This window comes from Molothrus aeneus, chromosome 2 (genome assembly GCF_037042795.1).
Source record: "Molothrus aeneus isolate 106 chromosome 2, BPBGC_Maene_1.0, whole genome shotgun sequence".
NCBI classification, from domain to species: domain Eukaryota; kingdom Metazoa; phylum Chordata; class Aves; order Passeriformes; family Icteridae; genus Molothrus; species Molothrus aeneus.
Genome location: NC_089647.1, coordinates 32859639 through 32931462, shown reverse-complemented (window position 1 = coordinate 32931462; position 71824 = coordinate 32859639). Strand labels below are relative to the sequence as shown.

The 71824-nt window shown below is 40.6% G+C and overlaps 2 protein-coding genes across 6 annotated transcripts; one reads left to right on the top strand and one right to left on the bottom strand.

Annotated features, from left to right (window-relative positions):
- The first annotated feature begins 20302 nt into the window (after nt 1-20302).
- EED (embryonic ectoderm development) lies at nt 20303-37529 on the top strand. The gene is made up of 12 exons (XM_066570254.1): nt 20303-20426; nt 23240-23392; nt 28654-28746; nt 29666-29731; nt 30425-30550; nt 30669-30750; nt 32304-32395; nt 33272-33405; nt 34494-34599; nt 35364-35522; nt 36070-36143; nt 37200-37529. The coding sequence occupies exons 1-12, from the start codon at nt 20307-20309 to the stop codon at nt 37324-37326; spliced, it is 1332 nt and encodes a 443-aa protein (XP_066426351.1). The 5' UTR covers nt 20303-20306; the 3' UTR covers nt 37327-37529.
- A 6417-nt stretch (nt 37530-43946) lies between these two features.
- On the bottom strand, nt 43947-53558 carry HIKESHI (heat shock protein nuclear import factor hikeshi). 5 transcript variants are annotated; one of them, XM_066572316.1, is made up of 6 exons: nt 53454-53558; nt 52979-53087; nt 52486-52723; nt 48694-48845; nt 46077-46195; nt 43947-44309 (listed from the first exon to the last, which is right to left on the bottom strand). In XM_066572316.1, exons 3-6 carry the CDS (start codon nt 52634-52636, stop codon nt 44255-44257), a joined length of 477 nt encoding a protein of 158 aa, XP_066428413.1. In that variant the 5' UTR covers nt 52637-52723; nt 52979-53087; nt 53454-53558; the 3' UTR covers nt 43947-44254. The 5 variants fall into 5 exon arrangements, with proteins under 5 accessions (XP_066428413.1, XP_066428415.1, XP_066428414.1 ...); XM_066572318.1 differs by having other exon boundaries at nt 53458-53476; XM_066572317.1 differs by lacking the exon at nt 53454-53558 and adding an exon at nt 53178-53400.
- Nucleotides 53559-71824: the final 18266 nt, after the last annotated feature.

Here is a 71824-nt window from a genome sequence, read left to right as displayed (position 1 = left end):
CCATGTGCCACTCATTGTTCTGGTCCTTCACTGGTCTACTTGATACTTGCTTTATCTATGGCCTGGGGATGAGAGAGGATAAAAGTTCTCCACTAGGATCAAATAATCTGCTTCAATTGGCTTATTCCAGTCTCAGATTCTGGTCTGAATCAGTCAGGACCTGACCCATTAACTGAACAGTGTTTCTGTTAGTATGAGACAATGGGTCTATGTCAACAGTGTGCTGGTTTGGCTTTACATCACATTGAAATCAAAGCAGTCATCATGTCATCAGCCTGTAGAAACACAGTGGTGAGTTCATCCACAATAGTTATTTAAAATCTGTCTTTTTTTTTTTGAGCTGACTTTGATGGAAAACTTCAGGCTGACTGCCTTTGAGTTTGCTTTTTTATGTTGTTTGTTGTTCTGCTTCCTGGTTGTTATTGATATCCCATCGTTACCCAAATACTTTCTAACCACAGGAATAAGGGCAGCTACAAACTCTTTTTTTTTGTTTGTTTGTTTCTTGTTTCTCCCCTTTGCTTGTAACTTATGAATATTTATTTGTAGAGGCCAAATGTCATGTCACAAAGTGTTTTCTATCCTTTCCCTGCATATAGGCACAATACAGTGATTTACCATGAGACCACAGAGTTTATATTCATTGGCTTGCAGCATTTATTATTTTATTTATCCACAGATTTATTATTTATCCATTCAAAGGATCATCCTGGCACAATTCAGTTTGTTGCAGTGGTGAGATTCTAATTCAAATGTTAAGCTTTGGCTTTCTTTATCAAAGAATTATTTTCCAAACATGCTTATTACCAAATACCCTTCATTTGCAGCTGCAAGATATCTGGGTGGGAAATAAGAGACAACTAGAAGTGCATGCCAGACCTGCTTTATTTGCAGATGTTCCATGTACACAGAATTCCCACCTGGTCTTTGCCAGCGGTAAAAAAAGATGTATAGTGATGTCTGCAATTGGCTTTGCAATGCTGAAAGCTTTTCATTTCATGGAAAAAAAAGTCTGGACATTTCATGCACTTATATGGTATTTTGTAGCCTACTACTTTAGAGTCAGAGGAAATGTACATGTCCAAGAGAGTTTGCTGGATACACTGGAGACAGTATTCTTGGAACTAGACTTACTGTAATCATTAGGGAGAGAGATCACTTTGTTGCTTTCCTTATGCTAGCATAACCAATGTGCTATGCAGTTTGAACCTCTAGCCTCCTCCTCCTCCTCCAGAGCAGGAAGCTTTCCATTCTGAAAGCAACAATTCCATACATGATAGATCGATGAGCAGAACTTGTACACAAAAACACACAGAGTTTTGTTCTTTTTGCCCTTTATCCCTGGAAGCTTCACACTCACGTGTATAATAATCTGCCATCTCTGTTCTTCCGGCTTACAGTCACTACTCCACATCTGCCTCCATGGCTGAGTCATCTCACCTAACATTAGGCATCTCTAGCATAGATGTCTAAAGCTAAACCAGGCATCTGCATTGCTTTTTGTAGTCACTGGACAGAAAAACACACTTGCAGGGACCAACATTAGGGATCTCTTTATTCAAAACTGGCCTGTGTTAGATATTTAACCTAGATGAAATGGATTTTGTCTTAAAATCCATTTAGTAGATCTTTACCATTCATGAAGGAAGCTTGGGTGACTGGCCTGGATTTATATATATATGTTATAGTGGCATCCAAGCCTTGTCCTTTCTGTTCAAAGTAAAACCTCATACTGATTTGACATCTTCAGTGGGTGTGTAATGGGTTTATATTCCATCTGACCAAGGAAGGTGTTCCAGCCTTCACTACCAAAACCTGATTTGCACTCTTTTCATCACTGTGTACTGTACACGATCTTGTCAGTCAGACCCATATGCTGGATATCAATTTTGACTTCTTTGACCTCTTTTGAATTAATTTAAATACAGATTCAATGGTTTAGGTTCCTCTAAAATACATCTCATCAGCAAAAATTGTGTGCAAGTTTTAGGTCTTTTGCACAAGCAAGATGCAGAAATTGTCTAAAATTCAACTACTAAAGAGTATGAAACTTTACTCAGAACATGGATAACTCTTAGCTGTGCAGTACTTATGTACAATCCATACTCTACTTGCATTGCCACATCTGTATGGTTTTACTTTTCCCCTTCTGTGTTCATCAAAACTCAGTTGTATCTCTTCTCTCGGGTTAACAGCTTTTCTGTCCTCTCTTCCTATCATGCATACTGAGTGAGTGACTCCTGCTTTTGCCACATATTTGCCATGTTAAAAAAAAAAAAAGTATTCCTATTAATGATCTCTCAAACCCATTCATTGTTCTAATTCAGATTCCTTCTTTCAGCTTTCCTTGGCTATGATGGCTAGAAAATTCTTGGCAATCCACGCTGTCTGGCTGGCTAATGCAGTTGCATCGCTTCCTCACTCTCCATCTAGGTCTTTTGTATTTTGTCTTGGATTTAGATTGTAAAAGCTATTTGCCCATGTGTATACAGTACTGAGCTCAACTTCTGCTAAGCCACTACAGAATAGAAATATTAAGGTATTAGTGAAGAAAATAATAACACTGAAAAAAAATTTGAAAACTGAAGGGTAAATAACATTTCACAAAAGCTTTCCAGTGGAGATTTGCACTGTCCTGTTTCATAAACACTGACACTGTGCTTCCTTTGTTAGAAAATCTTTATTCTTCTGGTTTTGATTCTTTCATACTTTTAAGCTGAAAAGCTTCAGCTAGGTTCTGAAGCCAACACTGTTGCAAGCATGCAGCCCTTTGGCAAAGTTCTTGTATTTTGTTTTTGTCTGTAAAATACCATGCTTTAGAATAAAAGATCACCATCATTTTGCTCAAGTAAGACAGAAAACTTCCAGGCTGTAGCAGGTTTCTACCATCTGCTACTCAGACAGAAAGGATTGTACTCCAAGTGGGTATTGGTGAGACAAGATTTATTGATAGTCTTTTGTTGGATCAGCTGGTATAGTTTGAAAAGTTAGACAATTTTCAGAAATATTAGCCCTTTGTATGTCCCAAAACTTAATGTATATAAAATGTCTAATATACCTCATGCCATAGAAACAAGAAACAGGTAAAACACAGTAGGAGAGGTGTAATATACAGCCAAGACCTGAGATACCACCTCACTTGGTCTAGAAAGAGCACAATCAATGCTATATCAATAATGTTGTATTTTTTTTTTTAACAAAGGATACCATTCTACTTAACTAGATGGAGTGTTTGAAAATAGGTGTTTAAACACCTCATAAGGAATTACTTCACAACAGAGAGAAAACCTCCACTGGTTCTGTGGAGTAGCTGACAAGAGCTATCCTAGCCTGGAACCCACAGAGAGCAGTAACAGCTTTGATTACAGTCTCAGGACATAAATATCCTTCTTTGAAAATGTTCTAGACCTCCTTTCCATCCCTCAAACAGCCCTCTCCTTTGAAACTAAGGTGTCATTTACAGAGATACAGTTTCTTCAGGTCTTCTGCTTTGTGTGGTGTCTCATTTCTGTGTTATATCTAGTGAAGTCTCAGTCAGTGATAACAGGGGAAGAATTAAACTACTACATGTCAGTAATTAATAATAATGCAAATATCTCTGAGACACAAGAATTATGAATTCATTGAGCTTGTTTTTCCAAAATGTATGAAAGCTAGTCACTGTCAGGATGAAAGAGAAGTCATTTGGGGAACTATCTCATGTGCCTGTCACCATTAAGCACTTATATATGCCTTATTAAAGCATTTGGCCACACAGACTGGCTCAAGGGAGCTGCCTAGAATAGAATATAGATGGCTATAGGTGTTTCATCAGGAATAAAAGTCTGTGCAAAGCTCTGTCTCAGTGGAATCAGTCAGCAGTCCTTCTGAAATCTGCCAGCTTTCTGAGGCACCTCAACAACTTGACCTTATCTTGTGTGTTCTGTTCCTCTGGATAACTGTTTTCTGCTCTGTGCTAAACATGCCTTGTGTGCTGGGAAATGCTGTTGATCTGGCATGGTGCCTGAAAGGTTTTGCATATGGGCAGGAATGTTTTGTTCTGATAAAGAAAGGGCTGCAGATGTAAGAATATCAATTCTCAAGAAAAAGGGAGGAGAGTGCAGTGGAAATAACCCTGCTTTTCTCATGGACAAGGGAAGTGTTTAATAGTGCTCAGCACCAGCTCTACCCATTATTTTGTCTGTGAGGAGCACCTGATCTTCACCTTGGTGATTTATCATCCACATGAGCAACTTTTACAAGAAGCAGTGAACTAATCTGAAGTTAAGATATTCAGTTGCAGAGATTGTTGCTGCTTCAAGTCTGTCGATCCTGACATTTTGGCAACATCTGTACATGAATTTATCTATTACACCGCAGGACTGTCTTCTCTTCACCAAGGTCTTGATTTGATACAGTGTCTGTGCAACACTATGAAATTTGTCAACTTTATGTAACACAGCAGTGTTACAAAAGGCAAATCTTTTTCAATTTATACTTGAAACTTTCAAGCTTTATTTAATAGGATGCACTCAACAGTGGTTTGTTCACATCAAGTATGAAAGTGGCCTGAGAGACACTAAAGACTGTAATATTGAGCCCTCAGTTACTTTTATTTTTTTTTCCTTTTACAATTTTAAGATTAGTCTTGGATTGCATTGCATCCTTTTACAACACTCATAGCCAGGCACTAAAGACCAAAATCAGGACATCCTAAATTAAATGTCTAAACCAGAGTGGATAGATGGTGCTGCCTCCTCCACTGACTGCACATGGACCCCAAGGGGATTAGCTGAGACCGTCACCTCTGCTGTGGACATGGGGCACTGGGGGCAATCTAACTTGCCTGAAACTACCTGGAAGCACTCAAGTAACTGTGTTCCAGCACAGAGTATGCATGATGACAGTTGCTGTAGGACAATTGCCTCTTTGTACTGCCAATGAATATAGTTTGTCCCTATAGCTCAAGCAGCCTGAGCAGTCAAGCAGATAGGTGAAGTTTCACAATGGTTCTACATGTGCAATATACAGGGAGAATAAATTAGGACAACCTTCCATCAAACATCTGCATAGCTTTTCAGCCCATATACATAATGTTTTGCATAGGACATATGGGAAATGTAATGGTAAATTGCCTGTGAATCCTGTTCATGGTGCAGTTAGGGAATGGGTGGAATGGTAAAGGATGAGAAGATAGTGCAGAGAAATAAGGTCATTCTTTAGCATCAGCTTCCTTCTGAAAATATGCTGGGAAATGCAGAGAATAGGAGAAAAAATGAGGTTGTCAGCACAGATTAGAGAAGGAAGTTACAGGAATGTAGGATAAATGGTAACATGACTGAAAAACTGTATAGTCACTGTAGAGATTTGAAAGAGTTTAAGATTCAATGAGACACCAATAAAACTATATAGCACACTTGAATGCTCATCCAGTGTTTTAGTATTGAGAGGACAGTGGAATTAAAGTTTATTTTATGTCTGGAAACTTCAATACTGGTCTCTGAAAAGGAACATCAGCAGTATGTTCTTCATTTAACTTTCAATGCTCTCTTAGGTGTAAAACAGCCCAGTGGTTGCTCTGGTGGAAGATGCTGGCTGGATTTAGATGAAACTCTTCTAGCTCCCTCTCTCCCTCCTGAATGTCTGTATCATGCAGATGAGCACAGTGTAGAACATCCTTTAGGAAGTGCTGATTCATACTGGCAAATCCACATAGCAGAGATGTTCCCAGTCTTATCCACTGTAATCCTTCTGGAGCAGATGCCCTGCATGCAGAAAGCAGAAGGAGAAAAATATTCTCTGCCAGAGCCAGCTGGTGGTGGAAGAAGTGGCCACTGCTGCCTGTGTCATCACATCTCTCCACCAAAGTGGCTATTCTTTCTTCTCTTTTAAAATACCAACTCCACGGGTTTCTCCCGATGAAGCAGTAGGAATACATTTCTGACTCACTTAAGTGAAAAAAGGACAACTTGTCTTAAAAAGTTTAAATAATTAATTTTCACAATCTAGGTCACTTTGCCAGAGAGATGGGTTTGGAAGTGCCTACATAAACAAGTCATCTGACAAATATGAAGGGCCAGGAATACATGGAAGAGTGGCAACAAAGAAAATTTGGGAGTGATAACTTCTTCCAGTGTCACAGTTGAATCTAGAGGAAGGTGTCAGCTCACAGACTGAAACTGTGCCACCCAGAAAGGGCTGATGTACACAGCTAATAGTGAAACCTTGCTTCGGTGTCTGGGATACTAGTTAAGCTATAATTCAAAATGGAATGACACCCTAGAAAGATGATACCAATATGACAAACCCTTAGACATCTTTTGAAAAGGAAATTTATGTCTCAGCCTTATATTATAGTACTCTAAATCCATTAATAAAACAAATCAGGAAGAATCAGGAGACAGAAAGTTGGACTTGAATGAGCCTTTGAATAGTTAAGCCATCCAAGAGAAGTAAAATACCACCAGAGGCCATGAGAAAAATCAGTAATTACTCCACCCATGTTCATCACAGCCAAGAGTTAACAGAGTAGCCAAAAGTTTGGAGTAGAAACTGCAACACTCAGCATGGCAATACCAAATAGCAGGCAACACTCCAGTCCTGGCAGCTTGGTGTCCTACAGCATTTCCCCTGAAATCATGTGTTATATAGACTTGGCAGTGATGGTGGGGACAGTGTTGCCTCTTCTGTCACAAATGCCAGAAGCAATGCTATCCCCAGATCTGTTCTGGGGAGAAGGATTAAAGGAGAGAGCAAATGCTCTTATTACTTACCACGACTCTTCCAAAGGAAGAGCATCATAAAACACACTTCAATGCAAAAAAAAAATAAAAAATCTACCCAAACTAAGCTCTTGCTATGTGATAAGAAAAACAACTTGTATTATTTTCTGTAAAATTGCCATCTAGGGGCTACTCATATTATTTTCCTTGTTTGAAGTGGTGACCATGGATATATTTATGAATGTTCGTTTCTGATCTGGAAAGAGGTGAGAAGCAGGAAGGCAAAACCTGCAGACTAGTCAGTATTATTTCAGAAAAGAAAGACCTGGAGACAGAGCAGAAAGTTTTTGAAGGAGTATTCTGAAATAATGTGCTCAGCTGGGCCACTGAGTCTAATAAAAAATATAGTTAAAAGAAAAGGGTTGACAGATGGGTAGTAAGACTCATATAAGAATGGAAAACCACGGGTATTAAAGGAAAAATACTAAAACTTAATTTTAGTAGCAGGACAATGAGGAGATACTATGATGAATTGCATGAAATGAACACTTAAAAGAAGCACATTGGGATTCTTTCATTCATGTTCTTTTCACAGAACACCATTCACAGAAAGAGAATAGCAGTGAACATGAAAGGAAGGAGGGAGATATTATTTCAAACACTGTACAACCCCCACTAACTTACAAGGTACTAGAGTGAGAGACTAGCTGTTCTTAAAAGAGAATTTTTTATTTTTTAATTAGTATTTTCTGACTATTTTCATGAAAAATGGAAACGTTCTCATTTAAAGGAATAGCAATGAAACTGTGGTATGGAAGAGATTTAAACTCTAAAATTCCATGGCATGAATGCAGCCAAACTATAAGTGAAACTGAAACAAGGTAAGTAACTCTTTTGATTGTTTGTGGCAGCTGCCTGTATTCCAACATCTATTTAAAAAAATAAAGCTATGCCAATATGAGCTATAATAATTCCTGAGATTAGATTAAAAAATAGAAATATGCACTTTTTTTTTTTTAAATTCAACACCTTTCGAGACTTCTCCTTCTGGAAATGTGACACCAGCTTTTGGTAAGGAATTTATTACTTTACAAATTGCAATGAATCAGAACTACAGTGAATATGAAATGAACATGCACAAAGGGAAGACAGATGATCATAACCAGCAGTCTGATGGCCAATGCCTGTTTAGCTGCTCTGGGAATCTATGTATGAGCATGAGCATCATTAAGATATTACATTTTCTTTAAATGTGTCCCTGGGCAAAACAAAAAAAAAAAAAGGCTAAACTAAGCGATCACCATTGTAACAACTCTTAAACAAAAACAAGACAGTCTTTCATTTCTTTTCCAGCATTTAAACATCTCATTGTTGAGCCAAGAGTAAAATAATGCTGTTCTGAAGAAGCCTATACATTATCCTGATGTGCAGCAGCTGAAGATTTAATCAAGGTTGCTGACTGAGACCTTCTCCCTAAACCTCTAGCCTCCTGTAAGGTATTTAACACAGTGACTGCATTCTAGTGAGTATCTTCAGGGAGCTTGAAAATAAGCTGATCTCTAGCTTTCTTTGTGGTCTGTAGTCCAAGATGTAGGCAGGGCTCATTGCAATGACAATTTGAAAATGCATGCCTAATATTACCTCTCCCATGTGTCTGTATTGTTTTGAACTTGACTTTATACATAAGATTGTCAGCTTTAAGGTGGTTCTAGGTCTACAGATGAATTGTGAGGATGGTGTTAACTGTGTCATTTTGCTATTGAGGTCAGAGAAGCTTTGGGCTGTGACTCATGGGCACAGGCAGATGAAAAATGTCTGTAGGGGCTGACACCTATAACATGAACACAGAATTCAATGTCTTCCATTGCACTGACACTGGAATTTGTCCAGTCTCTTGATGAGCTGGTTCTGGGCACCAAGGTGCCAGGAAACTACTTCAGTGAAATAAGTGAAAGTTTTCTGTGGATTTATTGCCTTGGAGTGGGGTCCTCAAGAGTCATATAGATAGGAGAGCTGGTACTAGGAACAAGATGGGATGATATGGGCAGGGACTAATCAGGCAGGTTTAAATTGTCATTTAGTTGTGACTAAAGGTGGGCAACTACACCTGTGGATGGAGATCCTTGCTGTGCTCAGCGGTGTTTGCTGCTGCTTCCAGACTCCTCCTCCCAACACAAGGTGCTGCTGCCTGGCATCTGCTTGCAAAGCTGCCCTGTTGGGTCACAGTGAGCCAGGACACTTCCCATTAAAATAATTAAGAAACCAAACTATTTGTGCTTGAAACAGGCTGGGAGACAGGTCTGACAGCAGAAAGAGACAGGCAGCTCCAGAGGAGAAACATGGCAAGAGGTGTGGTGGGCTGGGCACACAGGAGACTGGCAGCAATTATGCTTGTGGTCATGGCTGTTTACCATAGGTATGCTGGTTTCTACACTTAAAAAACTATGTTTTAGCTTTGAAAAATCAAAAAAATAGACACACACCCCACCCAAAACCAAACCAAAACAAACCAATCCCCATTAAAAACAAAGATAAATTAGGAAGTGGCTTGATAAAAAAACTTATTCTTACAGGGAAGAAATACCAGGTGCCACTTAATGTCACTAACAGCTGGGGCCAGGAACATTTCACAGGAGAAATAAGGTACAATTGTTCAACTGTGAGAGTGATTAATCAGTGGAACAGACTACCATGGGAAGCAACAGATTTTCCATTTCTTCAAGTCTTCAGCTCAGGACTGGATGCCTTTGTGGAAAATACTTTAAATAAACATGAGATTTTGGGCCCAACACTAACTAATTCAGTAAAACTCAGTTGTGCTTATTAAACAGGAGGTCAAGCTGGATCATATAATACCCTTTCTACTCTTAAAAGTCAATGAAGTGTAAATGAAACAGCTATTGAACTCCACTATGGAACTGGTTAGGGAACACATTCCTATGCTTTCCTTGTCAGTAACAATGTTTTGGCTGGAATATTGCAGCCTCTGGTGTCCAGGACAGCATCTTGCTCCTGCTTAACCCTCCTCTGAGGACAGCCTGTCTCTGTCTGAAGCCCTTCAGCTATGACTATCTCCAATTCAATGTTCTTTGTGTCTAGTTCAAGTTGTGTTACATAAAAACAGAAGTACAATAATATTGGAAAAAGAAGTATGCTTAGTACCACATGAAAGGTAAATAGAAAAAAGCTAATTTAGTTAGATACAACAGATGCTACATGTGAATGAAATCTGAGTGACACTTTTTTCATGCAGTCTTAAATCTGCAATTTTCTCAGCAATTCACCTCTAAAGTCACTAAAAATGCTGGGTTTTTTTTTCCTCCTAAAAGTAATAAAACAATACTTAAAAGTGAACTTTTCCTCATTAGGGCCCAAAAGTTTATTAGTGAGGAAATCATTAGTATTTGCTTCAGATTTATAGTTGGAAATGAAAAGAAGGTCATAGGTAGTCAGAAAACTAGTGAGGGTGATCCTGCTGTCTGTATGTCAGAAAAGTGTCCAACAAGATTAGGAGTATACACATATCTGTATTTTATTGCAAGAAACCAAAAGTATTTTCCTAAAGGTTTTTTCTGTGGCTGTCTTGATAATAATTCTGAAGGAAGTGGGCTAAGGGATCTGATGACTTCCGTCAAATACAGTCATACAATAGATAATGTATAGCTAAAGCTGCAGGCATTTCTGGTACCCTCTGGAGTGACATTTCCAACCATTTATCATGTTCTTCAGATGTAGTTAAGATGTTCAGAGTCAATCCATAGCCAGTAGCGTGGGTAATGTGCATCCCAATGGCAAATGAGAGATACAACAGGTGGGAGAGGAGTAGCTGCAAAGTGCCTGGTGCTCAGCCTGAAATTCAGCACACAACTGCACAGCTGCTCTGCATGCACAGAGCTGGTGCCTGAGTGCCACCCACATATTTACATGGAATCATGATTGGGAACAGTTAGCTTGTACAGTCTTGGACTGTCTGTGCACTTAAAAGCAAACCCTCAGTCTGAGGATGAACTAAAATCAATGTTTTATATTACAACATTGTTGTCACCCATTAAAAAGTCACACCATATAGACAAGCACAGGCCATGGTAAACAGAAAGGAACTTGAAGGCTTCAGAGTTTTCGTAGTAACTTTTTTTTCCTACCAGCCAACTTTGGAAACTCCTTTTCAGCAATAAGCCAACATGCACACAAGAGGTAGAAATATTACGTCTTCTCTTTCTCAAAGATTATCAGAAATATGTAGCTACCCTGAGCCCAAATCTTACCTTGGCACTAAGCGTGAAGGAAACAGGCCAGCAAGACTTTCCCCTGATTCTGCTGCAATGTAATCTGTTAGATTATTTTGTTCTCTACTAATCCCTGTTAATTCTGTGCTTCCTCCTTGTCTGCCCTGCATCTGGAATATGCTTATATAGAAAAGAATTCGAGAGTCCATTGGCCTCACTGGCCTTATATAGGATCAGTTACGCTTAAAATATTAATGACTGACATTTCTCTAACCTTGAAGCTTCCATATACTATCCTTCACAGCAACCTCTTCCTATTAATTATCTATTAGTATATTTTCCCTATACATAATCTGAATCTTCTTTACTGCAATTAAAGTTCATTGCTTCTTCTTTTGAAGAAAAGAATTTATTTCTTCAATGATATTTCCTTTTTTTCATGTCTGTTATCACCTCTCTTCTCAGTTTTCTGTTATTAAGGGTAAGAAGTTCCAGTTTGTTCTGTTTTTCCATTGCAGGTCATGGTTTCAAACCTATCATGATTCCTGCTGGTTCTTCTCTGGACACTCTCCAACACAGCCAAATTATTCTTGAAGTGCCTGGAACTGGATATACAGACAAGACCTTAGCTGCAGTAGTTGACATTATTCAAGCCTTTATGTTATAATCCCCTCAGCTTCCTTCTTGAGGCCTGGTCTTTACTTTTCTGTTGTCAGCCCCATGCTTGTGCAGTTGAACATTTCTGCCCAAGTGCAGTATCTCAAATTTACCTCCATTAAAAAGCTATTTTCAGACCCTTCTATAAATATGTCAAGAGCGTATGGAATTCTAATCCTATACCCCAGTGTTTCTTCAGTCCCCTCCCACCTCTTTGTTATTTCCATGTGGAATGTGCCCATTTTCCATTCCAGCAGCTAAACTATTATTGAATAAATTGAAAAAGACTTAACGAGGGAAAGTTCCACTTGGTAATGCCACTACACTAATAAAGGATGGCAGCAAGGAACAGTGCAATGCAGTTGTGACAGCACTGTCCTAGTCTGGTAATACCCAGAACAGAGATAGACCAAATTGTTCTTCTCCAACCTTTTAAAGTCTTCAAGTAGAAAAGTGTTGCAAAGACATTTTGGGCCATAGTTTAACCTATTATGTTTTAAAGCAGCAAAAGTTTATGTTTTCTGTTTCCTGCCTTCCCTTTGGCACATGTACCCTGCACAGCCTTTTCTATCAGGTCAACACAACTATTTGTGTGGCCAAGTGGTAAACCAGGTTGGGGGAAAACTAAGACAGTAGAAAGAGAAGATGCATAGCTCATGGATAGATGCCCTCTCTGAACCAGGTCACTGTGGAGATTGTGCCCATACAAGGAAAGGGACAGGAAAGCATGGCTGGAAGTGTAGGCTCGCAATGAAAGAGAAAGACTCAACCCTGATTGCTCCTTGGAGAAATTATCCATGCACCTCTCTGCCCTTACTTTCTCTCTGATGCAGGCTCTAATATTTCAAAATATTCTGTTCTTTTTGGCTCCATTAATTTTGATTTTGGTTGGATCCCTGATCTGGCTGACCACAAGACAGGCATTAGACATAGGAGAGAAGCTCCTGAACTCCTGAAAATGTAGTTTCATTACTGGCTCTCATCAAGCAAGTGCTGTTTTGGCCCAGAAGCATTTTCTTTACTGTGCCTTCCACCAGCTCAGTGTGAGGCTGTGTGACTGACAAAAGGGCACAGCAAGCACCAGCAGTGTGTCCTGGGCTGCTGCATCCATGCCTTAGGCATCTCAGCCTTCTGTATTGCTAAGGGCCTTCCATCTGCAACTCCAGTCCTGCCTCCCAGAGCTGGGTCTCTCACCCTGGCTGCCTTGGCAATGTTCCCCAGAGCTCCTGGGGCACTATCTTTCCCTTGTTTTTCTCATGCTGTTGTTCTCATGCTGTTATTCTGTTTTTCTCATGTTGTTATTCTAATGACCTTGCACCTGCAAGTCCCTGATAGTGTTCTCAGCAGGTTCCCATGGGAAGTGATTGCCACCAGCGTGGCAATCATTCCACCTTTCCCTCTTATCCTACCCTTTGCTTCTGGTTTTCATTTCAGGGGGCACAAAGCTTAACAATCACCCAGCATGTGGCACCTACAACATAAGTGGTTTCAACCAATAGCATTTGAGTGGGTCCCAATAACCATTATATCATTGCTATGGTAAGAGCACTTCAGGGCAGCCTGGAGAGAAGTCCAGGAGAGGATGCTTTCTGAGCACCCTCTCCCCATTTTTTTTCAACAGTCCATGTAGAAGAGCTTTGCCTTTCCTTTCTTTTTCTCAGTCTCTCTAGATATTTTTTTCACTCTTAGTTTCAATATATGCCCTCAGCTTTGAGCCCCATTATTAAATATTTGTTCATGTGAACTTGTCACCACACCCTGGGTGCATCGAAGTTAAGGCTTGTAAGGAGGAATCCCCTGGCAGCCCCCTTGCTCTAGCAACACCACCTCCTATAGCAGTCTGCAGCATCGTGCAGGGAAGAATGCAGCTCCATGCTGGAGGGGAGGGAACACACAGCTGAGGCAAGACAGAAAGTGACAGTGGAATGGCAGCTGCATCACGCTGGAATAGAGTGAAAACATACTCTAACTGGGAAGGAATAAATTTTAATACCCAGGACTTTCCTCTTTGTAGAGAGACAACAAGTTTGCATCAACTGGCATGAACAGAAGAATGGCTCTGGTACTGAAAGCTGCCTGTCACCACAGAGACAGGCAGATCCTGGGGAGCAGAGTTCTTAGGAAAAGAAGGGACAAGAGAAAAGTGATGAGGTGATAGGACATGGGAGCTGTTCCAGCAGCTGCTGGTGTGGACTGTTGCCCTCTTAAGCACTGCTGGCAAATCTGCCTGCACCCTGTTATGAGGTTTTACAGTTACTCTGGAGTTTTTCCAGTACAACTACTGGAAAATGAAACTGAAATATGAGCTGAGAGAATAAAGCATTCATTTAAATACAGATTAACCATAGGTGTTGGACCATTTTCCCCAGCAAATAACTCCTGCAGCATGCAGCTAAAGAAAGCCTGAATTACAAAGCATAACTGTCTCTAAGGCATTTCTAAATAATCACATTTTGATGCACTGAAGTTTTAGCATTGTGAGTAGCTTCTGAAGATGATGTCAACGAGGTCATCATGACTGTGTGCGTTTCAGTGGAAAACACTTGGGCTAAGCCTTGTGCATGGCTATTTCAATAGAAAAAATATTTAAGGGAAAGTGTATTGCCATAGTGATCCAGATAGAAAAACTAGGGTGTGGCATGGGAAAAAAGGCAAAAGTTACAGGCAAAGGCAGAAGCTGCATTTTTGAAAATTTTATTAATTTATCCAAATATTTTTTGCATTAGCTGCTCCTTTTGTGAGTGATGCTGTTACAGAACAGACAATGTGGCACAAGACCTGAGTCTGTACTATCTTCCCCATAGACTGGCTGTGTAGCAGGGTGGCTTCTCTAAGAGTATTCCCTGGTATTAAGGAGACACCCAAGCCAAGAACTGCCTGCCAAAGTGGCTCCAAGTGGTAATGGAAGCATGAGGCTTCCCTGGATACTCCTGACGTGTTGTATCTTTCCAAAGTTGAAAACAAATCTTTGTGGGGATCATCCTTGCAGTGTTTTTGGGAAGATGGGGAGAAAATCCTAGGGAGGTAGCTGCACATACTTCTGCTCACTGTACAGATGGCAAGTGAAATACAGCTCAGCTGAATGTTAGTTTCTTATCCTGGCCTTTCAGATTCTTTGGTATTATGGTGATTTAATGCTTTAATAGTCACACTTCTATGGACTAGTTCTGGGATAGCCAATTGCATGGACAGCAGCCCTTAGCATTTAAGACATTTTTAACTGCTGCTGTTTCAGGCCACACCAGCAGCTGAATTCCTGTTGATGGCAGAGGTTTCATCAGAGTCTTTATTGTACTTCGTCACTCAGCCAGTGTGTGGGACTGTAGGTCCCCCAATTTCTTCTATAAACTGGGCTCCAAAGTCCCTTTGCAAATGTGCTCCATGTACTGTAATGTGCCTGTCTGGTTCAGTGGGAGCTCCTTCACATACAGAACAAGCTATTCTGTAAAAAAGGTCAATTTAAACTAGGCTAAAGGCTCTGTTCACATGAGCTATGGGTCCAAGAGGATTTATTTGGTGACAATACTGGCTTAAGTAATTCTGGCTTTTTTCCTGCCACCTCCCTCTCTTCCCACCAATTGTTCTTGCGCCACTCCCTGCACTGTGACAGCAGAGCTGTTTGTGTACTACTTTGTGAACAAACAAGGAAACTAATCTAATACAAAAAAATAGAGATGTGCTCCTTGTTTTCTTCTGCCAGTTCACTTGACTTGTGTGATTCTTTACACAGCTATGTAAATCACTCCTTGGCAGAGAATAGAAGGGCAGGTGGAAGCAGGAGAAATTAGGCGGATGGGGTGAGATGGGACTGGCTGAGCCACGCTGTTGCTGATCATGAAGGCACAGACTGAGATGATACTTTACTGACACAAAACTGCACATTGCCCCTCTGTCATCATGGCAGCAGAGCTGCTAGAGCAGATAGAGAATCCTACACCTTGGATCAAACCCTTTCAACATTGAAGATAAACCATGAACCGAAATGGCCCACGGGCAGATTTCAGGGCATTGCTGAGCTGCAGCTTACCACTACTGAGATCTTGTTTCTTTGTCATCTTTGACTCCTGGCTGCAGCTTCCTTTCTGGTGGTCATCAGAGAATTTGTGTTTGGCTGGTTTTGCCCATTAACTAAAGACAAAGGATCAAGTTACTTTGTGCTTGATCAATTTTCTTCTGGGTTAGTGAGCTGAACTTGCTCATTGAGAGTGTTTTGAAAAGCAAAGCCCATGGAAGAGCAGTGGTGGAAAACCAGAATTAGGAACATGAAGAAGGTTTGGAAAGGGGGGTGGGTGAGATATCCTTCCTTCAGTATCACTGAGCTGTCAGATCAACTCAGCTGTCTTGTCTTCTGATTCAGATACATCTTCCATTTTTATGCAGGTTGTTAGCTCTAGCAGATGGATAACGTATGTAAGTTTTATCCAGATCATCTTGAACTTCTGCAGCAAGATTTGTGCTGCAGAGCTGTTCCTTGCTTTCAGAGTATGAGTCAGCCAAAGGTTTGACCCATTAATCTTTCAAAAGTGAGAGGGGGGGAAAATACTGCAGCCTTTTCTGGCTGTTGCTCTCCCATTACACAAAAGAGATGCTACGGTTTTTCGTGTGGATGCTTTTCCAGTTGGTTTCTAATGTTGCTGTTTTCATAAGGCAAAAACTATGTAAGCAGTCAGACTTAAAAATTCAACTGGTGTTCTGAAAATCCAGCCATGTTTTCAGACTTTTAATAAAAATACCAGTAAAATAGCCTCTGTAATTGGGGATGGACTGACAGGGATATTGACAATACACGGAGCAGAACAGAATCCACCTCAGTTGCCATGGCTATGTTTTCCTGTTGAGCTAATCCAATTTTAAAAATTACTTGTATCCAGTTAATTCAGTAGTTCTGATCTATAGACACATAAAAACCAGTTAGTAATAATAATAAGAAACACTTTTTATAAAGCAGATCCTGGTATCAGGTAATTTAGCTGTGGGGCTATCTCTGCTCAGAGGTAAAACACTATGCTACCTAAGGCAGCAAAATATCAGGGCAGCACAAAGGCCAGGGCTCCTCTGTTAATGCAGAAGCTCTAAAAAGCCAGACTCAGGTGCTTCACTGAGTAACAAGAGAGGCTGGAAAAAAACAGGTATTGCCTGGGCAAAATAACTCTCCATGCTGCCTGTGTCAGTGGGAACAAGAAGCTTGTTATCCAGGCCTCTACTCCTTGATGTCTGTCCACTAGCTCACTAATTCCATATGTCCTCCATTCCAGCACAGCACAGCCCCTTCATCTTTAAGATGGCAAAATTAAGGTCTACCCACACTGTTAGAAACCCTGAGCAAATTCTAAGACTCTTTAGAACACCACTATCTCTTACATTCTTTCTTACATATTGTCTACTGCCTACTCTCAGAGACAAAAGTTCTCAGCCACTTGGAGCAGCTGGTCTGCCACTAAAAGAAGGCAGAAGGTATGTAGACTACCTGAAGCATGTCAAAGAAGAAAGATGACAGGGGAGCTGTCTTGCTGGACCTGTCACAAACAAAAGTGAGCTAGTCAAAGATGTGGCTGCAGCAAACACAAGACTGTAGAGCTGAAAATCCTCAGAGAAATGAGCAAGGCAAGTAGTAAAATCACAACCCTGGACTTCAGGAAAGTAGATTTTGGTCTACTTGGGAATCTTTATGGCAAGATCCAATTGGTATGGGGCTCAGGACAGCTGGCTGATCTGCAAGGAGAAGCTCATCTAAGAAATTAAAGAGCAGTCCATTCCAATATGCAGAAAACCAAGCAAGCCAGGCAGGAGACCAGCATGGATGTATAAGGGATTCCCAGCTGAGCTCCAACACAAAAAGGAAGTGTATGGAAAGTGCAAGCACAGATGGACTGCCCAAGGAGAATACAGAGATTTGCTTCAGTGGGTAGGGCTAGTGTCAGAAAAGCCAAAGCTCATCTGGGAGATGAAACCAGACAGAGAGGGGAAGGTTATCAGGAGAGGGTTCTGTAGGTACACTGGCAGCAAAAGGAAGGCTGAGGAACATAAAGATCTGGTGCTCCATGGAGCAAAGGGCAGACACAGTCACAAAGGACATGGAAAATGCAAAGGACACAAATTGAAGCATGTGAATTTCTGACTAACTACAACTTAAAAAAACTATTACCATGAGGGTAATTAAACACTGAACACAGAAGACCACAGTGGCTGCAAAATATCTTGTGTCGAAGGAATTTTTAACTGGACTCAAGGAGGCCTTGAGGAACTGGCTTTAACTGTCCCTACTTTGAGCAGGGCATAGAGATGATGAGCTTTGGAGGTTCCTTCCAACCTCCAGGATCCCATGATTCTGTGAAGAAGCTTGCGTGGTAGAGAATGAATGAAAAGTGTGAGACTGATTTACTTGCAACCCATATATAAAAAAAAGTATTTCAATGTCCCAGAATGATCCAGAAATATTGTGGTATGTATTAAAAAAAACCCAAACAATTCAAAAGCAGACTATCTATTTCTACTAAGACCCCATGTCTTCGATGCATTCCAGAGTTTTTTTGACATTTATAATTGCAATCCTATGAGAACTCATATTTGGCAGAGTCTTTCCATATATATTAAATCCAGCCTCACAAGTACCCACCATGTGTTTTTAAATACCATTAATTCACTACTTAAAACTGACTGCAGATTTTTTTTTTAAATATTGTTCTCCTGTTTTCCTCTATATACTATATCAAAGTCCCTATTACTTCTTAGTTAATATGTGTATGGTATTTATATAGCAGTATTATACTAATTAAACAAATAATGAACTATATTTTTTCATAGTATCCCTCTGGGATGTAAGAAATGCTTCTCATGTAGCACTGTTGAGAAACTGAGGCAGAGAAAAGCATGGAGGCTTTCCAAAGAGAATCTCAGCAGAGCACAAATTGGAGCAATTTCCCTGAACTTTCAAGCTTATGTCTAACCACACAACTAACTCTTTAAATAGAAGCTAGATGAAATGTACTATGACATTTGGAAACTGAGCTCCCCTGGTACACCAGTCTTTCATGTCTTTCAAGAAAGTGAAAGAAAAGCAAGTGGTTTAGACTAACAGTGTCTCCAGAGGGAAGCAGAGCTATCACCTTGGGATGGAAGCTATCTCCTTTTCCCCAGCATCTAGAAGACACAGACCTGCCAGGCCACAGCCGTTTGTGAGGGAGATGAACTGATTGACTCTGGGAGTGGGTGAGGAACCTTTCTGCATGCTGGCCATGAAACACAGGCTGGCTGAGGCTTCCACTTTCCTCGTGAGCTGCTGAAACGTGGTGGAGCTGAACGTGCAGCTTAGCTGGCCGTCTGGAGCATGTCAGCTGACAGCTGCAGGACAAAGGGGAGCTGTCTTCTCCCCAGTAGCTCAAGGGCACCCACAGGGAGAAGTTCAAAATTCTCTCTGCTGAAACTTTGTGCCTGCCCTTCTTTCAACAAATCTGCAGCACAGTTGTGCTTTAGTCTTCATTACAAGACATCAGTCCAAAAAAAATCCTGCTGTATTTTAGAAACAAGCCTGTATATTTTCCCACAAACACTTCTAACAAAACCTCAATCTTAACAGCACAGACCTATGGAGGGCTATTAGCTGTAAACTACCAACTTTTGCTATATGTTGTGTAATGCTTCATTGGAGCCTACAGTTCTGCAGAACTGAGACTGTTTATTGCTAAAAACACTATAGAACATGCACCATTTGAAGCATATCTCTTCTTCCTCTTTATCTCTGAAGTTCATGTGAGATTAAATTTTATACACAAGGCATGGCTCACTTCTGTCACTGCCCTCAAAGCTGGCTTTTTTGACACTGGAATGTCTCCCTCAGGGAGAAAAGACTTGTTTCTGCCTCTACAAGTATAGCAGATAAGATGCTGTGCCTGTAGGCAGATTACTTTTCCCCTTTGTTAGAAGGTTGGGTTTGTTTTTATTTTTTTACTCTTCATAACTATTATGACTCTGGGACCTGTGGTTTGTATATTGAATAAGTAAATGAGCACACATAAACCTGCAAGTGCAGTTATTTAATTTATAGCCGTAGAAGGAGCTTGCCGGAGAGTAAAGAAGTAGGAAGCAGAGAAGAGCTTGTCTTTCTTATCCGGAAACACTATTTGCAGACTGAAGGAGTTTTGTGGAGCAAGAAAACCCAAACAAACAAACAAACAAACAAACAACAAAAAAACCACACACAAACCCCCCCCAAAAACAAAAAATAAAAAAAAAAAACCCAACACCAAACCCCCCCCCCAAAAAAACCCAAACCACCACAAAAAAAAAAAAACAAAACCCACAAAAAAAAAAAAAACAAACCACAAAAAAAAACCAACCCCAAGAAACCCTTTGGGCACGAGAAAAGAAGGACAGAGGGGTCGGTGACACCCTCGGCGAAAGCGGCTGTTTGTTTCTCCATCGCACGCGTGCTCGGGCTACAGGCAGCAGCGCCGGCCAGGCGCCGCCACGCTGTGACCACGCGGGCTCGCTCCCGGCTGAGCTCCCAGGACGAGCGGGGTCCCCGCCGCCCGCCGAGCTCCCGGGGCGGCGGACAGGGCGCGTTTCCAGAGGCGGGAAAGGCGATTTTCCAGCGGCGGGAAAGGCGCTGCTCCGCCGGCCTGGCGGCTCCGGCCCGGCCAGCGCGCCCGCTTTACGGCACAGCCGTTCCGACCTCCCCGTCCGCGCTTTGCGGCTGCGTGGCGGTGGGTGGGGGGCGGGGAAGATGTCTGAGCGGGGAGAAGCCCCGGCGGCGGCGGCACCGGCGGGAGAGATGCCGGCGAAGAAGCAGAAGCTGAGCAGCGACGAGAACAGTAACCCCGGGGACCTGTCCGGCGACGAGAACGTGAGGCCGGGCGAGGGGGAGGCGGCACGGGTGGGGGGCTGGTGCGGCGGGAGCGCGCGCGCGCGCGCGGCGGGCGCGGGGCCTCGCGCCGGGGGCGGGCGGGAGCGCGGAGGGGCCGCCCCCCCCTCCCCTCCCCCCCCTCCCCTCCCCCCCCCCCCCCCGCTGGCCCCGCCGTGAGGGGACATCGCCCGCCGGGACCCCTCGGATGTATCCCGGGGGCGGGGGAGGGGGAGAAGGGGGTCTCAGTCCGGCCGTCTCGGCTCGGTGGCCGCCCCTCGGGGCCGCCGGAGGGAGGCCCCCGGTGGGAGAGACCGGGGAGGGTCTGGGGGAGAGACTCCCTCTTTGCCTCCACGTGGATTTGAGGCCCAGACTGCGAGCGGGCTCTGTCTCGAACTCTGCTTCAAACCATCAGACTTTTTTTTTTTAATTTTCCCTGCAAACCAGCAGCATTTTCCATCTTTCTTGCAGTTTTGCATTGTGTGTCTTCACTGTCACGTTGTAGCATGCAGCACAAGTTTATGTGTGCAGCCTTTTGGTGAATGAGGAGTAGGAGACGGTGCTCGTAAACTACTCTCAGCAGAAGGCAGCAGGGATGGGGTCTGTAGTCTCTAAGTTAGGTAAAATTCTAGTGCTCAGAGCAAAGGTAATGTGATTGATGTAGAATAACTTTATATCTGAAAGCTAAACTTAACCTAAGGTATTGAGCAGTCACTTTATGTAGTTGCTGGTGTGGAGAAAAGTTGTGTAGTTATGGTGTGTGTATTTTGTAGTGTGTGTAAGTTTCTTTTCCTGCACTTTTTCAGCAAGTGAGGGATCTGGACCACATCCTCCACAGCCTTTGGAAGTGGTGCTTGTGAGGTGACAGGCAGGTTTGAGATGTTCCACACTGCTGCTCTTTGGTTTTTTTTTAGTAGCTTAGCAGCATTTGTGGATCCAAGTGTAATTTGGTGACAGACGTTCAGGCTTAATTTGTTGTCAGTTGGAGGCTATCACTGAGCATGGAATAGGTTGCCCCATCCCTGGAGATGTTTAAGGCCAGGCTGGATGTGGCTCTACACAGCTTGGTCTAGTGAAAGGTATCCTTGCCCATGGCAGTGGGTTAGACTGGATGATCTTTCAGGTCCCTTCCAACACAAACCACTCTGATTATACAGTTCTCTGATTCTCTGTGGGTTGCCTCAATGGTGAAGGGATTCCTTTTTCAAGAGTTGTTATTGGACTCCACTACTCCTGCAAGATGGGGGATTCTGTTTAAAAGTTGACATAATGATGTTGATTTGGAGAAAGGGTGCATTTTGCTCTGCAGGTGTCCTGTGTGCAGGTTTGTTGGTTATGTGGTAGTTGCAGATACCTGGTGTAGTTCACCACACCAGCTGCCTGGTGTTCTCACGTTGGCAGTATCTATGTCTAGTCCAAAGAAAACTTCAGTCTTGTCAAGTATTAAAGTTCTGGCAAATGTGCTTGGGAGATGAGAATTTGGCAAATTCTGAAATTTTTTTAGGGTAAAGGAGAAGAAACAGGAAAACTTAAAACTGTAAAATTGGTTATGAAGATTAGTGGAGGGTTGGCTCTTTTAGGGGTCCAGTGTGAAGGGAATGACTCCAGATTTGGGCAGTACACTTACGGGCTTGTGTGGTATCTTTCCTTCTTTTTGTCCTCTGAATGTCCTGTCTTTCAGAGTTGTTGGGCAAACAAAGACTAATACACCTCTTCAGGCTTCTGATAATAGAGACATGAAACTGGGACAAAGAATGAATGTTTGGTGGGAAGCAGTGTATTAATGTTTATAGTTGACCTCATTCCATATTCCTAGTGCAGTTCCTAATGCAGCTTCATGAATCCCCTACAGTGACAGGCTGTTGTCTGCCTCTGTCTCCCTTAGTTCAGCTTTAGAAATTACCTGGCCTAGGATGAGTTGTTTTCCCCCCACTAGTGTGATGGAAAGTGAATGAACTATCTTGCCAGAAAAAATGGGAAAAGTTGATTTTTAACAAGCTGAATGCACTCATACAGAAGTTGGCAGAGTTGGCAGGTACAATGCAGGTGAAGGTGAAGTGCTCTGTGACAGGTGGTGCAGGGAAATGTCCTTTTAACCAGTGCCCTGCAGTCAGACCACACAGGAATTTGTAGTTTCTGCTGATTGTCCAAAGCTGATTTAAAATCTCAGCGTCTGGACAGAGTGTTTTGTGTATCCCTTTTTTTTTCAATTTTCCCCATTCTTATCTTATGCTAATGGTTAGAGGGCCAGTTGGATTAGTTAGCTGATCAGAATTTAGCTGTTAGTGGAAACAAGTAAATGTCTGTGGAAAAGAGTAGGAGGGAGAGGAGGGACTTTCTTCTGGTGTTGATGCTGACCTGCTGCAGAACTGTGCTGTGAGTACAGAAGCCTCAGAATGGCTTGGTTCTTGGTAAGGTCAGGCCTCATGTTTTTACACAAGCAACTCTTCTTCAGTACTTCAGAAGTACTCATTTCATCTGGATCAAAGATGTTTCCTAGGGGAAGCAGCTGCTTTATCTCTAGACATTTTCTTGAGAGCAGCTACCAGTATTCTGAAGAAACATCACTAGATCACAGTTCATATCTCTCCCTCTTGGATTAGTCCTCATGTGATTCATGTTCTGTTTCTAGAGAAGAATGCTATTATGCTGGCATTAGATTAAAATACATGAATCTAAATAACACCAAGTCCTGGGAGATTTGTTCTTATGAGTGACAAGAAAAAGTGAAAAGGCCAAGTGCTGCAAGATCAGTTGAATGTATACAGCAGTTATGATCTCTCTGTGACATTCTGTATGATTCTGAATGTTTTCAGGATGATGCTGTTAGCATTGAAAGCGGTACTAACACCGAGCGCCCTGATACGCCAACAAACACTCCTAATGCACCAGGAAGAAAAAGCTGGGGGAAAGGAAAATGGAAGTCGAAGAAGTGCAAATATTCCTTCAAATGTGTAAATAGCCTCAAGGTGGGTATGCATGAGCTTCAGGGAATGCTGGGCATCACTTAGTGGCAGCAATGTTAATGTTGGCTGTGAGACAGCATCAAGCTAGATACTTTAAAATATCTTTAAGCAATTATGTTTCCTGCTGATTTGAAGCAGTTACTTTTCTTGCTTGGAATAGCCAAAGTTTTGAAGAAAAAGTGTACTGAGAAATAGGAAATAGTAGATAGTGCTGCAGTTAACATTGTTTTTGTAGAGTTTGCAAAGTTTTGTGCGATGCTATGATTATGTATTTCATTGAAGCTGTAGATGCTACTGAAATATAAGAAGTTGGATAAACAAATTGAACTAAAACAAAACCTGTGACAACTCCATGCAAAGCACAGAACCTGCTCAGATTTCTCTACGTGTTGAAAAAAAGCCCAGAACAAACCCACCCAACAGTCTTAGAGTAGCTTTTTCCTCACACTTAACCAGATCAGGTATTTTCTATCCCCTGGCAATATCATAACTACTGTGTAGTGCAATTTGGTTAATTTATTGTGAGTGTTGGGATCATGTGTTAGCACCTGATTCAGGCAGTATGTGTCTTCCCATGTAACACATGGTGCTTTTAAGAGAGGTGGATTCATGGTCTTTACTCCCTGTTCTGCTGTTTTAGCATAGTGCTGTTTTCTTCTGCACTGGTGACAGATTGTGGTGGACTGAATGAGTTTTCTCGTTCATGACTATTTTACTCTGTCAGGATGTTCTTCTTTTTCTCATTCCTTGCTTCATGTTTATTTACATGGCAAGATGGGAGTTATGGCAAACTCTGTGAGGATCTGTGTAGCTCAGCAGTGGATATTTTCTGCAGAATTGCTCTAAGAGTATTTTTTCATTCCCCCTATGCCTAACTGTGGAGCTGTGCTGATGTGGCTGTGTTTCTGAGCTTTGTCTTCAGGCTGCTGTAGTGAGACACTGGGGTACTTGAGTGGGAGGGGATAAAAGGTTTGGAGCATGGGAACCTTCTAAATGAGCTTTGCCACTGGTGAAATTGCGATATGAAGTTACAATGACAAAGGTATCTGGGAAACAAATTGATCTTATTGTGTTCTTGAAGTATAAAAATTGCCTCCATGCCTTTGAGGGTGTAGGAGGAAGGGAAGTTGTTTCATTTCACCAAGGTAGGCAGCAGTTCCTGTGAATCGCCCCCGCGGATGGTGCTATTTGCAGCTTCAAGTCATACTTCAAACGCAGACACCAATCTTTGGACACCCAAACTTTGAACAAGTTCTGAGCTTTGTTACTCATGCTTGTTTTCTGTCTGCAGACAAAAAGGGTTGCTACTTTCCAAGTGTCTTCTGGGAAAACAAAACATTCCCTCACCCCAGTGTCAATCCAGACCCCACTGCAGGGTGATCCAAAAGACCAAGCTATGAAACTAAGCAATCCCTGACTTCCTTGGGTTTGGATGAGGGCTGGGAACAGATTCCTGTGCAAGTGGAATCAAGCTGTGAGGGAATAAATGCAGCATTTCAATTAAGTGGGGTATTATTATTAGCTTTTTTCCCCTGTTTCTCTTTGGTCTGAAATTAAGGTAATGATAAGAGATGTGCATGTTAGACAAAGACATAGGTAGCAGCCAAATTTGGTTTTTTACTTCATGACTGAGGAAGCCTCTCTTCCTTTTCCTGTTCTTCCATACTAACTTTGCAAAGACTCTGGAGAAAACTCTAATATTGAATGTTGTATGTGGGTTTAGAAAGACACTTCTGACTCTTTGAGTACCATGTCATATATCCCCTAGTTTATATGATTTTGAACTATGCTGTAAGATGCAGGTATTGAAGTTAATGAAGGGTCAACATGATTTAAAGATCATAGAAATTAATATTCTTTAGGGGTGTATAAATTACATGTTCTTCCACTTTTGTACTTTTGGTTTTCTGTCTTATTTTGTTTTTTAGTTTTTTTCCTTTGGGAAACAAATATGGCCATTACTGTCTGCTTTGAGTGTTAAATGGTTATGACTCAGCCTGAAAAACTCAGTGCTTGCTAAATATGTGTTTTAAACACTACTTTGGGAGTTCTTTTGGGTGAAATTTAAGCATCAGGAAAACAAAAATAATGGAGAAAAAATGGAAAATCTTGGAAAATGTCAGGAAATAAAAAACTGCCTTTTTTCTTTATGAAGTAGTAAGTTACTTGTAAAATGTACTGAGAAATTTTGCTTTCTGTGGACTGAATGGAAATAGGGTTTATAAATGAGCATATACAGCTAACAGCTAGCACAGTTGCACATCCTCATATATCCATCTATATCTTGCTGATAGATCTTTTGGCAGAAAACTGTGTATATTTTGCTTTGTTGTGCTCCCTTTAAAGCAATGCAATTATTTTCCCTACCCTTTACTTCTGCTTAGGTGTGTGCTTAAGTTCTAAGCAGCCTGGTGTTGTCTCAGCTTCTCCTTGCTGTCCCCTGACCTGGGAACCAGTATGCAATGCCATGCAGAATTCTAGCTTGTTGGTGTGTAATGGAAACTAAATGTCACTACACCCACTGCCCACAATGGCTTACTTTCACTTCTGGGAGCTGGAAATGCACGTGTGGGTTGTTGGTTCCCCACTGGCAGTGTGGGTGACACAGATTAAAAGGCATTCATGCAGGTGATTATTTTTGCCATCGTAATGACTTCACTGCTTTCTGTCTAAAACCAGGTCTGATCTTACTCTTTGACTGAACCCAAGTTGGTGTTGAGTGAGTAAGACTCATTATTGGTTGTTTATTTATTTGCTTTTGTAGCAATAGGTCTGTTTTGTTTTCTGCCTTCTGTCTCTAGTGCATGAAGAACCTGGGTACTTTGGGTTTCGTGCCCTGTATTCATAGCAGGGACAAGATGGCATGTCACAATTTTACTTTTGGACGGATATCTGGGTCACTTCTGTCTGTACAAACCAATGTCAGATTTGTGTCACATACTTGGCATCTGAGCATAACCATCGTGTACGGCACCTAGAATACAATGTTGTGGAAAATCTCCTTCATTGTTTAGCACTTGGGACAAAAATTAGAGCAGACAAGTATTTTCAAAATAGCTGTGTGCTGTCTCTGACCACTGGGGATGTTGGGAGTTTAAATAGGAGCAGAGCTTCTGCAGATACCCTGGTATCTTCCTGCAGGAGCCTCTGCCTGGCTGCTTCATCCATCAAACATCAGCAAAACTGCAATATGTACAGTCAGGCTCCTGGAGATTGTAGCACTTGGTGTGAGAAATGTAGTGTGGGTGAAGTAAGTAGAATAAAGACCTTTGTCTTGCAGAGTAATTTTTTCCAGGGAATTAGGTTTTCTTTGAAAAAGCTTGCAAAATACTTTAGGTATGTACTCAAGTATAAAAATATGGAAACAGTGTAGCACTCTGTTATATATCTCTACTTATCACCTTAGTCTTGGTCCTACCTAGAAAATCAGAAACATTTTGCAACATATGCTGGAAAAATATCCTATCTTGAGGGTGAAAAACATACTGCTTTTCACTTTCCATGTTTTGTTAAATTTATCAGAAACAGGGCATATAACAGAGAACAAGGTTGTTCCAGAAAAACAAATGCAAAACCTGCTAATATATCTCTGCAATGAAGCAGTGGGAGCCCATGCATTTTACCTGTATTATCTTCATGTGATATGTCAGAAACACTCACTATTCAGCAGCAGGAACTCCTTCAAGCAGAAATTTGAAACCAAGTTATTATTAGTGGAAAAACTTTATTAAGCATTTTCAATTTGATCTCTCAGCCATTCTCGTGAACAAGACTTAAATATACTCAGAATTTAAGGCTACCAAGTAAAATTAATAAATATATTGCTAAAAAGTAAAATTAATAAATGTATTGCACACAAAAAATCATGGCCACGTGTATTCAATATTATGGCTTATGGTTTTCCTCATTCTTAATTTCTAGTTCAACTGTAATACTTTACAGATACTGAATACCTGCTTTTTCCTTCTGTCCTGGGGTTACTAAGAGCCCTGCTACTTTTCCCTTTCTTAATATCCTATATCCCTCATCTCATGAAGCCGTTAGTTTCTGCTTTTGTGTTATGATGGATAATACTTTGAGTTAAGCTTTGAACAATTCTTTTTAATCTGTATTGAGCTTTGAAAGTTGTTATCTCTCTTAAGAATTGCAGGAGGGCCTTAATCTCTGAAAGATTTTCTGCTTTCTCTTTCTAGCTCTTCTAGTTATTTCTGTTAATAACAGATACTGCCTTTCTCAGTAAATAATGCTATTTAAAATTTTTCCAGACTTCCTTTACTTTTCTTTTTCTAAGGAGTGTTAGACTCCCTACTCACACCCCCTCCTCGATTTATTCTTTGGTTTTGGATAGGCTGGAGCTGCCAGGGCTGGTACTTCTTGTGTTGTCTCTGAAGTGCTGCCATTTGAAGGCTGCTGAACAGCCATCATGAGACACTTCCTTCCTGCCTGCACTGTCCCAGACAGTCCCCTGTGGGGAGGCACTTTAATGAACATTATTCTTGCTGAAAACATCCTGTCAGGACAGGCCAAAATACTGTTATCAATTATTAACAAGCACCACCATATTCATCACAATTCATAAACATACCTCTTTTTTTTTTCCTCTCAAACTGATGTAAGTTGTGTAAAATAATACTTGGCATTTCTCTGGTAACTGTTTGTAAAGGGGATCTGAAAACATTTTGTAGACATGAACTTTGTAGCAGTATTGTGACACACTGGAGAGAGTTCCTTGTGTCTGTGACAAAGTTACAAGACCTAACTGTAATGTAATAGTTAAATGTGGCTCTTTTCCATCCTTATACCAATATAATTCTTCTCTCTCCTGGTAATTCTTCCCTGTGAAGTTGCAAATCCTTGTGGTATAAGTAATTATGATAGAAAATGACCTTAGATGCAGAGGTTGCCTTACTGAAAATTGTAAACCAAAATACTAGAGCTGCAAATACAGCTTGGGAGTTCTGCCAGCTTCTAGGCATGACTGAGACAACAGTTCTTCCCATTTACTTTTTAAAAGGTTGGTGGAGAAAGAAAAGGGAGGGGTGTGTTTGTCAGAATATTCCTTTAACCTCCCTTTAAGACGGCAAGTTAAAATGTGGTGTTACAAAACTATGATTGTTAACTGTTCACTGTCTAAAATTATACTGCCTGTGAACCCATTAGTTTGAGGAGGGAAAATTGTCAATGAAACTGTTGAATTTCACAGCAATGATATGCTTGTGGGTTTTGTTGGGTTTTTTATCTCTAAACTTACTTTACATGTATAGGAGGACCATGGCCAGCCTCTGTTTGGAGTCCAGTTTAACTGGCACAGTAAAGAAGGTGATCCTCTTGTTTTTGCCACTGTAGGCAGCAACAGAGTGAGTAATCTGTTTTTCATCATACCACCTTCTGTGTGGTTCTGCATGCATTCCTGTTTTCAAGCAATCCCTTTACCTGTGTTTGGTATGGACATGCAATACTTTATATAAACAGATGTATTTCTAAGATCTGTAGCATCTGTTATCTGGGAGAGCTGCATCCTTTGGATTGTTCCAGGAAGTCTTGCTAGCTATTTGGTAATTAAGCTATGGAATAAAGAGAAAAGTCTTACAGTAGTATGCATATGGGATAAGGAAGAGAGGTGCTTAAATGTATCTTCTCAATAAAATTACTTTTCATAAATATTGTCATCTAAAAGTAATGTACTCATATATACAGGATGAGAACTGTCTGCAATAGTGGCTGGCTGATGCCAGCCAGCTCAGTAGCTAAATTCATGGCCTGTGTGGAGGGAATTTATAGACTTCCTCTGAACAACGTTTGATGTCATTTCGGTCTTGAAAATAACCCCTGAGAAGTGCGTTTTATGCAAGTGCTGTGAATAAATAAGTGTTTCATTTCTAGGTCTGTTCTGCCTGGCAAGTCACCAGAAACACTAAGTTTAAGCAAGGTATCAATGACTCATTACAAGACCAAGTCACATTAGAGATAACTGCAGTAATTAATTCCAGCAAGGGTTTATCTTATTAAGGCAATTCAAATAATAGACTTCAATATCTGGGAAGGACAGCTGACAAGTCCTGGAATGGTGCTTTAATGAAACTGCTGTGGGCAATCTTTTATCAAACCATTTCCACCTGGTAAACAAATGGATGATGGATGAAATCTAAACCATAGAGGCGCTCTACCTCTCCCCATCAGGCAGTCAATAGATGGGTGCATGTGATTTCCTTTTGAAATGTTACAACTAAGCAGCAGTCTCTCCCACTTACTTATTTTTGGTTTTTTTTTCTCCAGGTTACTTTATATGAATGTCATTCCCAAGGAGAAATCCGTCTGTTGCAGTCTTATGTGGATGCTGATGTATCCTTTTAAGTTAAATACCCACGTGTTTGCTTCTTCTTTATGAAAAATCAAGAGGCTTTGGAGGAAAAAACATGAAAATGTTTTGTCTGTGATTTAATACTTTGCTCATGTGGTGCATTCTTTATGTTAGGTCCAAGTCTTGCCTCTTTCCCACATCCTAGAATCCCTCCTATTGAAAAAATGTTAAAAACGCAGACTCGGGGACCAGACTGTATTAAAATATTTGAAAACTGATTCTCCATCAGTTTAATCTTCCCAACACTAATATTTGTATAATGTTTCCCTGCTTTAAAGTGTTTCCCTGTGAATTGGAACTGGGTTTAAAGCATAAGGATTGTGTTTCATGCTCTGTAGCATTAATAATTTGTGTTGATCATTTGCAATACACAAGTCATTAACTTGTGAACTTGGTCATGATTGATTATTCCTAATCAGAGGTGATGCCATGAAAGAGGAGGTGTTCCTTTTATGTTATGGAACAGAAGTGAGGAAATCAACATTTGTAGAAAAGGTGATGTCGCTGGTATTTGCAGGTGTATAACTGAATGTGTGTTTTTTTCTTATTGGATCCAGCAGAGACTCCTGGGCACTTAAATAAAATAGCTACAGGTTAATTTAAAATAAAATGTTAAAAAAAGAAAAAAAAAAATCTCCTGTTTGTTCTGTGATCCTTAACTTGATGCATTGTAGGCAGATGAAAATTTCTATACCTGTGCATGGACATATGATAGCAATACAAGCCATCCTCTTCTGGCTGTGGCAGGATCCAGGGGTATTATTAGGATAATTAATCCCATTACAATGCAGTGCATAAAGGTGAGTGTTCACAGCTTTAAGATACAGCTTGTGTTTTAGTAAGGTATGACACTTTTTTCTTCTAAGTACATGTAAGCATGAGGAGAAATGGTAACTTGGTCTCTGAATTCTATCCCAGCACTACGTGGGCCATGGAAATGCAATCAATGAACTGAAATTCCATCCAAGAGATCCAAATCTTCTTTTATCTGTAAGCAAAGGTGAGGAAAAACCTCTGTTGTTTTTTGTATATATGAGGATACTTTGGATTGGAGTTTGGTCTTGAATGTGGCCAAAAACCTTCGTGAATTTTTTTTTTACGAATGGTACTGAACAAGTTCACTTTGAAAGTTGAGAGCAAATCATGCTTTTACATGGCTATATATTTTATACTTACTAAATCCATGGCCTACAACCATAACTCCAGCTATGGTGCAAAGGGATTGTGAATAGTGCTGCTTTTTAGGAAAGAAGAATCCTGAGCCTTGGGTTTGCTCTTTGCTTTCGGGCAGTTGAAGTTTTTTCAGTTGTTGAATCACGTTGCCATCTAGTGGGGACCTCTTAACATTGCAGACAGCATTCACCATCCTGTTCACAAGAAAAACTTGGGTTGTCTGTTGCTTGGGAACTTTAATTGGACTCTGTGTAAAAAGCATTTTAGTAAAGGAGGCTTTTGGTGTAGTGTCTTATGGGCTTGTCCAGAAAATTCTAACAGTCACAACTTCCTGATCTTGACTGTTCTGTTAAGTAAGGGAATGATCTGCCACAAGGAGGTAGCCTTCAGGAATTTTTGAGTCGGAAACATTCACTTAAGGGGACTTTTTACTTTAGTATATTTGAACTTACTGATGAAGCTACATGAGAACAGGAGTTGGGAAGCTCTCTGATGATTGTAATGGTCAATTTGGTGCTGTGGGTCTGTAAACATCCAGTTTCTGTATATTTTTTAGGTTCTCTTTGTAATAACGTTTTGACATCAGCCATAGTACTACAAGTTTCTCCGGTGCTATGGCTGAGAAGGCACAAGGAAGGAGAATATTTGGGCTGTTAGAACTGTTTGGCTGAGAGATTATTAAAAAGGGAGGAAAATATTTGGGACTGCGTGGCCACCTGTTTCCCTTCTAGGATTTTGGGTGTTGCTGTAATTCAATGCAAAGTACTTGTGGAATCCAACAGGGAAATACTCTAGAGTTCCTGTTTCCAAATGGGAGATACACTAGAGGTTCTTCATTAGAAATTTTTAAAACTTTCTTCAAGTAAGTGGATTAGTCTAATTGACTTTAGAATACATATTATTTATGTAAACAGTTTTTCTCTCCCTTACTGACTGTGATTCACCAAGAATAATGTTCTAAAAGTTAAAGAATTGAAAATCACAACTTTTCTGAATGTTGATGTTAGAATGGCAGAAAGGAATTCTAGCATTTTTTGATACATAAAATTGTTCTTATGACTGACTTAAAGCATATTTGTCAGATCAGACTTTCCTTTGCTTTTTGGATGATCTAAAGATCCAAGTGTGTTTTTGCTAGAAACTTTCCCTAGGGAAGGGGGTGGGCACGCTTTTTCAATTACAGAATTACTTTTAACAGTTAAGTTAGTTATAATAGCAACTTTAGTTAACGCAGTTCTTTTGTTTCTAACCAAAAAAAAGAAGAATTTAATGCATTTTTGATGTTGACCTAAACACCTGTTACTCAAAGTGATTAAACTGAAATATATTATTCAAATGTACATATAAAAAGCAGCATGTAATTCTATTTGTTCTTTATAGATCATGCATTGAGACTGTGGAACATCCAGACAGACACGCTGGTTGCAATATTTGGAGGAGTGGAAGGGCACAGGGATGAGGTGTTAAGTGCAGTAAGTGGAAGACCGTGGGGCAGTGGTTTAGATTTACAACGGGTAGTAAGCAACTTTCTATCCTTCTGTGCACTGTTTAGATACTATAGCTACTTTAAAATAACCACCTGGAAGTGCATAAATACTGTTTTAAGAGGATAGACAGCTTTAAATGTCAGCTGGTTTGATTGATGTGGCCACCTCTTGCAGACAGGATCTGTGTGTTTCAGTGGCTGGTTTACTCACGGTGCAGCCTAGAAGTGAGCAAACCAGGGCTCAGTGGGGCTAGAAGGAGTAAAAACATTTCATGATGGTCCCACTTTTGAAGGTCTTGAGTTCTCATCAAGTCAAAGCAGCATAAGCAAATAATCCTGGAGAGACATGGTGGTGAAGGAAAGAAGTTGTTTGAGTTATATTGTTTTTCAGTGGCTGTGAACAGACACTGGTACCCAGCAAACATCAACTAGAATAGTTAACTTTTAATATGCTGTTCTTAAGAACTCTTTCCATTCCTGTTATTTGACCTGTTGTGAAAGGTGAGGGGTGCATCTGGAGGAAACCTGACACTGTATTATTCACCCATGTTGTAGCCCTGGAATTCTGCCAGAGTTGCTCCTAGGGAACTTAGTGAAAGAGGAGAACTAGCTGTAGATTCACTGTCTGTCAGTGCTGTTGAATATGTCTCTCTTTCTTGAGAGAGACTAAATATAATTATTAAGATGCTGTGCTGCTTTGCAGTGAGCTGATTACATTCTTAGTGTTTTTCTATTTGAAATACTCAGTTTTATTGCATGCTCTATGCATAAAATGCTGTTTTGATGGAAATGATGGAATAAAATCTGAGTTGATATAATGCAGCATAGGGTGAGAATGTTCAAAATTATTTTATATACATAGGATTACGATCTTCTTGGTGAAAAAATTATGTCCTGTGGGATGGATCACTCTCTAAAACTCTGGAGAATTAATTCAAAGCGAATGATTAATGCTATCAAAGAGTCTTATGAGTACAACCCAAACAAAACCAACAGGTATGTAGTCTTCATCTCCTTGTCTGTCTTTACAACACATGAATACTCCTATCAACAGTCCAGGTTCCTTTCCATATTGGGAGTTTTTGGGTAGTGATGTGGATGCTGAATCTCACTAGATTGTGTGTCTTATTGTTGTTTGCTTCACTGGAATTTTATTGAATTCTGATTCAAAGTCCCAAAATTTTTTATTTTTAAATATCTCAATTATTTCTTATTTGCTAGACTAGAAAATGTCTAAAATTATTATCTTAAAGCTTGTATTTCATGCATTTGAAGATGTCAGTATCTTTTCTTCATATCATCTCATCTCAAAATTTCTAGAAGGGAATCAAATCTGTGTAATTAAATGTGTCAAATTATCTTATATTGAGTAGCTAATTATTGTGTATTATTTTACTTTGGGGTGGGGAAAAAACCATTTACATAGTCATAACTTTAATTTTCATCATTCTCTGGTTTGACCTCAGCTATGAATAAATGATCAAGTAAACATAACAATTAGATACATGATAGATAAATCCTCCTTTATGAAGTTCTTCAACTTTTGGATCTTAACTTGCAGTTAAACCATTGAGAGAATTGAAGAGTCTAAAACACAGTGAACATGTTCAGCAATGAGACTAGCTGTGAAAATACTCTGGCTTTTTTTGGTAATGTTACCAAATATTAAATGATGCTTTTTAGCGTGCTTTTTTTAAAATGATGATTTTTTTTTTTAAGTGTGCATTTCTGTTTAACAATTTGGATGTTGCAGCAGCAGCATCAGGAGGACTGAGCTTTAATTAGTTCTTGAAGTATTTGGTGACAGGCATTGTATTCAGCATCTGAAGGAGTAGTTTTACTCAGCACAGTCTTTTACATGAGAAACTTAGTTATTTCATTAGGAATGAGGATGAAAGCAAGGACTGTTCCTATTACTATTAAAAAGAAAAACAAGCTGCATACAAAATCTACTTTGTTATAAAACTGTTAAAAAGCTGGGCTTGTTCTTTTAACATTAAAATATATTAAAACTGGTTATTAAAAATTACACTTGTGCTTCTGCGTTTATTTTTCTGAACCTCACTTGGCAATTTTCTCCATAGGCCTTTTGTTTCCCAGAAAATTCACTTTCCTGACTTTTCTACAAGAGACATACATAGAAACTATGTTGACTGTGTACGGTGGCTGGGAGACCTAATTCTTTCCAAGGTAATGCTGCATTTTTCAGCTATGTTACATTTATTTGTTGGTCCTGAGGATCCTAAACAATTTTATTAGCATATGGGTCTTAGGTTAAATTACTATCTTGTGTCAAATGATTTTGTGGAATGTGCTGGGAATTTTGTCACCTGTTAGGATCTGTGGGTAAGCAGCTTATACTTAAAAAGCAAAATTCTTACTACAGCTGTACTCCCTTACAAGTAAAGGGTTTCTGGCTAACCAGGATCTGCACAGACCATATGACAAAGGAAACTCTAGATACTATTTAGGGATCCTGCTAAAGAGTGAGATGAGGAGTAGCCATAATGGAGTAACTTTGATTTATGTGTTGTGTCCATTTGTAGCATTGGCTTGCAGATATTAAAGCAGGCAGTCCAACTGCCTTGATGCCAGCAATTGGTGAGTGCACCAACCTGTTAGTCAAAGGGATTGGGTAAACAATCCTCAAACCAATGTATATTTAGGCTGCTTATGAAATTGTGTTTGAGCCATCTGGGTGACTTCATCTGACGCGGGTGAGGGAGGGCCCCTGCAGTCCCATTACCTGGCAAAGCTGGGAGGGCATCGGGTTGCCAGCATGGACAGTGACTGTTATTGGTGATATGGCTGTGATCTAAGGGCAGAGGTGAGATTTTCAGTTCTGCTTTTCATAGTGTCATTGGGGAAGATGTGAGATGAAATGTTTGCTTCTAGTTGGACTGATTCTGCAGTATAAATTACAGGTGATTTTTCTTTTCATTATTTCGCTCCAGTCTTGTGAAAATGCAATTGTTTGCTGGAAGCCTGGCAAGATGGAAGATGATATAGATAAAATCAAGCCCAGTGAGTCAAATGTGACCATTCTTGGGAGATTTGATTATAGCCAGTGTGACATATGGTACATGAGATTTTCAATGGATTTCTGGCAAAAGGTATGTGTCTGACTTTGCTGTATTTGAAGGTGTGTAGCTTTTCATTGGTTACATGTTTATGGGTATAGGAAGGGTCTTGGTTCATGTGATATTTGAGAAACAGAATGGTTTGCTGTAAGGGACGTCATATGAACCTGCAGATTAAATTACTATCTTGTGTCAAATGATTTTGGGGAGTGTGCTGAGAATTTTGTCACCTGTCAGGATGTGTGGGTAAGCAGCTTATACTTAAAAAGCAAAATTCCTACTACAGCTGTACTCTGCTACAAGTAAAGAGCTCCAGATTTTTCATTCTGGGTTCTGCCTGTGGGGAAAAATTCCATAAAAGAAATACTAATTTTCCACCAGAAATAAGTTTCCTGATGTCTTCATCCCCTGTCTGCAGAGATTGTTCTACAGCCTTTCTGACTCCTCCAACAAACTTATTAAGTCATTCATGTTAAAATGTTCACGCACAATTTATCAGCTCTATAGCCTTTATAAACTTCTGACTTTATTCTTTGAGGGAGTATTTTAAAACCTCTTTATCCTCTGCTTTCTTTTTAAGATGCTTGCTCTGGGCAATCAGGTTGGCAAACTTTATGTTTGGGATTTAGAAATAGAGGATCCACATAAAGCCAAGTGAGTACTTTATTTTGGTTTTGCTAAGACAGAGAGTTGGGGTCCTTTTCTTTTTTTCTTTCCTTATTATAGAGAAGTTCTTTACTGTACTACTTACTTTCCATTATAATTAGTAGGGAAATAAACATTGTGAGCCCCTGAAGGTTAATGTTTATTTTATCTCACTGATTTATAAATTATATTTTATTAATGCCAAGAGGTCCCAGTTGGATTGTGCTGCCTACCATGCATAGATACAGTAAAAGGCAATTTATTTCTCACAGAGTTTTCGCTAATTGGGTGGAAATTTTGCAAAGCCATTAGGAGAAGATGTGCTAGGTGGGTGTAGCACATGACAAAGGCGAGATAGGTGACAGGACTGGAGTAAAAATGGAGAGTGTAAAGGTGAGCTATGAGCACAGTGTGGAGAAAACACTGTGGCTTTCCACTTCCTCACCTGTGCTGCCAGGCAATTTCACAGCATGTCTCTTAGATACATATAGGTATGTATGTATGTGTGTAAACATACAAATGCAAAAAAAGCCTGAACACAAAAAAAGGCCCCAAACAAAGCCACTGCCAAAAAACGTTGTATATAAAATGGATATACACTGCATTTTATTTTTATATACCCTATTTGATATATTATACATCTCTTTATATATATATATATATATATATATATATATATATATATATATAATTCATGTAAATATGTATAAATGAATACATTAATGTGTAAAATTCCTGGAAGTGTGGCAGTCTTTAATCACATGATTCTGATTTTTCATTCCTAACCCTGTGAAATAACACTAATTATGAAGTCCTAAATAATGTGATTCAATAAGCTTTCAATCTTTGCTTCACTAAAAATTGGGTGGATGAGAAACAACTGTGGGTGAACAGGAAACTGCTGTCCCAAGTCCTCATCTGGAATACAAAATACACCACGAAAGCCATAATCCTGTTGCTTTCAATTCCTCCTAGGTCACATAAATAAGGGATTACTGAAACAGTGCTGCATAATGTAGTAGGAAGATTTAACATTTCAGCTGAATAATTTTCTTTTCTTTCTAGGTGTACAACTCTTACTCACCCTAAATGTGTTGCTGCCATCCGACAGACCAGTTTTAGCAGGGACAGCAGTATCCTTATAGCTGTGTGTGATGATGCCAGTATCTGGCGCTGGGACAGATTACGATAAAGTACTTTTTCTTAATTCATAGAAGAAAATATATTTTCAAATTATAATATAGTCTGTTAACATGCTAGTACAGTAGATGCATTTAGTGTAGACTCTCTTGAAGGTTCGGCAGGCTGGAGCTGGACTTAGTGATGTTTACATTCTGTGTATTGTTCTGCTTGAAATTGCTGCTTTTAATAAAAAGAAGTATTTTTGTAAAGTTTTCTGAATTGTCCATATTAATTATTTCCCACAAGAAGCTTTCACTTATGGCCTAAGAAATTTCTTTGTTAGAGTTAACACATGAATGTATGTCAACTTGCTAGAAATTTTGTATATTTATGCTTGCAGTTGTATTTTGTGCCTTTCTTTATAAAACCTAATGAAGCTTTTATTCAGGGACAACACAAAGGAAATGCTACTCTTAAGAATATAATATAAACCATTGTTAAACAATTCCTAAAAATATTTTGAACTCATTCTTTAAGTTAGTTGCAGATTGAAATTGATTTGATCTTTTGTAATCTCAAACTGGAATTTGCTTCTCACCATATATGTTAATGACTAGTGGGGTAAAAACATTACTGGCTTTGTCTTATGGATCACATTGTTCTGTCTAGTTACTGCATTTATCTAAAAGTTAGTTTTTGGAAATATATTTTAATTGTCTCTATTGTCAGTATTCCCAAATAACCTCCTCAATGTTTTTACTTGCCTTAGGAATAATGAATTCTAAAATCAATCATATTTCATATAGGATTAAAATGTGCGTACAGTTAATAAAAATGAAAGGGGGAAATAGATAAGATGGCAGAAATGATTAGCAGTGATAATCTGTGTTCAAAACTTGTGTGTATTTTGTCAGCAGGTAGCTGAAATGCTCGTGTCTCTGTTAAGAAAGTGGTCCAGGACATTGCTCAGTAGCTGTGTGCACATGAATGAGGAAGTAAATAACATTTATTGAGGCTGAACCATTTACATACTTTTTTTCCCTTTCCCTGCCTTTATCCTTTAACATAGCATATTACTTGAGAAGAATGTTTTGAGTTATGATGTAAATACAATTACACTGTCATTGTTAGTATTATGGTGCCTTTCTGATCAGTAGATTAAGTAGTCCTGTCTGCTGCTGACTTCATAAGTGTGTATCTAACTTTTCATCTTTCAAGATATTGCTTTTTTCTGTTTGTTACAGTTTGGGAAGCTTGTAAATGCTCTAGTTAGATAAACTACCTGTGCAGTTGGAAGTAATATGACTAAACTAGTTTTAATTTGTGTCCTTGGAAACCTGAAAAAAATGAGGCCCAGAACAATGGACTGACAAGCAGTTGACAAATTTTAGTCTGTAATATATAATTGTTTTTCTTTTTTCCTCTTTTAAATCCTTGATCTTACTACTGGGGAAGTGCAGTAGTACCACAGGTCCATCCAAAACAAGTATTTAATTGAGCTGGATTTTGGACCTTGTTTTTCTTGCACAAGCCACATGGCCGGTATGGTCTTTCTTGTGCCTATGAGTGTCTGGTCAAGAGGACATGGTCAGGAAGCCAAGTGTAAAACCAGAATTGGGCAGAACCATGTAGAAGCCCGAGTACCGGAGGGAGGAAGCTGAAATTCCTGCAGAGTTGAACACAGATCAGCTGCTGGAGACAGGTGAGACTGGAGCCTGGAGAAAGTGTTTTAACTTCCTGCACTTACAGAACTGCTGGCATAGTACGAGCCAGTGTTTACCCAACAGCAGTGGTCCATAGACATCATAGATCATGCTGTGGAAAGTATGAGGGGTTGGCAGAGTCTGAAAAATTATGGGGCTGGGGTGTGGTTGGGAGAGCACTCCAGAAAGGCAGTGGGAGTGCTCAGGCTTCCTGCAGCCTCAAGGAAAGACCTTTGATTGAGTTAGCTGTACTAGGAACACTTGGGTTGGAGGCTGGTGCCACTTAGCCTTTGCAAATGCTTTACAGTAGCATGGCATTAGACCATCTTCTGTGTTTTCCCATGGCAGGGGCTGAGAGTGAATTGGGATACAAAAGCAGTAAGGATTTCTCAGCCATGGGTGTTTTGGGACATAAGTGGTACATTCTGACAAATGAGCTGCTCTGTTGGAGAGGAAGGAAAGGAAGGGTGGTGGTTGACTGGAAAGAGGCTGAACAAAGTTAGGGTCAGCTTTAACTTTTGTATTAACTTAGGAATGTGCTGAAGACTGTCCTCTTAAAATGCAGACAAATGTTCCAGGAGCTTTGCCCTGAGAAACCTGGATGGAGCTGAAATTGGATAATGAAGGGAAGTACTTGTGTAAGTAAAGCTGTAACGTGCCAAGGGGAGAAAAAATTCTTTACAACAGTCAGCCCCATCTGCATGTAGAATTAATAATATTTTGAAAATACACAACAGGGGAGAAAAGTCTCTGTCAACAAGCAGACTGATAAAGCTCAAATGGATATAAAACTTAGGTGTTTATTTCATTAGAGTGTTTTCTTCCTACAGTTGCCTACTTCTAGACTAAAAAAAGGAGAAAGATTAAAATTATTGTGTGTCTTCTGGAAGATACAGAGCTATTAGAGTTATAATCATTGCAGAAGAATTTAAAGAAGACTTTAATATTTTCCAAAACTTTTTAACCTTTTAATGTATACTTTTGTGAAACTTACCTTAAGAGCACCAGTGCCTAAATTTTTCAGCAATAGTAGTGTGGTTTAACCCTAGTATTGGAGAAACCTACCAAAAGTAGCCTGAAAGAACATGTAGTTTACTCCAGTGTCTTCAGGCCACCTTTAGGTCTGTTCTTTGGCAAATTCTGTAATTGACTCCTTCTGTTCCCTTCTCAAGACAGGTGAGGGAGAGGTAAAGTCAGGCTGATGAGTAACTGCAGTACAGTCAAAACAGTCAGAAAGAGTCTAACTGCAGTACAGTCAAAAGAGTCAGAAAACTCTTTCTGAGGCTGCAAGTGTTGTTATAGGTGTCTTTTCTTCATGAATTTTGCATGAAGAGCATACTAAAATTTGAAGGTTGCTGATTCCCTCAGTTATTGCGCACTGAGTATTTCCCTGAAGAGATAAAAAAAAAGCTGAAGAGTAGAGGTATCTGGCAGCCCATCTCATTCTACCAACTTTTAGACACTTAGAAATTGCATAAATGGTAGGCTTGGACTACAGTTCTAACTTTTAGGCAGAGACTTTCCCCACAGACAGCAAGAACGTTTGCACCACAGCTGGAAGCAGAAATAGAAAACAGACTCCTGATTGTTAAATCAGTGGTTCACTTAAAAGGTCTCTCTTCTCAGAGTATGGTCCTATTTCCTGGGGTGATGCTCCATCTGGTGGTGAATGAATAAAGAACGTTACCACAATGCAGTTTTAAATCAGGTTCTTCTTGAGGCTTTTAATGTTAAGCCAAAAAAATTTCATGTTAATATGGATCAAATTTGCCCTTCCTAGTATAGATAGGAGTGCTTGTTATCCCTGGTGCATTTCATGCTTATGTTTCACCACTGATTGAATTGGGGAGCTCTGGCTAAAGTCAGAGTTGGGGAGTTCCATGACTAAAAGTCAAAGAATTAACTTCCTCTGCAGGTGCTACAGACACAGTTAGGTTCACCTGAGAATGCTTTGCTGTCACCATGAGCTGTGTCAGAAAAATATTTACAATGAACAAATGAAGCAACTTTTAGAAAACAAATAAACAAATCCTGTGCATAATTAGAATTTTGACTCCTCGCTATGAATTTTGCACCTGTTTCTGTATAAGCCAGCAGCAATATATGCTCTTTATTGCTTCCTGTATTTTTAAATTCTTCTCTGGGCATGGTGGTGAGGGCAGATGTAGAAACAGGTAGGGCCTTTGTGACAAGAATCCCCACTCTAACAATTCCTGTTGCCTTGGAAAGGAAAACAATTGGGAAAATGTCCCAAAATGGAGGGAAATATATCTACCCCTGTCATGGTTATGAGTGTGGCATGGAAGGGTAGGTTTAGCCTCAAAGCCTAATGATCAGTAGACAGTATTTTTTTTTTCACACTTTTTCTTTAAAACCTGAACTCCCTAGTATCTAGAAAGTGGGAATAGGAAAATTACTCTAAATGTAGGAGGATCATTACAAAATAATTTGTATTACATTGAGGTTGTTACTATTACCTCTGGCTATACCTGGGGAAAGGAATTTTAGTGTTTTGTGTGTGGAGAAAAAAAAAGTAAATGTGTATATATGGCTATATATATATATATATATATATGTATATAAAAATATGTTAAAGGCAAAATAGATGAATGTATGTATCTTTGTTTCTCCTCAGATCTTTTTCCTATAATCCTGTTCTTCCATTTTAAAACCACAATGTTGAGATAAGCATTGTTGGGAGACAGGTTAGAAAACCCTGGGGTTTCCTAAATTAAATTTCCGTGGACAAACTGAATGCCTATTTCCTCAAGCATCCTAACTAGTGATCATATGATAGGATCTCACAGAGCTAGTGAAACTCACCCACCCTAATCCTACGCTTCAAAGCTGAGAAAGAAAAAGCACTTATGCTTGAGAAGCACAGTCTGGCCATCCACACGACCTGTATGAATGAATCAGTTCTTACTTTCATAGCAGCTGTGAAAGGCAAAATACTGATACTGAAAGGGGGATAGACTGTTCCCTCTGTGAGTTTCTATTCTATAAGCTCAATCACAGCAGGAAAGAAAAGTAATTTACACTGATGCTCTCAAGCATGTGCTACAGAGACACCTGCTGAACCCACAGTGGCTATAGCACTGGGAGAAGTTCTTAACCTATACTATTGAATTATTCAAACCCCATATAAATACATACTTTCATTTACAGCCCTAATGACTGGAACAGGGGTAAGAGCAGCCACAGGACTCATGCTGGACTTAGTGACCCCACCCACATGGTCTAGTCTGGCCTGTCTGGCTTCCTGAAGCCCAAACAACAATCCCACCAGCATCTGGAATAACCAGAATGCAGCTTTGGTCAGAACAGAAGTAGCTTGTTATAACTAGTAGAGAGAAGAGTGAGCAGCAGAGTGACAGCCTGTGCCCGAACAGGGCCCTTGGGTTTAAATACCATTCATTCTGTGACGTGCTCTTCACCAAACCATGACAGTGAGGGCCATAGAAAATTGCAACAAGGAGTAGTGACATGAGGATTATTTCATAGAGGGCAGCTCTGGCCAGTCAGGTGAAGTTGTAGCTAGTACCTCTTTTTCTTACAAATAAATCACTCCTTTGGTAATTAAATTGTGCTGATGGAGTGAGTTTGCTACATCATGTAGACACATATTCCCTAACTCCTGATGCCTTGCAATGGCTTGTGAAGTGTTAATTACTTATTTCCACACCAGCCAGATCCTTCCTTAAAAGTGTGAGAAGCTGAGCAATGACCACTCCCAACTTCCATTTGGTTCCTCTTGTCTGGTCTGATGCACTTTTATCACCAGCTATGTGAGGCATCTGCCACCTGTGTGACAAAACTACCACATCCTACAGCAGAATTTGACAGGGGACACAGAATAATCTCAATGACCCATTGTCATGAGGAAGTTCAGCCTGGGCCTCTGCTAAGTTCCCTTGTTGCTGCTTCTCTACAGACATTTGGCCTACAAATGTGTCTTTAAGAAAATTAAGGCTTGAGTCAAGCAGGTAGCCCAAATTTTTCAGGTCTTGCATCTGTGCCATGGCTTCTAGGAAATAACCCTGAGCTTTGTCCCGTAAATTACCTGGGGGAGAATTAGTTTTACTTTTCAAAAGCTTATAACAGCTTTCCTGGGTTTCATCAGTCTGTTTTCCTCCTCTTCTGGGTTGAGCTCATTCCTTTTATTCCTTGAGTCCCTCTGCTTTTATGTGAGGGAAGAGTCCATTTTAAGCTGAGGCAGAAATGACACAGGATGTCACTGGGCACGTTCGAAGGACTGAGTTTCTGTTCTCAGGACAAGTGTACCTAAGGCTGACTTGACTTGATAAAGGATTCCTTAAAGGCTTCATTCCCCAGTCAATGAAACCAGTAAAAACTTTTATTTTCATGCCAGTGGTTTGGGAACAAATCTTATTCCTTGGTTACAGAAAGTAACTTACAAAAGCAAGATATATTGCTCAAAATAGTATTTCTGATCAAGCTAATTTAGTGAACAGAAGGGCCAGCTGGACCTTACCTATGAGATACCTGGGTATGTGTGGCACCAGCAGAAACTGCACTGGTCATGAGAACCACTCAGACCATGCCAAAATCCTATGGCTTTATGAACAAATGTGACAGCCTTCCTTATCAGACACCCCACGTCTGTTTCTAAGAGAAACAAGATTTTACTCTCTTATTACTGGGAATAATTCTAGCACAGCCAAAGTTCCCAAAGATTCCTCTTCATTACATTTTCATACAGGAAAAGTTAAAGATAGGTACTCCAAGATTAAGCTCAATAGTGTCTTACTGCCTAAGAGGGAAATACTGCTGTACAATTTATATGAGCTGGGACAAGAATATTGGTTGTCCACAAAATGGAAGAACTTACAGTGCAAGTACCAGCAGGAAAACCATCAGCATATTCACAGTTGCTTGGTTACCCTTCAAATGAGGTAAAGAAGGAAAAATCTGCATTCAGTTTGTATACAACACCCCAAAGCACCACACAAGTATGACACAGTGCTGCCATTTTTCAACTTGTAATTTTTTCCACTTTAAATGCAATTTCAAAGAAGTATTTCTACATGGAACACTGATTTCTTGATGCAGCCAAGCACTTCAATTAAATAAACCAACATGCAGACTAGTCATTTTCATCGATTTTAATTTTAAATACTGTTCAAGAGTAATATAAAAGTTACTAGTTTGTCTATTTAGACTAATCGTTGTTTGGGTTTTTGCTTTCCTCCCCCACGAAAATCTTCAGTAGAGTTACTTGATGCATCTTTCAGGTAACACTTTAGAAAGAACCCCAAATGACAGAATTTAAGCTTATGTTTTCCAGAAGAGAGGGTTCTGTGTCAGACGTCTCTGGAAGTTTTCATACCTAGAAAAATTAAAAAAACCAACAAAAAATAACAGCTCCTGCATATAAAATCGTGTTTTTAAAAAAGGGTACAAATAATTTAGTCTATGCAGAGAACATGATAAACTACATCTACTTCACACCAGGAAATCACAAGTCCATTTGCATATCTAGAATATTTGCAGTTAGAGTTGTGTATTTCACCAAGATGAATTTCATTAAAGCAGTATCCCAGAAGAGACTCATCCAAGCTTAGTAAAATTGTAAGTTAATTTAGATTTGACAAGAGGAAAATTTTCTTCACTGACGGGGTTGTCAAGCACTGGAAGTGGTGGAGCCACCGTCCTTGGTGGTGTTTAAAAGACACGTGGACATGTTTTATCAGCCCTGGGTTTGTGGTGCACTTGGCAGCAGGAGGTGAATGGTTGGACTCCATCTTAAAGGTCTGTTCCAACTTAAACAAGTCCATGAATTATAAGTGACTGTTTTATGCATAGCATTTTTGGGCTAGGAAATCATGAATGAATGTATGAATCTGAGGCTGGATGGTAATGTTTTAGTAAAATCAAATAGGGAAATGTAATTCTCTAACATATAAGGCAAACATGTATGCACACATGCTGTCCTAATTTCAATTTTCATACTCACAAAACCAAGCAAACCATAAACAAACAGCATCAGAATTCACTGTTGACACACAGTGAAGAAACAGACAAAATATACAATTTCTGTGCCTTTCTACAAGAAAAAAAAAATAGAGAAGCGTATAGGCTTTGAGCCACAAAAGTTAAAACCCCGCTTTTAATCCTCACAAACCCAAAATCTAAGGAATCAAAAGATACTGCCAATGAAATAAAGGAAACCACAAAATGTTCTCCTATACCTCATAGTTCATAGCCCAGCTTAAGTGAGAAAAGACTGAAGGGTTTTAAACCAATTCAGCCTCACCCAGGCACTCACCAGTCACATCAGAGACCCTACCCACATACAGTTCATGGAGTTTGTAGTTACCTTCTAAACACAAGGCATCTGCATCAAATTACACTCCCAAACAATACACAGGGCTCTCATCAACTGTTTGCATATTCATGAGATCTTACCAATGATAAAACTGTATTCAGATAGTCTCAAACAGTGATTAAAAAAGGGCTTAGGTTAATACTGCAGAGGCTAAATAAATAAGGCCAAACTGATAGGAAAGACATTTTCAGATAACCTAAAGTATTGCCTGCCATTCACAATTTATCTCCAGACTACACAGGCTATCCCCAGACAGTTATTAAACTAGTCCCTGGAAAACAACTCCCAGAAGGACTTGTGTATTTACACTCAAGGATCTTGGTGACAGAACCAGGTCAACTAGTAACATGATTTCATCACCTCTCACATATTCTTAAGTAAGGCAACTATGCTGGAACTATGTCTAGGAAGAGACCAAATAAAACAAATAAGCATAAATTGACAACTATCAGTGTGCTCTGTCTTCCCACAGCTCCAGAGCATTTGCATTATCAGCAACACAGTACAAATGCACATATGTTAAAAGCAACCCTTTTAGAACCAAAAAAGTTTCATTGGTTGCATAGCACTTTTCTAACAAAAAAAAAAAGCTGACAAATAAATATAAAAACAGTGGGCAGGACCTCTCTATACTAGCAATAAACAACAACAATTTTAAACATTTCTGCATCATCTCACTGAATAGCATGACAATAGTTCAGTGCTTAGAAATGATGGTCTAATGCCTAGAAAAAAACCCCATTTGTTACTAGAGATCACTGCCATTACCATTTCAGAACTACATTTGCAGGAATGAAAGCTTCAGAAGGATTTGGGGTCATCTGTGCCTGAGTGACAGCAAACGAGGAAGCAAAGTTATAGAAGTTATCCAACATCTTCTGAGTGAACTGAAAAAAAAAGAAGAGATATTTTAAGGAAGTTCTTTCTTCAATTTGAATTTTTGTGCAAAAGTTTAAGATATACAGCTCCTACATGAAGTAATTTTGTCATTACTTCATCATTGTCATCTAAAACACAGTGGGAAAGTGGATGTAGTAGGTCCACAGACAATGATCAAACATCCTAAGCTTCAGTCTTGCCCTCAGATCCATCTGGCATCCAGAAATCATTTGAAGAATCTTCACTTGCCCTCTCCCTGCTCAGTTTCATCCAACTGGACAAACAGCTTTGGGAAGAACATTTTCTGTTTGTGTGACAAAGTGATGCAGTGACAAGAGCTGTCCCTCTCCTCCAAACCGAATAATCAGAAGAACTCCAGAATGGGCCAAAGCTGCCATTCCAGCTCCCAGAAAAACACTTGTTAAACTATTGGAAAAGGCTGCAAGCTATTTACAGCACATCAGACTCCAGTGACAGGGCAATTTCCTTTAGCATTCCCCACAGAAGGGCTGCTGTCCTGGCAACTTTTACCACAAGATCTTGTGGGGAAAGCACCTAAAGGATGCACAGGGCACTCCTAAACTGTAGGACTAGGAACGAAAAGAGTGAAAGAGAGGCCAAGGAATAGTAAGCCCCGTGTGCAGAGGATAAGGGTGTAGGACATTCCCAGCAAGCCTACAAATATACAAGTATACAGTACCTCCTTATTTCCTCTATTAAAAAAAAAAGGAAAAAAAAGTTATGCTTTGCTTTGATCATATAGAAAATTTCAGACAGTGAAATGATACAAGAAAACAAAACAGAGCCTGAGTTAATAAATGCAGTCTTGTGCTCCCTTCTGACAAAAAGAGCAGAAGAAATCATATCCCAGAACCCTACCCTCACTCACATGCAGAACTCAATGGTTTTGTCCTACTTCTTTTTTATATATGTTTATACACATAAAAAAGACATATTCAATCATATAAATCTTACTAAAAATGTAATAGGAGATCAACTGCATAACTTTGGGTAGCAACAGATGATTTTGCCATTAAAAAAACACTTTTATTGCTATAATGTAGCAGTCCCAAAGAGCTGATGTCAAATATTAAATGAAAGCTATTAATTATTCACAAATATGTTCCCAGTCATATATGCCCTTCCTCTGCAATCTACTCCTGCAAAGGTTTCCTTCCACTTTGACCTCACACATTTTCTTTGTAGGAGTAAGCAGTACTTCACCCTTTGAGTCAACTGCATTCCTTGAAGGCAATTACAATTTCAGTTAAGATGCTCAGAGTTGGATGCTGCTCTTTTTCAACAGAAAAATTCACTTAACTGAGAATAACATTTGTAAAAATGTTATGCAGTCATGAGGTGGTTCTTTTTCTTTAAATACTACTGCCAGAAAAATCCATGAGCCACCTTGCAAATGACCTGATGTGGCACATTATTCCTCCTAACTTTAATTACTGCTGTAATAAATATTTGTGGAATCAGAAATATTATTTAGGTGTCATTAGGCCCTAACAACTCCAGAAAAGCCCAATTAACTGTACTATACAAAGACAGCTGTTGGTCAACTCCTAATCATGGTAACTTTCTGCAAGAAACATTACCTATTTGGACCTACAATGTGTATAAACTGCCAAAGAACATCAGCTACAGTATCAGGATTACTGTGCAATTACTGCACAATTACCAGTCTCAGCAAGCACCTGGAAGGAAAGTGAGAAGGTAAAAAAGGCCTGAAGAAAAGCCTCAGCAACTGCTGAAATGCTGAAAGAAAATGCCAGAGCCATCAGTGTTAGGGAAATCAAGACCCACTATGCAGGTCTAGCTTGCCTGGGACTGCTCTCAGACTGCCAACTAACTGCCAGAGCTGGTTGAGGATTTCCAGAGGTTCAAACTAATGGACAGGCTGGGTTAAAAAATGGCACATTGTAGCCCAAGGCCTGATCCACAGAGAAGGCAGTGGGGAAAAACAAAAAAAAAACCCATTCTGTGGGAAAGGGCATAATTCTGTAGTTCTGCAGAGCAACATCAGAAGGATTTCTCCAGGGAAAGTGGTACACCTGAATATCTCTCTGCATCCATACCCACATTTGCCTTAACTTGTGAATAATTTTTGACCATTCCTGCAAGTCTAAGTACTGAAGTTTCAGCACCTACAAATCACCAAAGATCCACTCTCTCTTACATGTATTTAGTCATAGCTGCTCCTATAAGAAGTATATAAATAATTTTAGAGTAGAGTGACACTGACACAAGTGAATCTCTTGGCCTCATGTCACTGAGGATGAAAATTCCAGTCTTCTACAGAAGACAGTTTTTCAGTGTAAGAAAAAGCAATTTCATAGTATCAAGGCACCCAACCAAATGATTTGACAATTATTATGTTGCTTACAATCCTACTGCCACCCCCAGCAGCATCCCCTACCCACTCCCCAATTAGTGTTTCAGAGGCTCAATTCTTGAGACTTCCACAGAAAGAGAATTTCTGAAAACGGAAAGTCCAGGCTACCTCTGTGAATGAATCTACTGATGACACAGCAGCGCTTGCAACAGGAGTCTGCTGGGCCAGGTTCTCCAGCAGTTCCACTGAGATTCCAATCTGAGCCACTGTTGGTGTCTGTGGGAGGTTCATGGCACCAAAGGGGTGTTGACTTCCCTTCCCTGAAAGCACCAGGAACAGCACACGTTAGGTCTGACACACACGTAAAGGCTGTGCAACTTCAACCACCGTGTTTCTCCCATAGAAGGCATTCCCCAGCACCCACCAGAGGGATCTCCCTGTCCCAGGAAATGCAGAAAAATCACAGTCCAAGCACAGGCAAAAGTACACACAAGTACAACAGATAGAACAGTGTGACTGGTACATTTAAAAAGCACAACAGATCATTAGGAAATTTTTAAAAACCAGAAAAAACATGACTTTACAGCTCCCTCTGAAGTGAACGGAAAGAGGGAATATGATCAGTGAGTGAAAGACAGTAGAAACTTTTTCTACAGGAGCCAAGTTTTTAATTCACATTTGGGCAATTGCAGATAAACAAGAAATATGCATCACTGCTGCAGTTTGATTCACTCATTAAAGCCACATTCTACTGAACCTGCTCTGCAAAAGTAGCGAGTACTGGTTTATGATCCCTCTGACTCAGGGAAGGCTGGGCAGCCCCAGGTACTGCTAAAACCCACCAAAAGCAGCAAAGGTCAAAGAAATAGTCATGGAACAGAGAGGTCTCTGACTTAGCAAGTGCCACAAAGAAAACAAGGAACCATCCCCAAACTGCGTGCCACAAACACAGGCACCATCCCAGCCCTCTGCCCTCACTTCTGACCTTTCTCAACCCATACTTTCAGTCCCAGCTTCTGCCAAAGTCTCTGCAAACAAGGACAGACACTCAGCATCACTTAAATCATGTACTCTTCTGTCAGCATCTCTAAAGGAAAATGCAGGAAAAGGCCTGTGGGACCAGAGTGCTATCAGTAAGCAAACACTAATACTGCAGCTGTGTTTGTGGGAACACAATAGTCAAGTACACTCGTAACACAGAGGCAATGTTTCAGCAGCACTCTCTGGCCTCTTAGTAGCAGGAGAAAGCGAAGCTAAATCAAGAGCTGTCCTGCAGACCAGTCAGCACTATCTTGAGCTGCCAGAAAGGCTAATGGAGATTAAAAGCACCATCTCACTTAGTCAAACACTTAGCCAGCAAAAACGGTCTGACAAGTTGAACTGAGATCAGGACTGAAGACCTCAGGAACTTGACTATTCCTCTGCAGAGACACAAGGCACAAAGAAGCAAACAGCCAACCGCTACAGAAAGTGCACTCACAAACTCAGCACCCTTTTCAATTGAAGTGTTGCTCCTTAGTCAAGATCCTACAGCTGCAATACAGTGCTACCTTATGAGTAAAGCACTCCTATTAAAATGTTACTTTGACACAAGCTAAGTAAGAAAAGAGTTCATCTCCTGAAATGCTACTTAGAACCTCTTCTGAGAAACGGCATTTTATTGCTGTTTCACCTCACATTTGCTGTTGTTGGATGCTTGCTTGATACAAGCTATCAGAAACCAAGTATCAAGTTCATTATTAAAATGCCAACAGCAACAGAACTGGTACAAGTTTTGCATCTTGTAACATCTTCACCTGAGAAACTGATATTTCAATAAAAATGTAATATCTTCAAGCAACAGGCTCTGTTACAATGTATGATTACTTTAGACAGTCATGATACAAACAATAAAACACATCCATTCCATTCACTTTACATGGACTCCCACAGAACCACGGCCTTGGAAAGATGTCTGCCTAAAAGTGTGAAATAAAAGCATCCATTGCCATCCTTACACCAGGAGAAATACACTCCACATTTTCCATGCTTGGCTCTTGCAATTAGCATTCCAAACCTTAGAAAGGCAGAGAATGTTAATCAGTACTGAAATACAAGCTCAGTTTTTTGTATTCAGACCCTACACTCTCCAACACATTACATCACTGCAGAGAAACTGCTATCAGAAAAGTATTTTTCCACCCATTTCTTTTCCTTCACTGAACCTTTAATTCAATGATTGAGCCCTTTACCTTTCAGCCCAGCCACAACAAAACCCTTACCCATGTGTAGGCTTCAAATGCCGACATGATATTAGAGCATAAACAGCATGGCAGCAGAAAAGTCTGTATGGAAAAGCCTCTGCTGTAACTCTTACCCCACTTGGAAACCTACTCCCAGTAAGGGTGCAAAATACAAGCCCAAAGTTTGTTTTCTATTTCTACCACACCTTCATAACATAAAAGCCTTTCAATTCCAAGGCAGGGAGCATTTCTAAGCCCCTTCTTTACATGTAAACAAATGAAACTCTGCTACAACTACTGCTTCCCAGGGAACTGACAAGGACACATCTTTGGTCCTTTCAACCTGGTATTAAACCCAAATGCAGAGTTCAAGCAGCAGTAATGTCTCTCAATGATTCCAGCTCTCTGTTATGTAGTCTTCTACACCTTAAAATTGTTTATGACCATGGAAACGTAGATTGTGTAGCTTAGACTGAGTCCACAGTCAGAGCTAAGCTGCAGACAATGCGAATGGCAGAGCTCTCTGCTGCTCCAATCAAGCACAGCAGTGCCTCAAGGCACTGCAAATGTGTTCAGCTATGTCACTGAGTTCTTCCTTGAGAGCAGCCCTTACCAGGAAATTACAGCTAATCATGCAAAAAGCATCTGAAAATGCATTTTCCTCCAAAACTGTCCGAGACCACACACCAGTGAGTCTTTCAAGCACAAGAAATATACACCAAAAGCACTGGTGATATGCTTTACTGTTGCACTAAGCACACAGCTTTGGGATACACAAAACCACATCCCCCCAGACCCTTCTGGAAGGTGCTCCCTCTTCTGAAGAAAGCCCAAATTTCTGAGGAATGTGTATGATCAGAATTCATTTTGCTTTGCAGCTTGAAAGCCCTTATCTCAACCATACTGCCACATCCAGGACTGACCCAAAACAAAGAATGCCATGTTATGAATGAATGCATTTTAGCAGAGCAACCTCATCGCTTAATTCAACAGAAATTTGAGTTAAAGAGGTAGACTACATCCAAACCTACAAAAGCTGTGTACTACTTAACCACTGTAACACTTTAAGCTGCTTGACTGATGTAGCTGTCCCTTTCATACAACACAGGTGTGCCATTGGAATGTCTCATCATTTTTATAATGCACACAGCACAGCCCTCGTACTTAGGAAAACACACAGACACACACACACTCAGTGTGCCAAAAGTACTAAAACATTTGGAAAGCTGCTTTCCAATGGGGACACCCTCTATTGGCCAGTTCTACAGAGCAACTGCCCCTGGCTGGGTAGTGCCAGCTGTCAGAAATCACTGCCAGGCTCCACTCCCTGCAAAATCTGTCTGTGCTACAAAGAATACAACCACTTAGCAGAGGAAGCTGAAAGAAGATGCTGCTGGCATGTCTAGACAAACACCTAAAAACATGGCAGGGAAGTTACAAGGTCATTTTTCCTCTATGCAGAGGACAAAAACATATCAAGTCTGCTTAGAAGAATTTCCAGATCAACACCACACACAAGAGAAGATGAGACAGCAACTTCACAAGGAACAGTAACACACAGACAGACTTCCATGAAGATGACAGGCTGCTTTTAGTACATCTGCTCAACACTATCTGAAAACACAGAGTGTGCTACCTTTTTAAGTAGCTTTTTGTTCAAAGCAACCTTCACACGTTTATCCCTTATGCATTCAGGAACGCATCTGTTGCAGTGACTGCTATGTTCTACCAGTCTTACCGGATTTGAGACCAGAAATTTTGAAGATGGCACTTGGCTTCTCATTAGTGACAAACCCCAGCAGCTGCCACACTGCCATCCCACTCTGGTCTGGGTAACAAAAATAGACAGATCCTCCCATTCCATCTGGAAAAGGTATAGTTCCCAGCATGAAGACCACTACATGGTTGATGTTTTCATAGTCAGGTAAATCAAATACAAATTTGTCTTCAGCCACTTGTTGGGGCGCAGCTTGCACCTAAAGAGAACAAAACCTTTATTAGTATTAACATGTTTCTCATCTTCATCTGTCTGCGAATTTCCTTTTACAGAAATACACCTAAAGTGGTACATAACAAAAAGTGAGGAACGTACTAGCCTAAAGAGCAAATAGCCAGATAAAAGTCAAACACAGCAGAAGAACAACTGCAAAAAATATTACCAGAAAGACACAACAGTCTTGTTCTACCTGCACTGAACACATATCCCACCCGGGACTACAGGATCAGAATACCTTCGCTCCCCATGTGCGTAGGAGGAAAGTAGGGTGCAGAAGAGGTTGCCAAGTCACTAAGAAGTGGCTGTTGACCACCTGGCTGGCACAACCCCAGGATCATGGAAACCTGTTCACATAGGAAATACAATAGACCTTGAGAAAGGCAGCAGAAGGATGGCTGAATGAATGCCAGAGCAAAAGATACCCTCCTCTTTACCCGAGATGCCACATCCTTGCAGCCAAGGCACAATCTAGCCTTAAAAAGCTTCTTTTAAGCTCCCAGCTTGTCTCTGAGGAGACAACACTGCCAGGGGGATGGCAAGCGCCCCCCGGCAAGGACGCTCGACAAGGCAGCAGCCTGTGGGGACGCGGGGCAGGAGCCAGCCGAGCGCCAGGCAGGCGGAGCCCCTGCCTGGGGGCCCAGGGCCCTGCGGCAGCTCCACCCCGCCCCCGAGCGGGTTGAGGGCCCCGCCCGGGCCCGGGCAGCGCTCACCAGCCTGCCCGCCACCAGGCAGCCGAACATGGCGGCGGCCGGCGAACCCCCTCAGACGCCTCGCTACTCCCGAGCCTCCATGAGCGCCGTCCCCGGAAAGTCAACACGCCCCCGCTCACCCCGGCACCGCCGAGTCACTTCCGCGGCGCCGCCAACACGGACTACAACTCCCGAGGTGCAACGCGCGGCCGCGCACAGGCGGTGTGCGTGATTCGGGGTGAAGCATGACGGGAGATGTAGTTCTTCGCGTCAGGGCGCTGACGTGCGCGATGGGCGGCGAGCGGTGATGCCGCCCGGCGCTGGCCCGGGCCAGCCCTGCACCTGCCTCAGGGGCTGTGGGCAGGAGTGCTCTCAGCCAAAGTGCCGCAGAGTCTTTTGGCCTTGTGTTTTAGCCAGGCTGAGTTGTCATAGATCCATGATAATGGCGTGTAGGCATGGGATGAAATCAGGCAACAGAGGAAGAAAATGAACAGGGAGATGAGGAGACGCAGTTCATCTGGTAAATCTCCGTAAATTATGACAAAAGTTCCCCTCAGCTCAAGACACAAAGATTGGTTTTCAATCTCTGCTTACAGGGCTGTTCCCTTGCAAGTTAGTGCAATGTAAGCTGCGCCCCTGTTCTTTGGGCTGAGGGGAGCTCCTGTGCTTCATTGCTTGTGGTCTCCTGGGTGTCAGAGCACAGGAAACAAATCATTCCTTGCTTTGACTGAGAACAGTGTTCTGCACTTTCTGTGGAAGCCATTCCTTTAAATCTTGTTCTCATGTGTCATTTGGTGTTTACACGGGTACTTTGATTCATGCTTCAATCTTAATCATACCTGTGGTTTATATTTCTGTCACAAATCTTTATGAACCCTCTCCCATGCCATTGTGCTGCTATGGACTGTGAAACCTGAGATTCACCCATCTCTGTAGGCAATGTCACGGTCTTTGTTGCCTGCCGCCAGGATCACATTTGGTGGACAGCTTCTCCTGTCCTCTGCCCTCCCAGACCCTGGGCACTGCAGCTGTGGCTTATGGCAGAGGTCTGTCACTGGGGAAGCTCCCAGGGTGTTGCTTTTGTTGCCCACTTTGTGGTAGTAAAGTTTTAGCAAAGGATTGTGCTGCCTTTCCAAATGCTAAAAACTTCAACAAAATGAAGACCCCAGTGCCTGCTACCAGATGGAGTAACCAACCTGTCCCTTGCAGTGTGAAAATGTGAGGCAATTACAGGAGCAAGACCTATTAAAAATGCTGATGCTAGCCCATGGTTATTTGTACAGGCAGGGTGCAATATGTGTTTCTGCCTGGCTCACCTCTCACATGTAGTAAGAAGCCTAGGTGTAAGAAGTATTGAGGCAATAGAGCAGAACTGCTTAGTCCCAGGCCTCATTTTGGTTTTGAACCTTTGCAAGTGAGTTCTCCGCTTGGCAGGTGCTTTTCCAGCTGGCCCCAATGAACTAGAAAGAAAGAAAGTGTTTTAAAGCTTGAGATATTGCAAATTAGTGGAGGGTGGCCAAGCTCTGCAGTGCAGCCACTGAGACACAACCAGAAATCTGCTAATTAGGCAAGAGCTCACCTCAGATTGCCAGTTTGCTGCAAACCTCTGAGATTACACTGTGTCAAAAGGTCCAGGGCAGCCTGATCTCAGCAGGGCTCTCATGCACTCTTGCTTAGGCGTGATTTTTTTTTTCCAGTTTAAACCTAATTATTTACTATTTATCTAAACTTGTGGAGCTTTCTGTGCAATGATAGCAGCAGAGCCATTGCTGCTCCCCCTGCCAAAAGCTAATCTCAGCCTGTTTATGAAGTTGCTCTAGAACTTACTTGTGACACAAATGTTCACTTGCACCCCTACTAAGATCCATGCCTTAATGCCATTTAGGTAAAAGAAGGTCATACAGAGTAGGCACATTCCCTCTGTGCAGGAAGGGAAGGTATTTCCTATTTAATAGTGACAGATAGTGGCACTAGACACAGAAAACTGTTATTTGTAGAGAACTTCTGAGGAGATGTTTCTGTTCCTGGGTGAGGCAAAGACAGGAGAAAGAGGAAGAAACCTCAGGCAAGTTGAGGCCAGATTGACACAAAACTTCACCAATATAGTGGTGGGTGGTGGGCCAGAATATGTGCTGGGACCCCAGCTGAACACACAGACCAGAAGCATCTACACATGTCTGAACATGAGGGCAGCAAGGTGTGGATACTGGATCAGCAAGAACTGTGGAAAGTAATTTTTTTCCTGAATAAAGAGTAATTTTCTTGTACTTCTTTTTGTGGAGGGATAGAATGTAAGAAAATAAAGATAGTGCAGAAGGTAATCTCACACCTGATGATTTGCAGCTGTACTAATCACCAAAGATTAGGAACAGGCCTGCCCTTAATAGGCCACAGCTGTGTCCAATAAGAAGAAGAGTGCCACAAAAGAGTGGGTTAGCTGGGTGAGGAGAGTTGGAGCTTGTTGGCTGTGCTGTGAGGAAGAAGGAGTCTGCCGCAAGAAGTTGCCCATGAGAAATCATTGAGAAGGTGTGGAGCTTTGCAATAAGGTGACAACATCTTTTCACATTAGTTACAGTTGCAAAAGCAACAACAGATTGTAAAATATTCCTGGGGGGGGGGGGGGGCTTGTTGTTCTCCTTTCCTCTTTCTCTGGACACCCTCTCTTTGTTTGCCAGTGTATTTTTCTGTTGTTTGTCTACTCTCCAGGTCATTAAGGATTTCATGAATTTATGTCATGTGCGTGTTTTCTAGCCTGAGGAGTTGTATCCTATGTAATCGTTTATTGTTCAGAAGTTGTTCCATATTTTTTGATTGTCCTTGTCACTTCTTGGCCTATTTCCCCCAGATTCCCCGCAGGAGAGCAGTCAGCCCTGCAGGCAGTTCTAGCTGTCAGCAGTCAGGAAGGTACTGGGCAGATCTGCCCACAGGTGCACGTCTCTCCCATTTCAGGAAGGTGGTGAAGCTCTCATTTTTGGCCATGTGACATCAGGTAGTATGGAAGAATGAACTCTTGACCTGTTCCCGTGACCAATCAAGCCTGGGATGTTTCAAGAATTATTTTCTCTGTATAGCTGAGGAATCTTAGAGCTTGTGAAATCCAATGGGCTTGAGAGCACAGATGAGGCTGCTGTTGGGTACCAGGAGTAGGGCTGAGGGTATTTGGGATAGTGGGAATGTGTGATAAGAAGGATAGGGTTATGTAATGGTGAAGAAGGAGCTGCCTCATGGGACAGAGGAGGAACAAGGCTAAATGGAGCATGCAGGAATGTCATGTCAAGTGGTTCAGGGTCAGTGACTCTAAGGTCCCTTCAGAAAGAGATTTTAATTGTCTTTGTTCTGGGCAATGGCCTGTATTTTTTGTGTAGCTGCTTTCCTCAGTGCTGTTGACCCATAAGTGTTAATCTTCTCCCTTTTGAAGTCAGTGAGCATTTTGTTTATAGAAATAGTGATTGGGGAAAAGTTACCAGATAAATCCACAGAGGCTGAATGTTTACTTGGAGACTGGAAAAAAGAGCCAAAGTGCACAACCCAACTGCAGCCTAGTGATGCTTTTAAGCATGTCCAAATAACTACATAAAGCAATCAAAATCTGGGGACAGTGAACACAGGTGCAATTAGTGGCACTGTTTCATATTAAAAGATTTTAATTTGCATAATTTGCATTATAATTTTACTATTATGGCCTTTGCTTACCTTCTTCTCAACTTTTCCAAACTTTAACCATTAGGACTGAACTTTTTTTCAGTAAGTGCTTCCATTAGTTAATATTTTTATATGTGTAAAAGTTTCAGCCAGAATGTTGTTTCCAGGACATGCGTCAAAAATGCCTTGTTTTACTCAAAGTAAAAAATTGAAATTTGGATGACATGTTCTTTCAGATGCCCTAATTCCCTCATGTTGTAAAAGGAGAGACTGGCGATTTGCTGGCAGGTAGTCTTGAGTCAGAAAAGGTGTAGGGGGATAGAATATAAGAAAATAAATATAGTGTAGAAAGTAATCTCACCCTAAGGAGTTGCATCTGGGCCAATTATCAAAGATTAGGAACAGGCCAGATCTGTAACCAATGAGAAGAAGAGTGCTATAAAAGGGTGGGGTGGCTGGTTGAGAGGGGAGCTGGAGTCAGTGGCTGCTTTGTGAGGAAGAAAGAGTCAGTGCTCTGAGGAGCTGCCCATGAGAAACACCAAGAAGGTATGAAACGTTTGTGATGAGGAGACAACAGTATGGAACCCCTGCAGTAAGATGACAACAATAAGGTGCTGTGAAAATAAGCTCACCTGTATCTAGATATGAACTATTTGGAGAATTCCAGTTTGTATGTGCTCAGGAGAAACTTATGTAGCACCACAGGTTCCATCCATGCTGAATAAGTCTAACTGGGGCTACAGAATTTTGTCTGTATCTGCCTCTGGGTTGAGAACCAAGGCAAGAAAAGAGTATTGAGCACTTCTTACCCAACCTAACAACCTGAGGGAAGTACCTAAATTAAAATTGGTTTCATTCTGTTTTTTCTAGACAGTGGCTCCTTTAAGGCAGAAACTGTCCTCTAGAAGAGCATCTTTGTTGCCAGTAATTAGAGAAGACAACTTGGCAGTTCAGCCTCAGTTACATGGGAATTTAAGTGGGAGGAATCCAGTCTCTTCTCCGGCTCACAGTTTAGGTATGGTAGGAGGAACAGTGAAGATGGGGGAAGGCATAATGGCAATAGGTTGCAGCAGAGGTCAAGAAGGAGGAAGAATGTAGTTTACTCCTCAGTAATGCTGATTTTTTTGAGATTTGGGAAATAGTTTTAAAACCCCCTGGGCAACTGAAAGAGGTGATGACTGGTTTGGTCACAAAAAAATGCCTGGCATATTGACCTTGCATGACCTATTCTTTGGCAGTGGTGGAGAGGAAATTTGTGTCTCTACTGTGAATTTTATTTCACTTACCGGTGACCTTGAGGCCTCTGTTAGTGTTACCTGACAGCAGCTGACTATGGTTCTGTGAGAGCTTTAGCTATGATAAAATATTTATAGAGTATGGAAGATCATGTAATCTGTTCCTCAGATGACCTTTTGGGACTTGAGTTCCGTGGATGTCTTACTAGTCTTTGCTGCATTTAAGGTATCTGTCTTTGCTGCATTTAAGGTATCCGAATCTTCATGGAGAGAATTATTTTGTACATGCTGAGATTGAATTTACATTTTTTAAGTGAATGACACTTTGTCACCAGCAGATGGTGATAAAATACCAGGGTTTGGCATTTTAAAAAACCATTCTTTGTGTTGAAGACTAGTTGAGGCTAGCTCTGGCTGTATCTCTGCTGAAAAACTGCTGCTCTGTTCAGTTTAAACCCTAAGGAGGATGAAACAGTTCATAAATATCTTAATGCTATGTCATTAACTGGCAGGCAGTGAACTATACTTTCAGGATCAGAACTAGTAATGGAACAGGTAAACCAAATAATCCCAAGGACCATCATTCTCCCACATGCCACACACACAGGGAGTCTCCAAGACTTGGGGTACAAGCAAACCAACCTGTTTTTTAATGCCATCTGCATTTGGAATTTAAAATCAACTTTGCAGCACAATAATATTTTTTTATAGATCACAATGTAAGGATTTTTTTGAAGGCATTTCTATTTGGTTATGTAAAACATCATTAGAGACCTACCCTGTTTGAGTATCTCTCCAAGCATGTTTTAACCACTTCAAACAGACAAGTCTGGCTTCCCTAAAGTTATCAGTTTAATTCTGTTTTGTCTAAAGTTTGCCTACCTCCTTCTTGTGTGCATGAATAAAAAGAAACAAGCATACAGCTGCTTAAGGAAAAAGTTTCAATTGATTTATAATATAAGTAAGACATTCTCTTGGCTTTATTGATGAATGTTAACAAAAGGTATTGTCCAAGCTTAGCTTTCTAGGTCCAGCTGTGCTATCTCCATGGATTTGTGTCTTCTGCTTAACTGTACATGTTCATCGCTCCTGTTAAAGTATTTTCCTTCTTCAGGTTACTTGCTAAGTGTTCTCCAAACTGTTTTTGGCATAATAATCTGGATTAGTTTAAACAGATTTGGTATTAGATCTGCTAACTGGGGATATTGTGAATGAAACAGTGGGTAAAAGAAACACAGAACAAAGTGACAGTCCAGCTTCAGGTGGTGGTGTTGATCTACAGCATATATGGAGGCTCCTCACCCTTAGTTCTTGCTTGCACTGTCCTGTCATCTACAGCTCATTAAACTCCATTTCTCAGCTTTTGATGATGGCCAATCCATGATGTTCCCCTTATAAAAGTGTTCCCAAGAGCCAGAAGATCTTAGGTGCCTGAGATCCTCTGATACATCAAGAATCGGCACGGCATGGCTCAGTCCCAGTCAAGAAAACTGTTTCTTTAGATGTAGAAACAGTTAGCAGTATAGCACCTTGTGTGCTGTTGGTGTTGCTATTCTGAGGGCAAAATTGCACTGTTTTTCTTAAAGTCTGAAAGAAGTAAGTAGGAAATTCTACACCATGATGATTGAGTTCATTGCTGGTGTTGGGAGGAGGCTACTTGAAGGTGAGGTGTGAACTAATCTTTGGGGATGTTCACAGGACTGTAGGTGGTTGACTTTGCTTGTCTTGGTCTGTTCCAACTTGACACTGAGACATCATAGCTGAGCATTTCTGAGCTCATTCTGTCCCAGGTGAAGGTAACCTCCTTGTGTTTCACTTGGCAGCGTGTAGTCAGGCAGACCATGACAGCTACCTGTCTGAAGTAACACATATTAACTTTCTGGCTTGCTGTGTGTGGAATGGACTGAGCTTTGTCAGTAGTTAATTGTTGACTCCTGCTCTCAGGAAGTGTGGTAACTCTGCACCATAGCTGGCTATTTGCTTTCCTGTTCAGAATGGAGAACCTCTCTGCATGGTCATTTGGCTGTGCTTTGAGTCCTCAGCTTTGCTGACAGGCCTCCCACTATTTTTCTGGTTCTCACTCATGACTGCAGACAGCTGCTCTCTTGGTGGGGCTAACCTGCATGTCCAGAAAGGTCCCATTGCATTTCAGAGCTGTCCAAGTGCTTTTTGTTCAGTCACATCTCACTAGATGCAATTGGGGTGAGATTAGTGTCAGTTTAAGCAGAAGTGCACTTGGATTCAGGATCTGTGTTTGCTGTTTGTGTGGTCTGGAATACTTCTATGAAGGACAGATGTGACTAAAAGCACTACCTACTCTCATTATCATGCTAATAAATCAGCTTTATACAATCCATGTACTCCTATGTTTGTAAGCAGAAATGTGGCATGAGTGGTGTGTTTTACTCAACCCAAAATAACTTTTTTAAAGAGAGCTTCCTTTTTTGAATTACATAGGACTTACCAGTGAAAATACAGAATATAACCCTGTAGCCCTTCTTTGTGAAAGGAGTCTAATGAAGTTCTGTCAGGGTCATGTTTAAAGACTTGATCCATAGTAACTAATCTCTGCCTATCTGCTACTTAAATATATGCATTAGAGATGTGGTTTGCCTTGGCTTCTAGGATTTGGAAAAACATACTGAGATACATGATCAATCCGGAGACACCCTGAAATTCTTCAATTCCTAGTAAGTTCAAAGGCTGTTATGGTACCCAGCAGCCCTTGGATGGGAGTCTGGAAACACACCAAGGAAAAAAAGAGATGGTTTAAATGGTTTTTCCTTTGTGAAACCTTATCTGCATTTCAGACAAGCCAAGCAGGACAGACTAATTATTCCTACACAGTGATGGAGAAAGGTCATAGTGCTGAAGGATGGGTAGGAAGTATTACACATTTGTAGGCATTGGCTTCAGTGAAATGTAGTGGTTTCCATCATGGGAGGTTATTATCCATGTTTTCCCAAGTTTCCTTCCAAAAATTGGTGCTTGTGCTTCTGGGGAGCTTTGTAAATTAAAAATCTGCACTACCACAGTGATCATTAAACAGGTTGGTATTTGTGTACTGGACACAGAATCAGCCTGAGTTCAGAATTGCTTTCAGTTTTGCAGCCAAATTGTGCATATCTCCCGTGAAGACACTTTGATTACTTTCTAGTTCTTTTTTCTTGTATTCCAGCCAATTCTGCTGAACAGTCCCTCAGAGCTCACTATAACTTAGCTCTGTTTTAAACTGTGGGTCTGTATTTCAAATGCAACCAATGTTATTTAAGAATTTGTATGCATCAATCCACTGGATGAGATGGGCAGTGTCACCCAGCCAGCATTTATAAGCTCCCTTGGGAAGAAGTGATGCTTTTTCACCCTCATCTGACAAATCCCTGACCTGTCCACGATGCTGTAATTGATCTTTGTCATTAAATTCAATAATGTCCAAATTTACAGATCTACCTTGTTTCAAGCTAATGCAGATAAATGAGGTTCATGGTAAAATATTGACTTTTACTTGGCACCTATGCACCTCAGCACTTTATGCGTTTGATTAACATACAAGCAAGGCTGTAAAATCAAATAAATGAATGCAAGGAGTAATGTTTTATTCTCTTTAAATGATATATGAGACATAGCTATTTATAGCAAGAGATTGGGAGAGAAATGTAAAGTTAAGCCAATTCTAGGAATGCTGATACAGGAGATTCAGTGAAAAATTGATATTCATATGAGGAAGCTTCTGTAGGGAAAATCAGAACACCATGTAGTGGTGTAGAGCTCATTTATTTGTGCCTTGATCACGGTCTGTATCCAGTGCAGCCAAACATTATATAAGATGCATTCTTTAAAAGTAAGGCACATGTTTTTAATGTTCAGTTACTGGAATTCCTTGCTAGAGAGTGTGATAGATCATTTATATGGAAGTCTTTAAAGCAAGATTTTATACTTCTCTGCAGGCAATGCTGCAGCTGAGCTGTGAATGCTGGACTTACTAAAGAAAGTTCTCCAGCAGATGATCATTATGCAGGAGTGCAGGCTGGATGGTCATGCTGGTCCCTGTATTGATGTGACACACTCAAATTAGAGAATGCTTATTATGCAAATGCTGTGATGAATTCAAGCTACTAAGAACCACCAGATATTTTAATAATTTAAGAGAGAATGTCCTCAGAGAGATGATGCCTTGAAAAAGTGTTTATCCATTGCAAGGGAAACTGCTCAGATCTCACTGAACCCACAGCCAGGGGAATTTTCAAACTATCTCACTTGAGCATAGCAAAAATACTGATTCATTTCAGACTTTATTCCCTCCCTATGCAAAATACATATGCATAGTGATCCATGCACAATACAAATAGGCAGATCCTCAAAGGATGGAAATCACAAAAGCTCTATCAAGGAAAAATCTTTAACAGGAGAGAAGGTTACTGCATCTCTGAGAAAGATGTTTTCTATGCAGCATTCTCCACAAGTAATGAAGATAATATAGTAGTGTGAAAAGTGTGACCAATGTAAACACAGACCACTTGTCTGCTTTCCTTGCTGTCAGAATCATTGTGGATTTAGACAGGAACCAGAGAACCTTGTTCAGCATTCTTTGAAGAGGGGAGGGTTTTTAGCACATGTGCATTGGGAAATGGCTGAGTGGGAGCATGAGCAGAGCAGTTTTCCTGCTAAAACAATCAAGAACTAGATCACTATGGTGATCTCTTTGATTTCAGACTGAATGTTGATTCATTGCAGATACTTAGCTTGCTTTCAGGACAGAACTAATTTTCAGGAATAGGAACTTTTATTTTGGAATAAGGAATCCGCAAGGGAAGATACTGCAGAAGAGCAGTCATCCACCTGTGTATTTTGGCTGGCCTGTATTTACAGAGTATCAGAAAACTCTGAAACCAAATGCTGGAGTGGCACTGCTTCTTTCCACCTCCTTAGTTATGTGGCTGCCCTGTCCAGAAAAGCATTCCTGCACCATTTTCTCATACTGCCAGTCTCTGAAATAAGGAGTAGCTAGTTAAAATTCCTCTTTGATATCAAACTATAGGAAAAATAGAGAAAGTTTTCAGAAGGACTAGGTCTACTCCAGAACCTGTTTTTCAGATAAGTATCTCTAATATCTTACCATAAGGTTTCTCTTTCTCGTAGTGTTGCTTCTGGGGCTTTTGCTGCCTGTTGGATTTCCCAGCTCTTACAAAAGGGAAGTGACTTTGCTTCAGAAGGGGAGTTATGATATCTTGAAGGGTCACAGGAGTCAGCATAATTTTCTCTTCTGAAGTTAGGAATGAGATAGCATTACCCAAATGGATCCTGGAAGGTGTGAGTACATTACCAGGTCTGACAGAGACATCTGTGAATCCCAGAGCAAATTGATAGGCTCCATCCTGCCTACCAAATGTAGACAGCTGCTCAGTCACTGGATTCAGTACTCTGGGCTGCCTTTGCAGCTAATGGAAGGAAATGTGTGCTTTCATCTGAGCTATTCCAGATACTTGCCACAGGATGCAATACTCCACAAAGATAAAATGCCTGTTTCCACCTGTTACAAAGCTAGCTGAGGATGACTACCCCAGGTATAGAGATCTAAACTGTGGAGATGTGCAGTTAAGTGAATTAGGCTGAAGCTCTCTTGTCTTTAAATACATTTTATATAAATGTGTCTTTAATTGTAATCCTCAAAGAGGGATAAAAGGGTGTGAACATGGATCATATGCCCTCTTAAAGAAATGGGTTTAGATCAGGATGTTGAGAGGCTCTGAGAAGGATTATGTCCTCTTCTATCACAAAAAATGTTTTACAAAACCTGGGAAGTTTTGTTGATTTATGTGTGGGGGGGAAAAAAAGGAGAGCCTGAAAGTCCTTCACACAATTTCTTTGTTTCAAGGTCATAATGAATTAATTTTGGAGAGCCATGGAATCAGTTGTGTATGTCCAATAAATTATGGAGAGTAATTAAGCTATTCATTTTAACTTCAGTGCTTCACTTTAGTGTCCTTGTGGATCTGCAACACTGGGTGCTTTTTTGCAATAAAAAAACTTGGATAGACCCATTGGTTTAATAAAGGCATTGGTAGAATGCTGTCATGTGATTCTCTTCTGTGAAGAGTTACTATAATTAGTTCTGTGAGCAGATAAATCCAAGTTGTTACCTTTATTTTACAAATGGAAAAGCAAGACACAAAATTGGCAGCAGGGAGCTTTGTATCAGGCTGCAAATATTCCACTCAAGATGTCATAAACTCTGTGGCACCCTTGGGAAAATAATGCAGAAAATCTAAATCACACTGAATGCATACAAAAGGTAACACAGATCATGAGGATGAATTAAGATGGCAGATTGCACTCAGACTTGTGTAGGCCTTGCCTTCTGGTTTAGATCACCAGTGTTCTCTACACAGGTATACTACAGGCTAAACTATTGAGACATGTATTCATTTCAGCTGGTGGACTTTTGCTTGTGTCTCTGGCAGTAGTAACATCCCAAACACAACAGCAACCCGGTTTCATAGGGCACAGGGATGTGAACCAGGCAGTCTTCTCACCCTCTGGGTTCCCAATGTCTGCCTGTTGCACAGCCAGCAGTTTTCTGAATGCCTTGGGTGCCAATCTACTGCAACTGCAAAAGGATTTGATATGTAGGGACTGTTCTGCAGGGCATTTGTGGTAGTGTAAGCAGGAGAAACTAGTATAGAAGTGATGCTGGTAGAGATCATCTGGGTGTTGGGATTCACAGGAGTTGCCTTCCTGGTCTGTTAGAGACAGGCTGTGTCCTGAAATCCAGTGGCAGGGAGTGCCTGGTTAGTGACAACACACTCAGAGTACAGGCATTTCCATCTGCCTGGTAGCTGTCCCTTTGACCCTGACCTCCTCCAGTTGCTGGCATCCAGACCTAAGAGCCCCTCAATCTTGTGGCTTCTAGACATCAGCTTGGGCCAGTAAAATTGAAGTTCGCTGTGGATTGTGCACACAGAGGAAACAGGGAACCATGCTCACACAGCTTGCTAATAAGAGTTTAGTGTGATGTTGTGGTGGAGGCTGGATGAAAATACTGACCAGCAACATGCAGGTGGCCTTTTCTGTCCCCCTTTTCCTCTGTACACAATTGCTCCTCTCAGATCCAACTTGTTTTCTCCCTTTCCCCACCTTTGATCTTTCCTCTAAACATCCCACAATATGTTTTGTGTCTTTCCACAGTTCATTTAAAATGTCCTATAATAAATTCTACAGTGTTCAAGCAGTCTCTGCTCTATCCCCATGTCTCCCATAATAAGTTGTACACAGCTTAAGGCAACAACCCCGTTCAGTTTTCCAGGGGAAGAGTTTTCTTTTGCTGACACATTTTGGAGGGTTTTACATTCAGGTACAGCCAAATTTGCCCAAATGCAGGTGCAGTCTTTCTGGAAATCTTTTTTTCCAGTCCTTTCAGCTCCTTTCTGCTGTTGATGTCTGAAGCTGAGCAGACCTAAACAGTATTGTTCACCTTCTATGTGTGATTCTTCATTTCACAGACCAATGTTATCATGATTATTGTCATTCATTTGGCTTTTTTTTACAAGCAGAAGTCTTAGTCTATTCAATTTCTCTGTGTACAGAAATTATTCTACATCTTTCTCGTTGCCACTGTGCATTTTCTTGTTTGTCTCTCATCTAGCTGAGACAGGATCAAGGCATACTGGCAGTGGAATTTAGCTCTGTTCAAATAAAGGAAAGCAAAAGGGCCTTATGGTTTCCAGGACTGTGCTGCTTCTGCCCTAGTTTGGTCTGAAAAAGTTCAATTTAAACTAAAATAAAAATAAGGACAAAAGACCCAAGTGAATAACATCATCTTCATCATGACCCCATTAAGGTTAATAAAATGTTAAAATGAGGCAGTGCTCACTCTCTGTTTTATCTTTACTTCATTGCTTTTTCCTACCAGTAGTGCATCAATAACTTGCAGTATATTCTAACTGATTGAATAAAAAGTTATATTTAATTGGGAAATCAATGAGCAGGAATAGGGCACTGAGGTCATATAGATTGTATCATCCTGACCAATCTAACTCACTTGCCCTTTGAGCTGGTCTTTCATCATTATATTTCACTTGCCAATTCCTCAACAGTCTTAATTATGGGCACAGCAATTTGTCTTCAAATATCACACTACAGTGAAATCTATGCATCAATAAATACAGCTCAAAAGTGGTTTTCCACACTGCTGGAGACTTAATTGCTTCTATGGTTAAAGTAAATGCTGTAATTTTTTACATTTGTGATGCTTTTCAACATCTTCAAGTGACTGGAAGCCATTCAGGATGGCTAAATTAAAGGAAAACATATATTTAAATACGAACATTCATTCTGAGTAATTTCGAACACTTTATCTGTACACAACATTCTTCCCGGTGCTGCAGTTGGAGCATGGCTAAGAAATAGCAGAGGACACTTCAGAAAGAATAGCTGGTGTCATTGGAAAGATCTGCTGCCTGTTCAGTTTTGACGGCCTCTTTTAAATCCCAGCTATATGCAGGGGAAGTGGTGAATACCACATTTACAAATTTTGCCCAGTCTAGGAAAACCAGGCTTTCTTTTCAGTCAAGTGTAGTTTTAGTGCTGTCCTTGTGTTTGCCCCCTGGAGGAAGCAGGAATGTGGGAATACCACTTGAAAAGCACGGGATGCAAGTGAGCCTTAAAAAGTCATTGTGTGAGCAAGAGTCATAGAGAAGTCCACAACTATGGGATATATTGGCTGGGGTCAGCATCCCTGCTGGATTTCATTGAGTTCCTGCAGCCAACCCTCCTAACTGCTGTTGTGCTCCCTCATTCCTAAACCAGTATTGGTTTCTGCAGTGGCAGCTTGCCTGATTTCTGAGTGGCTGTAAATTTTTGTTTGCCTTCATATTGGTAGCCTAAGTCCTCCTAGAAGAGATTCTTGCATCTCTTCTGCCTGGTATTACCTTACCAAGGGTGGATAGGACAGGGCAGACCTAGGGCCAATCATATCATGTTTCAAGTGTGTTCTGGCATCTCCTGAGTCCCTCTACCAGGAACACCTGCTCAGTTGCTTGAGAAAAGAAGCAACTTTTTAGTGAGAAGCTTGGGTGATTAATTTAACCTGGAGCCCATGAGATGTTCCCGTCCACATTGTAGTGTGGGTGCAAATAAGGAATCAGTTTTGGGGTGAAGAACTCAACAAAAGTGTGCTCAGTGCTGAAGAACAAGATCTGGGCATTCTTGTTATCTCAACTCCTTGCTGGCTAACAAAGATGATAATGATCCCTTCTCTGATGGTTTAAGGCTGCCATTTCAGAAACAGATGAAGAAGTATTGTTTAGAATTCTTGGCTTCTGACCTACTCTACAGTATTTTCAGCAGTAGTTTCTTAATGGTATGTGAGTAACTAAATATGCCTTGGTCCTGTTTTGTGCTGCATTCTAATATTTGTGATTGGCATTTACATGAGCCAAGGTCAAATCCTAGCTCTTGCCACAGTTAAAAAAAACATTCCTTAGCAGGCAGAACATGTTGTTTTGATTTTTCTTTATCTAAAACTTCAGTCATGCAGCTGAGGAACCTCTTCTGATCAAAAGATTTTTGGAAACAGGTCAGTGGTTGTAAAAAGTTTCAATTTCGATGCTTCATCTTTTTCTGACAAAACCATTCTGTTGAGGCATTTCTGACAAGCTTTAAATTGTATCTCTGAAATATCTGGAGAAATTTGTTATCTTCTGAGGATTATTTTCTGTGGAAGATGTAGCATGATCTGAGCTGGTGCTACAAGGGCACCTGTTTCTAGGAAACACATGTAGGAATAATCTTTCTTAATTTTTTTTTTTTAAGATGCTATTTAATTTCCAAGATATAGTTTCTGAGCCAAGCAGAATAAAACTATTCAATAACTGTACCCTTGGATGCATAAATATCCAGAAGATAAATCAATTATATCTACATTAGACATAATGGAAATAAAGCTACTATAATTGAACATTATCACAAGTTTTGATGTTCTTGGCTTGGAGAGCAAATATCTCAGCTTTGCCTTGGAAGATTACCTTGGAAACCTATCTGCCCACACAGGAGTACTGACAAGACATACACTTTAGGAAAACCACAGCACAGTCTCTGTACAGCCTCAGCATCTATCAGTCCCCAAAGTCTGCTTCAAAAATTGAGAGGCTAAGGAGAGGTTTGTGCCTTGGCTGTATTTTGACTTTGGAAAGCCTTTTCCTGGATTTTTCACACATAGAACCAATGTGCTGGACTTACATGATGCTCATGTATATCTCTGAAAAGAATTTTAAGATTAGCTTCTTGCTATAGGGGCACTGATATTGTTGAATTTCATCCCTACTTATATTCACAGTACAATATCAAGGATGTCAAGATAAGTACCTGCATTCTCATGGACAGGTTTGAAAGCTCTGAGGATTAAGTGTTGCCTCCAAGAAACCTCAAAGTATTGTGAAGTCTGTCTCTCCAAATAGACACAAATCATTTAATTACTGTACTTGCCATGGGAAGTGGTGGAGTCCACAGAAAATTAGGCAGCTGGTCAGAACATATGGGAATAATCATAGAACACAGAATGGTTTAGGTTGGAAGGGACCTTAAAGACCATGTCATTCCCACCCACACCTTCCACCAAAACAACCTCCTCAAAGTCACACCCAACCTGGCCTAGATGATGGCAAATATTGACTTTTATCTAGCATTTCAGGTGCCTTCCAAAGTTTTTGGTGTTATTTTGTTTGATTTTTTCCCCCATTTTCTGAGTATTTATGCCAGTGGTTCTTAACTTTACTGTCCAAAATGCAGCAATGCTGAGAGAGCAACGCACTGTGTGCTGTCTCCCATTTTGAGCTCTGTATTCCTGGGGACCTCAAGAAGCAGGGAATCCCCCAGCTACTGAAGGATCTTGTGGTGAGCTTAATGTCTCCAATTCCAGGGATGGGGATTGTTTTCTACATGAATAATATATTTGTTTGCACCTTGTTTATGGATGGAGAGATTTGGGTTAAATGAAAAACCCAAATATTGCTTCTAGACAGTGATAATGCTAAAAAGAAAATGCAAACCATTTGTTTTGGACCTGCGTCCTCATCTCAGCATCCAGAGCTCTGGCTGATACACAAAAAAAATCCAGGTACTTCTTTGTCTGTACACCCCTGTAGCTGGTCCCCCTTGCACCCAGAAGGTACTTATTGAAATGCTACATCAGCAGATACTTGTCTTGGTCTTCTCTGGCAGAGGAATACATGCATACCCATTTTTCTTCTGTGTTTGGTCACAGGATCTTGTGATCTGTTTTATGAAGCTTTTCAAAGCAGAGAGGTTTGTAGGCTTTGTGCAGCAATTGGAGCTATTATCTAGTTTGTTTTGTTTTGCTGATGGGGATTTGGCTAGATTATCTCCCCTCATCACATTAACCCTAAATGTATATTTTCTATGCATGACTGATATGGTGATATATCATCCCACAAAAGCTGGAAAAGAGTGCTTTGTGACTTTGCCCTGAGCAAACTGACCTTCCTAAAAATGAAGCTTTGCCTCTGTGAATGCTACTGGAGTGTTTCCTTTGTAAGATAATACTTTGCAAGAGTTACAAGCTCTACAGTTGTGTATTGCAACAATTTCCCTCTACAAAGAATACAATCTCCTTGAGGAAATAGCAGTGGTTAAGTATTCATTTCTTTTACAGAGTGTAGATCTGATTATTCTCCAGTCAATTCAGTGTTTTTCCTGAGGTCTTAGCTGCTAGTCACAGGCAGTGAAATAGAGCAAAATTGTGAAAGATATCGCTGTATACAGATAATGGAGAAACAATTGAAATGAAGGAAGAGGTCACCTTTTGTATGCAGGCGTTGTATCCAGATGTAGTATGGATTATACAGATTTATATGGGCTTCTGCATTTAATTAAAGATATTGCTAAAATGTGATGGTGTGTACACATGCGAATGAACTGAAGTTGTGGGGTTTTTTTACTTTTCTTCAGGGCAAAGATTAAGTAGGGCTACTGCTTCAGCAGAACATTTCTTGAGACCATTATCAAGTTCTGGTGCAATTCCTTATGTCCATCTCTAGTCAATGGCAATACTCATGCAATAGCTCTAGTGATTGCAATAATGTATATATTTGTTACCAGTATACAGATAAATTAGAGTAGCAGAAAAAAGCTGTGGCAGCTTTTATTACATTATAACAGAGAGAAAAGACTCTTGAAATATGATTAAATAGATTATGGGTTAATTCTGAGCTTCCTGAGCTGGTGCATATGCAAAGACCAATTTTACTTTTAGGGAAGTGTGTCCTTTTCACACAACCGAATGAAATCAGAGTGGCAGATCAAATGATTTTTCATGCTGAATCCAAAAGCAGGAAGAAACAACCTTAAGAAAATGAAATGAATGGAAAATAAAGTCCATTCACAATATGCAAAAGAGAAGATTCTCCATATGGCAGGCTCATACTGTGAGAATGCTTATGTTCTTCCTGGAATGTGAAAGTAAAAAGGAGGAGCATGACTTTAAATCATCAGGAATCTTCAAAGAAAATAATCAGCTGGGAAACTGAGAAACGAGTTGGTGGTGGCAAGTAGTAAAAATCTTTGAAGAGCTCCAGACCCTCTCCACTTACAAAGGAAGTTGTGTAGTTTAATCATCAGCAGATGTTTCCCATAAAATCCCACTCTCAGTTATGCACTCAACCATCTGAAACAGTGCCGGGTCCCTCATGTGTCTTGATTACATGGAAATTTTCTGTGATTTGCCAAATTCATGCCAACATATCCACCCTTGTGCCATTTGGAAAACTGGAACTGCAGCAATTGCAGTTAAAAAAGAGATGAATGAAGTTAAAGTTGTGTTCAGTGCCAGTTTCCTCCAAGAGGTTTTGAAAGGTTTTTATTGCTATTGCTGAAACACTTTCACCAATGTAGAATGTTTTGCTCATTCCCCAGGTCTCATAGTCCCTATCCCTTAACTCAGGGACATCAAATGTGAAAATTTTTGGCAAAAGCAGAGAAAGGAAGCTACTGTAGTTCTTTTAAAAGTATCAGCTCTTTTTCAGGTGTCAATGGTGGCTGAAGCTGAGGCAAGATGGAGGCTCTCCTGCCTCCTACCTATGTTCTTCCTCTGCACCAGCTTGTCTGGGTGATTTGTTTGGGTACGATCTGGATGAGCTGGTCAAGCTGGTCAAGCATTTGTATTTGTGCATGTGTGTGTAATAGAAGTAGTTGAAAGGGAGGAAAGCTCAGTCCTCACCATTTTCTTTAGTGGATAGAAAAAGCAAAGCCCAAGCTAAATGTGTTTAATGTTGCAGTAATGGGAGAGGAGCAAGGAAATGGTTCCAGTACATTGGGTCCCATTGACCTTCTGGGAAAAAACTGTGGGTTTTAATAGTAGTTACTTTAAGAAAGATGTGGAAAACCATTGTAGTTTGTCCTGATTAGACAGGAAGCTGCCACCTTCAGAGAGAGGCCTCAGTCTAGAGAGATGGTTGACTCTTCTCCAGTGCTATGACCTCACTCCTGATCTGTGGCCAATCA

Bases quoted from the DNA above. Each gene is read 5' to 3' on its own strand.
- EED (XM_066570254.1), top strand. From the start codon at position 20,307: ATGTCTGAGCGGGGAGAAGCCCCGGCGGCGGCGGCACCGGCGGGAGAG. The intron at 20,427-23,239 runs GTGAGGCCGGGC...GAATGTTTTCAG, and splicing joins ACCTGTCCGGCGACGAGAAC to GATGATGCTGTTAGCATTGA. The intron at 28,747-29,665 runs GTGAGTAATCTG...TTTTTTCTCCAG, and splicing joins CCACTGTAGGCAGCAACAGA to GTTACTTTATATGAATGTCA.
- HIKESHI (XM_066572315.1), bottom strand. From the start codon at position 53,483: ATGTTCGGCTGCCTGGTGGCGGGCAGGCTG. The intron at 52,724-53,453 runs GTGAGCGCTGCC...TGTTCTCTTTAG, and splicing joins GCCTGGTGGCGGGCAGGCTG to GTGCAAGCTGCGCCCCAACA. The intron at 48,846-52,485 runs GTAAGACTGGTA...TGGTGCTTTCAG, and splicing joins AATTTCTGGTCTCAAATCCG to GGAAGGGAAGTCAACACCCC.